At 45.1% G+C, this 72,089-nt stretch overlaps 3 protein-coding genes across 4 annotated transcripts; all 3 read left to right on the top strand.

Annotated features, from left to right (window-relative positions):
- Positions 1-9,463: 9,463 nt before the first annotated feature.
- Positions 9,464-10,921, top strand: LOC139577961 (stonustoxin subunit beta-like; the record flags this gene model as incomplete). The annotated part of the gene is made up of 1 exon (XM_071405082.1): positions 9,464-10,921. A coding segment is annotated over one exon (558 nt), but the record flags the coding sequence as incomplete, so codon positions are not given.
- A 26,810-nt stretch (positions 10,922-37,731) lies between these two features.
- Positions 37,732-45,903, top strand: LOC139577490 (tripartite motif-containing protein 16-like). The gene is made up of 6 exons (XM_071404508.1): positions 37,732-38,410; positions 38,834-38,929; positions 42,657-42,890; positions 44,136-44,295; positions 44,421-44,480; positions 44,717-45,903. Exons 1-6 carry the CDS (start codon positions 37,814-37,816, stop codon positions 45,232-45,234), a joined length of 1,665 nt encoding a protein of 554 aa, XP_071260609.1. The 5' UTR covers positions 37,732-37,813; the 3' UTR covers positions 45,235-45,903.
- A 16,452-nt stretch (positions 45,904-62,355) lies between these two features.
- LOC139577496 (tripartite motif-containing protein 16-like) lies at positions 62,356-70,968 on the top strand. Of its 2 annotated transcripts, XM_071404514.1 has the most exons (6): positions 62,356-63,016; positions 64,475-64,570; positions 67,269-67,502; positions 68,542-68,701; positions 68,827-68,886; positions 69,123-70,968. In XM_071404514.1, exons 1-6 carry the CDS (start codon positions 62,420-62,422, stop codon positions 69,632-69,634), a joined length of 1,659 nt encoding a protein of 552 aa, XP_071260615.1. In that variant the 5' UTR covers positions 62,356-62,419; the 3' UTR covers positions 69,635-70,968. The 2 variants fall into 2 exon arrangements, 1 of the variants encoding a protein (XP_071260615.1); XR_011675317.1 differs by lacking the exons at positions 62,356-63,016; positions 64,475-64,570; positions 68,542-68,701; positions 68,827-68,886; positions 69,123-70,968 and adding an exon at positions 64,761-66,011 and having other exon boundaries at positions 67,269-67,368.
- The last annotated feature ends 1,121 nt before the right edge of the window (positions 70,969-72,089 follow it).

The raw sequence follows: 72,089 nt of genomic DNA on the forward strand, positions 1-72,089 counted from the left end.
TTATTTGGTGTTCTACGTTGTACACAGAGGATATTTTTGCAGAATTCTGCATGCAGAGTCTCAATTTGGTGTTTGCCCCATTTTGTGAAATCTTGGTTGGTGAGCGGACCCCAGACCTCACAACCATAAAGGGCAATGGGCTCTATGACTGATTCAAGTATTTTTAGCCAGATCCTAATTTGGTATGTTGAAATTTATGTTCCTTTTGATGGCATAGAATGCCCTTCTTGCCTTGTCTCTCAGATTGTTCACAGCTTTGTGGAAGTTACCTGTGGTGCTGATGTTTAGGCCGAGGTATGTATAGTTTTTTGTGTGCTCTAGGGCAACGGTGTCTAGATGGAATTTGTGGTCCTGGCGACTGGACCTTTTTTTGGAACACCCTTATTTTGGTCTTACTGAGATTTACTGTCAGGGCCCAGGTCTGACAGAATCTGTGCAGAAGATCTAGGTGCTGCTGTAGGCCCTCCTTGGTTGGTGACAGAAGCACCAGATCATCAGCAAACAGTAGACATTTGACTTCGGATTCTAGTAGGGTGAGACCGGGTGCTGCAGACTGTACTAGTGCCCGTGCCAATTCGTTGATATATATGTTGAAGAGGGTGGGGCTTAAGCTGCATCCCTGTCTCACCCCACGACCCTGTGTGAAGAAATGTGTGTGTTTTTTGCCAATTTTAACCGCACACTTGTTGTTTGTGTACATGGATTTTATAATGTTGTATGTTTTACCCCCAACACCACTTTCCATCAATTTGTATAGCAGACCCTCATGCCAAATTGAGTCGAATGCTTTTTTGAAATCAACAAAGCATGAGAAGACTTTGCCTTTGTTTTGGTTTGTTTGGTTGTCAATTAGGGTGTGTAGGGTGAATACATGATCTGTTGTACGGTAATTTGGTAAAAAGCCAATTTGACATTTGCTCAGTACATTGTGTTCATTGAGGAAATGTACGAGTCTGCTGTTAATGATAATGCAGAGTATTTTACCAAGGTTACTGTTGACGCATATTCCACGGTAGTTATTGGGGTCAAATTTGTCTCCACTTTTGTGGATTGGGGTGATCAGTCCTTGGTTCCAAATATTGGGGAAGATGCCAGAGCTAAGGACGATGTTAAAGAGTTTTAGTATAGCCAATTGGAATTTGTTGTCTGTATATTTGATCATTTCATTAAAACTTCTTGCCACTAGGGGGGTGCTATTTCGACATAGCACAAAGGTGTACCCAATGTAAACGGCCTCGTACTCAATTCTTGCTCGTACAATATGCATATTATTCTTACTATTGGATAGAAAACACTCTCTAGTTTCTAAAACCGTTGGAATTATGTCTGTGGGTGAACCAGAACTCTTTCTGCAGCGAAATCCATGACAGGAACTGCGAAGGTCTGAAAATGAAGCTCTGCTCTGAGATCAGTTTTAAGCCCTGTGTGTATCGTATGGATCGACATGAACTGCACCCGCCTTCCCCTGGATGTCAGTAACCAATGAGAAGTGGAATGGGGTCTCTACGTCATTCTCAGAGTTTATAAATGGCCAAGGAGCCTCTCTTTTCGACTTTTGCCTTTACGCAAAGCAGGACCTCAGCATGGCATTTTGGAACGTTCAGTTATCGACCTTAAATATATCCATCTTTAATTTCAATTTGATATAGGTGTTAGAAACATCATAACGAAGTTATTTTAAACCAAGTTATATCATTTTATGTGAGTATATTGCTATTTTCGGAATTTCCTTAGAATTACGTTTTGGGTATTTGGGCATGCGTGACCACATAGCTACTGTTAGCGGCTAATTCCGAAGTTGAAGGCCGACGTTTTACAACCAAGCAAGGATTCTTTTGGACAAAGGACCACTTGGCCAAGATTCTGATGGAAGCTCGTCCAAAAGTAAGAGCTTTTTATGATGTTATTCCGTATTTATGTGTAAAAATGTAAACGGATTTGACCGCAATTATTTCGGCACTAGTCTGGCTGTAGCGCACACTGTATGTCTTGTAACGTTAATTTTAAAAATCTAACTCAGCGATTGCATTAAGAACTAATTTGTCTTTCAATTGCTGTCCAACCTGTATTTTTTTAGTCAAGTTTATGAATAGCTTTCAATAAGATTAGGTGCCTTTCCAAAATGGCGCCGGCCAGAATGCATGCCCTGTTGCTACTGATCTCATTGTATAACCACGGTGTGTGCTGCTAAATATGCACATTTTCGAACAAAACCTATTTGGATTGTGTAATATGATGTTACAGGACTGTCATCTGAAGAATTCTGAGAAGGTTAGTGAAAAAATTAATAGCGTTTGGTGGTTTATAACGTAATTGCTATTTTTGCCTTGAATCAATGCTGCCGTGTGACTGACTATTGTACTAAGCTAAGATAACGCTATATTGTGTTTTCGCTGTAAAACACTTAGAAAATCTGACATATTGTCTATATTCACATGATCTGTGTCTTTCATCTGCGTGTATTTTTAAGAAATGTTTTATGATGAGTAATTAGCTAATACACGATGGTCTCTGTAGTTATTCTAGTCATTTTAGTGATAGTTGTGATGGGGGCTGCAATTGTAAACTATGATTTCTACCTGAAATATGCACATTTTTCTAACAAAACCTATGCTATACAATAAATATGTTATCAGACTGTCATCTGATGAGGTTTGTTTCTTGGTTAGTGGCTATTTATATCTTTATTTGGTCGAATTTGTGATAGCTACTGATGCAGTAAGAAAATGGTGGAGTAAGAAAATGGTTGTCTTTTGCTAACGTGGTTAGCTAATAGATTTACATATTGTGTCTTCCCTGTAAAACATTTTAAAAATCAGAGATGATGGCTTGAATTACAAGATCTGTATCTTTCATTTGGTGTCTTGGACTTGTGATTTCATGAACATTTTATTTTATGATATCCCTGTAACTTTAGGCTAGGCTATGCTAGTCAGCTTTTGTGATGGGGGGGATCCCGGATCCGGGTTAGGGAAGCGTTAGAGGTTTTAAGGATACCATCAACACCACAGTGTCACGTTCCTGACCTGTTTTCTGTTAGTTTGTGTATGTGTTAGCTGGTCAGGACGTGAGTTTGGGTGGGCAGTCTATGTTTTCTGTTTCTATGTTGGTTTAAGGGTGACCTGATATGGCTCTCAATTAGAGGCAGGTGGTTTTCATTTCCTCTGATTGAGAGCCATATTAAGGTAGGTGTTTTCACACTGTTTGTTTGTGGGTGGTTGTCTTCCGTGTCTGTATGTTATTTCGTACCACACGGGACTGTTTCGGTGTGTATGTAGTCTGTTCCTGTTCGTGCGTTCTTCGTGTCTATGTAAGTTCTCATGTTTAGGTCAGTCTACGTCGTTTGTTATTTTGTATCATTTCAAGTGTAGTTCGTGTTCGTTTTTCGTCTTGTCAATAAATTCATTATGTATTCACAACCCGCTGCACCTTGGTTCAATCCCTGCTCCTCCTCTTCGGATGAAGAGGAGGAGGACAGCCGTTACACAGGCCTTTTTGGGTTGGAGGGTTTTTATTTTGTCCTGTAACTCATTCAAGGTAATTGGAGAATCCAGTGGGTTCTGGTAGTCTTTAATTGTTGATTCTAGGATTTGTATTTGATCATGTATATGTTTTTGCTCTTTATTCTTTGTTATAGAGCCAAAAAGATTGGAGAAGTGGTTTACCCATACATCTCCATTTTGGATAGATAATTCTTCGTGTTTGTTTAGTGTTTCCAATTTTCCCAGAATTGGTTAGAGTCTATGGATTCTTCAATTACATTGAGCTGATTTCTGACATACTGTTCCCTCTTTTTCCGTAGTGTATTTCTGTATTGTTTTAGTGATTCACCATAGTGAAGGCGTAGACTCAGGTTTTCCGGGTCTCTATGTTTTTGGTTGGACAGGTTTCTCAATTTATTTCTTAGATTTTTGCATTCTTCATCAAACCATTTGTCATTGTTGTTCATTTTCTTCGGTTTTCTATTTGAGATTTTTAGATTTGATAGGGAAGCTGAGAGGTCAAATATACTGTTAAGATTTTCTACTGCCAAGTTTACACCTTCACTATTGCAGTGGAACGTTTTACCCAGGAAGTTGTCTAAAAGGGATTGGATTTGCTGTTGCCTAATTGTTTTTTGGTGGTTTCCAAACTACATTCCTTCCATCTATAGCATTTCTTAATGTTACTCAGTTCCTTTGGCTTTGATGCCTCATGATTGAGTATTGCTCTGTTCAAGTAGACTGTAATTTTGCTGTGATCTGATAGGGGTGTCAGTGGGCTGACTGTGAACGCTCTGAGAGACTCTGGGTTGAGGTCAGTGATAAAGTAGTCTACAGTGCTACTGCCAAGAGATGAGCTATAGGTGTACCTACCATAGGAGTCCCCTCGAAGCCTACCATTGACTATGTACATACCCAGCGTGCGACAGAGCTGCAGGAGTTGTGACCCGTTTTTGTTGGTTATGTTGTCATAGTTGTGCCTAGGGGGGCATATGGGGGAGGGAATGCTGTCACCTCCAGGCAGGTGTTTGTCCCCCTGTGTGCTGAGGGTGTCAGGTTCTTGTCCAGTTCTGGCATTTAGGTCGCCACAGACTAATACATGTCCCTGGGCCTGGAAATGATTGATTTCCCCCTCCAGGATGGAGAAGCTGTCTTCATTAAAATATGGGGATTCTAGTGGGGGGATATAGGTAGCACACAGGAGGACATTTTTCTCTGTTAAGATAATTTCCTTTTGAATTTCTAGCCAAATGTAAAATGTTCCTGTTTTGATTAATTTAATGGAGTGAGTTAGGTCTGCTCTATACCAAATTAGCATTCCCCCTGAGTCCCTTCCCTGTTTCACACCTGGTAGTTTGGTGGATGGGACTACCAGCTCTCTGTAACCTAGAGGGCAACCAGTGAGTCCGTCTCCTCTATACCAGGTTTCTTGCAGGATGACAATGTCTGCATTACCGATTTCTTTGGTGAAGTCCGGGTTCCTGCTCTTTAGGCCAAAGGCAGATGACCTCAGGCCTTGGATATTCCAGGATGATATAGTGAAGGCTTTTTGTTCCATAAAGTGTCCAATGTTGTTGGTCATGGTTTGGCCTCAGGCCAGTAAGTGTGAGCAGAGCCTGCTGAGCATCTGGTACATGCCGTTGGCTTGGGCGAGTGTAAGAGTGGGGGTTGGGCCTGTTTGCCCGCTCACTACCTGGGCGTATGTGTGACTTCCTTGTTGATGCCCTCTTTGATGGGGGTGGGGTGCATGGGGTGGGCAGGAGTGGCATAGGTCTGATCTGAGGGGGCCTAAATGGGGTGTGGGCATGGTTGATGTGGGGGGGTGTTGATTGGTTGGGGTGGGGGTGTGGATGTGTCTGGGGGTGCTGTGGTCTGGATGTAAGTCCTCTTGGCGTGGGTCCTCTATGTGTAGGTCCAGGGGGGGGTCCTGAAGTTCTTGGAGGTTGTCTCGCTGGTCTGGGTGGGGTGTCTATTGATCTGTTGCTCCTGTGTGAAGTGTTGGGGCTGCGTTTGAGAGCGATGTCCTTTAGAGTCCGGGCAAAGGTGGGCACTGCTGCCTTGTAGAGGTGGACCTGGTCATAGAGGCTGTTCAAGTCCAGGGTGGAGTGGTGGGCCAGAAAGACATTTGGTTTTGAGGCACAGTCACGGGAAATGCTTGCGTTTACCCGCTGTATTGTAGCAGGGTGGAAGTCTTTTCATGGTAGCAGGGTGGAGATAACCACTTGTGCGTTGGGGAAAGTAGAAGAAGCTTTTTCAATCACTCCCTTCAGTGCTGTGGCCACCCTTTCCTGCTGTGCTCTCAGGTCGTTTGTGCCTGTGTGTATTATTATGTGGCTAGGTGAGCCTAGTTTGTCCTCAGACAGAAGGTCTAGTGTTTGGACACCAGAGTTTAGACACACTGTGTTTGGGAAAAAGTTTTTTTTCTTCTATAAATTTCCCATTTGAGTCCATAAGGAGGACAATCTGTGTCTTGTGTTTGTCCTCAGTGGGTGTGGGGGGGTTGTCAGGAGGGCTATCAGGGTGGCTGACAGGGGGGGTGCTCAGAGGGAGTGAGAGCTGCTGGGCTTGGGGTTTTTCTTTTGTCTGTTCTGCTGTGATGTCGACTCTATGGTCAGGGTCTGGTGTGGACTGTTCTGCTGTGGTGTCGAGACTTGTCGGGTGCTGAGGTGGGCTGTTCTGCTGGCGTCTCTGTGGGGATGGCCACCTCCCTAGTGGGTTGTTATCTGTCACATGCCATCCCCCTCCACCTCTCCTCCAGCAGTCTGATCCTCTCCTCCATCCCCCTATCCCTCTCCTCCAGCAGTCTGATCCTCTCCTCTAGTGCTCTGTTCTGCTCCTGTCCTGCTCCTGTCCTGCTCCTGTTCTGCCCTCTGTCGGTCCCTCTCTCTCTCTCCCTCTGTCGGTCTCTCTCTCTCTCTCCCTCTGTCGGTCTCTCTCTCTCTCTCCCTCTGTCGGTCCCTCTCTCTCTCTCCCTCTGTCGGTCCCTCTCTCTCTCTCCCTCTGTCGGTCCCTCTCTCTCTCTCCCTCTGTCGGTCCCTCTCTCTCTCTCCCTCTGTCGGTCCCTCTCTCTCTCTCCCTCTGTCGGTCCCTCTCTCTCTCTCCCTCTGTCGGTCCCTCTCTCTCTCTCCCTCTGTCGGTCCCTCTCTCTCTCTCCCTCTGTCGGTCCCTCTCTCTCTCTCCCTCTGTCGGTCACTCTGTCTCTCTCCCTCTGTCGGTCACTCTGTCTCTCTCCCTCTGTCGGTCACTCTGTCTCTCTCCCTCTGTCGGTCACTCTGTCTCTCTCCCTCTGTCGGTCACTCTGTCTCTCTCCCTCTGTCGGTCACTCTGTCTCTCTCCCTCTGTCGGTCACTCTGTCTCTCTCCCTCTGTCGGTCACTCTGTCTCTCTCCCTCTGTCGGTCTCTCTCTCTCTCTCTCCCTCTGTCGGTCTCTCTGTCTGTCCCTCTCTCCCTCTGTCGGTCTCTCTGTCTGTCCCTCTCTCTGTTTCTCTCTTTCTCTACCTCTGTCTGTCTTTGTTCCTCTCTCTCTCTGTCTCTCTCTCTCTGTCCCTCTCAATTCAATTTCAAATTCAATTCAAATGACTTTATTGACATGGTAAGTTCGTTATTACTTACATTGTCAAAGTATACATATCGAAAAATCAAAATCAAATATATATGTGTATATATATACAAAATATATATATATTTATATATAAATAAATGGTGGGACCAACAGCAATAATAACAGTAGTAGTGAACATGGGATTACCATTAACAACAACTACAACAACAATATTAATCAGAACAACAATAAATTAAAGCAACAGTAGTAGACCAGTGTCAATATGACTTGAGAAGACATATGACCTGGTATGAAAGACAAAACAAAACTAAGCTAAATGGGAAATATTATCAATATTACTTTGCATTTTTCACTGGCTGTCCCTCAGGTTGTGGCAGGAGGACACATATTTGGCTGCCAAAACTGCACATTTTGGCTTTTCACCCAATAAATATTTGATTTTTTCTTCATCTTTTATAGTTTCAAATTCTTTGTATTGAGTTATAATTTTGGGAAAGAAATATGCTCTTAGGTCTGAGTATTTGTCACAGTGTAGTAGGAAATGCACCTCTGTCTCTACCTCTCCTCTGGAGCAGAGTGAGCACAGCCTGTCCTCTCTGGGCAGCCAGGTTTGTCTGTGACGACCGGTCTCTATAGCCAGACGGTGCTCACTGAGTCTGTACCTAGTCAATGTTTTCCTCAGTTTTCTATCAGTCACAGTGGTCAGATAGTCTGCCACCATGTACTGTCTGTTTAGAGCCAAATAGCATTGAAGTTTACTTAGATTTTTTGTGGTGTCTTTCCAATAGGTTATATATTTTTCTTTTTGTTTTGTGATGATTTGGTTGGGCCAGATTTTCTGAGGGCTGTCCCGAGGCTCTATGGGGTTGGTTTGGGTTGGTGAACTGAGCCTCAGAACCAGCTGGCTGAGGGGACTCTTCTCTGGTTTCATCTCTTGACATTGTAGAGCTGTGTGATGGAATGTTTTAGGGTCACTTGTTTTTAGATGGTTGTAAAATTTGATGGCTCTTTTTTCTATTCGAATGAGGAGGGGGTATTGGCCCAATTCTGCCCTACATGCGTTATTTGGAGTTTTTCTTTGTACTTGCAATACAGTCTTGCAAAACTCTGCATGCAATATTTCAGTTGGATGTTTGTCCCATTTAGTAAATTCATTATTAGAGAGTGGACCCCATACTTCACTGCCATATAGAGCAATTGGTTCTATAACTGATTGAAAAATTGAGCCAGATTCTAATTGGAATTTCAATTTTGATGTTCCTTTTAATGGCATAGAATGCTCTTCTTGCTTTGTCTCTCAGCTCATTCACAGCCATGTGAAAGCTACCTGTGTTGCTCATATTTAGTCCTAGATATGTGTAGTTTTTGGTGTGTTCTAATAGAACTGTGTCCAAATAGAATTTATATTTGTCATCCTTATTTCCCGACCTTTTTTGGAATATCATTATTTGTTTTTTTTAGGTTAACGGTCAGAGCCCAGGTCTGACAGAACCTGTGAAGACGATCTAGGTGCTGCTGTAACCCCTCTTTAGTGGGAGACAGCAGCACCAGGTCATCTGCGTACAGCAGACACTTGATTTCAGTGTTGTGTAGGGTGATACCAGGTGCTGCCGATTCTTCTAATATTTTTGCCAATTCATTAATGTAGATGTTAAATAATGTTGGACTTATTGGGCAGCCCCTCTCTCTCTGTCTCTCTCTGTCCCTCTCTCCCTCTGTCCCTCTCTCTCTCTCCCTCTCTCCCCCTCTCTCTCTCTCTCTCTCTCTCTCTCTCTCTCTCTCTCTCTCTCTCTCTCTCTCTCTCTCTCTCTCTCTCTCTCTCTCTCTCTCTCTCTCTCTCTCTCTCTCTCTCTCTCTCTCTCTCTCTCTCTCTCTCTCCAGAGTTATCAGTCTCTCTCCAGTATCAGTGTATCTTCAGACTTACCCAGCATCGTTGTCCCTCCTCTTCAGTACTTTGGAGATGTGAGTAAGACTGTGTCTGAACTGAGAGAGAAACTAGAAGACTTCCTTAAAGGAGAATGGACCAAGATCTCCACTACAGGTGTGTTGAAAACAATAAGAACATCAACTTTAGACCATTGAAAGTTCCCTACTAGTCATATACATGTGGAATATGGTCTGATGATAACATTCCCTCTCTCTGTCAATGTGTTTGTGTGTCTGTAGTGAATATAGTGGAGGTTGTACTGCCTCCAGAGCCCAAGACCAGAGAACAGTTGTTACAATGTGAGTCTCTTTATTGTGAAGTAACTAACAGTCTCTTTTTACTGACACTCCTAACAATCCCTCTAGAAATATATAGCAATAGTAGATCTAATCAAAGACTGGGTATCTATCTGACTCCTCATATTTCTCTGATTTGATCTCTGCTGTGCTCTAATCAAAGACAGGGTAGATACAGTATCTGACTTAACTTATTGTTCTGACTCCCCTCATTGGTCTCTGCTCTGCTCTTCTCCCAGATTCCTGTCAGCTCACACTGGACCCAAACACAGCACACACACTCCTCTCTCTGTCTAAAGGGAACAGAAAGGTGAAACGTACAGACCAAGTCCAACCATATCCTATCCATCCAGACAGATTCACCAACTGGTACCAGGTTCTGTGTAGAGAGGGTCTGTCTGGACGCTGTTACTGGGAGGTGGAGTGGACTGGTGTTGTTAATACAGCAGTCTCATATAAAAACATCAACAGAAAAGGGAAAGGTAATGATGGTGTATTTGGATTCAATAACAAGTCCTGGAGTTTAAGGTGCTCTAGTGATGGTTATTGTTTCAGACACAATAATGTTGTGACTAAAGTCTCAGGCCCTCAGTCCTCCAGAGTAGGAGTGTACCTGGATCACAAGGCAGGTACTCTGTCCTTCTACAGTGTCTCTGACACAATGACCCTCCTCCACAGAGTCCAGACCACATTCACTCAGCCCCTCTATCCTGGGTTTAGGATAAATGGTACTGCTGAGCTGGTTAAACTGTAGTAGAGTCCACATAGATACTAGTCATGCTGGTGTAGTCTATAGCTGAGCTGGTTAAACTATAGTAGGGTCCACATAGATACTAGTCATGCTGGTGTAGTCTATAGCTGAGCTGGTTAAACTGTAGTAGGGTCCACATAGATACTAGTCATGCTGGTGGTGATGGTCCCCAGATGTGATGATTCATTCTGCTCTGTTTTATCTACAATGATTTAACTGATTTGATCTTCAGAAGATGTTATGAATTAAAATTCAATGTATTCATATTTTTGTAATTGCAATGTTTTAATCTTGTACATTTCCATGAATCATGATGTCTGGTGTTGATGTATATTGGTTGTCATTCAGAACCATTGATATGTTTTCTCAGTTGGTTCTCTGTCTCTATGTAATTCTCCTCAGTATCATTGATCAGCTTGTTGGTCCTAATTGATGTGTTCTCTGTCACCTGGAGCTGCATGGAAAATGGTCCAGGAACTAAAGGACAATTCAGGACTAGTCAGCCCACTACAAGCTGGTATCACTTACTTTCTACTAAACTATATGGACTGGTTTCCCAGACACAGATTAATCCTAGTCCTGGACTAAAAAGTATGTTCAATATAGATGTCCAGGAAACCGGCCCTAAATGTGTCATCTTTCATCCTCCCATACTGCTCAGTCCAGCAACATTAAACCTGTCCAGCAGGTGGTGCTATTGACCAAACAATAAAACCAGCAGATATCTTGACTTGCCACTCAGTATATCAGTAATGTTCAGAATAGTACTTTAATATCATTGGAGATTAATGGTCTTTTTAATCCACTATCCAGAGTCAGGAACAGATGAAGTTAGGTCTGCTACTGTTCAGTGATTAAATATGATTTATGGTGATGGGAAATAATAAAAAACACTAAACTTCATCTAGTAATAGTTTTCCTTTGTTATTTATTCCAAGGTGTGTCTTTAACTTGTAAATGTATTGTGTGGAGGTGAGCTAGTGGTGTGGCTGATAGAATAGAATGAAAAGGGAGGAGGGGAGGAAGAGGGGAGGAGTGAAGGGCTGTTCAAGAACCAGATGAGGAAGAGGAAGATGTTCAGGGGAATTACTGGCTCTGTTCCAAATGGTTCCCTATTCCCTACGTAGTGCACTACGGTGCTTCTGACCAGGTCTAAAGTAGTGTTCTACGTAGGGAATAGGGTGTAGATTTATTACAATATCATGCTTTAGTGTTTGGCACAAAAATATATTAGATCTCCACCCCCCCACTTCCTGTCTGTCATCCCCCAGTTCTGTTAAGACTTCCTCTCATTGAACTGGGCCTCATTCTAAATGGTCACTTTGTATTGATAGTCCATACTGGTCTTTACTATGGTTCTACATACAGTACCTGTATTGATAGTCCATACTGGACTTTACTATGGTTCTACATACAGTACCTGTATTGATAGTCCATACTGGACTTTACTATGGTTCTACATACAGTATCTGTATTGATAGTCCATACTGGTCTTTACTATGGTTCTACATACAGTACCTGTATTGATAGTCCATACTGGTCTTTACTTTGGTTCTACATACAGTACCTGTATTGATAGTCCATACTGGTCTTTACTATGGTTCTACATACAGTATCTGTATTGATGGTCCATACTGGGCTTTACTATGGTTCTACATACAGTACCTGTATTGATAGTCCATACTGGTCTTTACTATGGTTCTACATACAGTATCTGTATTGATAGTCCATACTGGTCTTTACTATGGTTCTACATACAGTACCTGTATTGATAGTCCATACTGGTCTTTACTATGGTTCTACATACAGTATCTGTATTGATAGTCCATACTGGTCTTTACTATGGTTCTACATACAGTATCTGTATTAATGGTCCATACTGGGCTTTACTATGGTTCTACATACAGTACCTGTATTGATAGTCCATACTGGTCTTTACTATGGTTCTACATACAGTATCTGTATTGATAGTCCATACTGGTCTTTACTATGGTTCTACATACAGTACCTGTATTGATAGTCCATACTGGGCTTTACTATGGTTCTACATACAGTATCTGTATTGATGGTCCATACTGGGCTTTACTATGGTTCTACATACAGTACCTGTATTGATAGTCCATACTGGTCGTTACTATGGTTCTACATACAGTATCTGTATTGATAGTCCATACTGGTCTTTACTATGGTTCTACATACAGTACCTGTATTGATAGTCCATACTGGGCTTTACTATGGTTCTACATACAGTATCTGTATTGATAGTCCATACTGGTCTTTACTATGGTTCTACATGCAGTACCTGTATTGATAGTCCATACTGGTCTTTACTATGGTTCTACATACAGTACCTGTATCTGTATTGATAGTCCATACTGGTCTTTACTATGGTTCTACATACAGTATCTGTATTGATAGTCCATACTGGTCTTTACTATGGTTCTACATACAGTACCTGTATTGATGAGGGCCTCATCATCCGGCTGCACAAAGAAAGCCAGGGACTGCAGTGTGCTCCAGTCTCCAGCAGAGGGCAGTAAAACCCTATATACTATTCAGGTACATCACTATATACTGTATACTATTCAGGTACATCACTATATACTGTATACTATTCAGGTACAGCACCATATACTGTATACTATTCAGGTACATCACTATATACTGTATACTATTTAGGTTCAGGTACAGCACTATATACTGTATACTATTCAGGTACATCACTATATACTGTATACTATTCAGGTTCAGGTACATCACTATATACTGTATACTATTCAGGTACAGCACTATATACTGTATACTATTCAGGTACATCACTATATACTGTATACTATTCAGGTACATCACTATATACTGTATACTATTCAGGTACATCACTATATACTGTATACTATTCAGGTACATCACTATATACTGTATACTATTCAGGTACATCACTATTTACTGTATACTTTTTAGGTACATCACTATATACTATTCAGGTACATCACTATATGATGTATACTATTCAGGTTCTGGTACATCACTATATACTGTATACTATTCAGGTACAGCACTATATACTGTATACTATTCAGGTTCAGGTACAGCACTATATACTGTATACTATTCAGGTACATCACTATATACTGTATACTATTCAAGTACATCACTATATACTGTATACTATTCAGGTACAGCACTATATACTGTATACTATTCAGGTTCTGGTACAACGCTATATACTGTATACTATTTAGGTACATCAATATATACTGTATACTATTCAGGTTCAGGTACATCACTATATACTATTCAGGTGCAGGTACATCACTGTATACTGTTACTAATAATGAACATGCTTCTTCACAATATAATTTTGGAACTCTGCTGTAAAAATAGCTAACTGACGTCTACAACAGTTTTCAGCTGACGGATGAAGAGCAAGCAGAACATGAACTGGTATTAACCAGATGTATTTATGTCTCCCAGTAGAAACAAACAGATAATGAACTGGTATTAACCAGATGTATTTATGTCTCCCTGTAGAAACAAACAGATAATGAACTGGTATTAACCAGATGTATTTATGTCTCCCAGTAGAAACAAACAGATAATGAACTGGTATTAACCAGATGTATTTATGTCTCCCAGAAGAAACAAACAGATAATGAACTGGTATTAACCAGATGTATTTATGTCTCCCAGTAGAAACAAACAGATAATGAACTGGTATTAACCAGATGTATTTATGTCTCCAGTAGAAACAAACAGATAATGAACTGGTATTAACCAGATGTATTTATGTCTCCCAGTAGAAACAAACAGATAATGAACTGGTATTAACCAGATGTATTTATGTCTCCAGTAGAAACAAACAGAACATGAACTGGTATTAACCAGATGTATTTATGTCTCCAGTAGAAACAAACAGATAATGAACTGGTATTAACCAGATGTATTTATGTCTCCCAGTAGAAACAAACAGATAATGAACTGGTATTAACCAGATGTATTTATGTCTCCCAGTAGAAACAAACAGATAATGAACTGGTATTAACCAGATGTATTTATGTCTCCCAGTAGAAACAAACAGATAATGAACTGGTATTAACCAGATGTATTTATGTCTCCCAGTAGAAACAAACAGATAATGAACTGGTATTAACCAGATGTATTTATGTCTCCCAGTAGAAACAAACAGATAATGAACTGGTATTAACCAGATGTATTTATGTCTCCCAGTAGAAACAAACAGATAATGAACTGGTATTAACCAGATGTATTTATGTCTCCCAGAAGAAACAAACAGATAATGAACTGGTATTAACCAGGTGTATTTATGTCTCCCAGTAGAAACAAACAGATAATGAACTGGTATTAACCAGATGTATTTATGTCTCCCAGTAGAAACAAACAGATAATGAACTGGTATTAACCAGATGTATTTATGTCTCCCAGTAGAAACAAACCGATAATGAACTGGTATTAACCAGATGTATTTATGTCTCCCAGTAGAAACAAACAGATAATGAACTGGTATTAACCAGATGTATTTATGTCTCCCAGTAGAAACAAACAGATAATGACCTGGTATTAACCAGATGTATTTATGTCTCCCAGTAGAAACAAACAGATAATGAACTGGTATTAACCAGATGTATTTATGTCTCCAGAAGAAACAAACAGATAATGAACTGGTATTAACCAGATGTATTTATGTCTCCCAGTAGAAACAAACAGATAATGAACTGGTATTAACCAGATGTATTTATGTCTCCCAGAAGAAACAAACAGATAATGAACTGGTATTAACCAGATGTATTTATGTCTCCCAGAAGAAACAATATATTTGAGAGGAATGTCAGAATGAAACAGAGACTGAGGAATTTATCATGGACTTGAAACTGAAATGTAAATCGTATAATTTCAGTCAAATTGCGGACTTGCTGATACGAGATAATTGTCATGAGGTGAGCGACAAGGGGCTGAGAGACAAGGGGCTGAGAGACAAGGGGCTGAGAGACAAGGGGCTGAGAGACAAGGGGCTGAGACACAAGGGGCTGAGAGACAAGGGGCTGAGAGACAAGGGGCTGAGAGACAAGGGGCTGAGAGACAAGGGGCTGAGAGACAAGGGGCTGAGAGACAAGCGGCTGAGAGACAAGCGGCTGAGAGACAAGTTACTTGGTGAGAATGAATTGACACTAGAAAGAGCAACACAAATGTGTCAAGCTGGAGAGGTGACTCAGAGTCACATACAGTCAATGGACAGTGGTGTTCTAGTGACTCAGAGTCACATACAGTCAATGGACAGTGGTGTTCTTAGTGACTCAGAGTCACATACAGTCAATGGACAGTGGTGTTCTTAGTGACTCAGAGTCACATACAGTCAATGGACAGTGGTGTTCTTAGTGACTCAGAGTCACATACAGTCAATGGACAGTGGTGTTCTTAGTGACTCAGAGTCACATACAGTCAATGGACAGTGGTGTTCTCAGTGACTCAGAGTCACATACAGTCAATGGACAGTGGTGTTCTCAGTGACACAGTATGTAAAGTGGACTATGTTAGCAAAGGAAGAGCTACAGATAAACGGCTAACTGCAGAGGACAGCAGCACAATAAAGGGAACCAGCGCTCCTGCAGCAACTGTGGAGGAGAACACAGACCTCACCAGTACCCAGCATATAGAAAACAGTGTTACAACTGTGGAGGAGAACACAGACCTCACCAGTACCCAGCATATAGAAAACAGTGTTACAACTGTTGAGGAGAACACAGACCTCACCAGTACCCAGCATATAGAAAACAGTGTTACAACTGTGGAGGAGAACACAGACCTCACCAGTACCCAGCATATAGACAACCGTGTTACAACTGTGGAGGAGAACACAGACCTCACCAGTACCCAGCATATAGAAAACAGTGTTACAACTGTGGAGGAGAACACAGACCTCACCAGTACCCAGCATATAGAAAACAGTGTTACAACTGTGGAGGAGAACACAGACCTCACCAGTACCCAGCATATAGACAACAGTGTTACAACTGTGGAGGAGAACACAGACCTCACCAGTACCCAGCATATAGAAAACAGTGTTACAACTGTGGAGGAGGACACAGACCTCACCAGTACCCAGCATATAGAAAACAGTGTTACAACTGTGGAGGAGGACACAGACCTCACCAGTACCCAGCATATAGAAAACAGTGTTACAACTGTGGAGGAGAACACAGACCTCACCAGTACCCAGCATATAGAAAACATTGTTACAACTGTGGAGGAGAACACAGACCTCACCAGTACCCAGCATATAGAAAACAGTGTTACAACTGTGGAGGAGGACACAGACCTCACCAGTACCCAGCATATAGACAACAGTGTTACAACTGTGGAGGAGAACACAGACCTCACCAGTACCCAGCATATAGAAAACAGTGTTACAACTGTGGAGGAGAAGACAGACCTCACCAGTACCCAGCATATAGAAAACAGTGTTACAACTGTGGAGGAGATCACAGACCTCACCAGTACCCAGCATATAGAAAACAGTGTTACAACTGTGGAGGAGAACACAGACCTCACCAGTACCCAGCATATAGAAAACAGTGTTACAACTGTGGAGGAGATCACAGACCTCACCAGTACCCAGCATATAGAAAACAGTGTTACAACTGTGGAGGAGAACACAGACCTCACCAGTACCCAGCATATAGAAAACAGTGTTACAACTGTGGAGGAGGACACAGACCTCACCAGTACCCAGTATATAGACAACAGTGTTACAACTGTGGAGGAGAACACAGACCTCACCAGTACCCAGCATATAGAAAACAGTGTTACAACTGTGGAGGAGAAGACAGACCTCACCAGTACCCAGCATATAGAAAACAGTGTTACAACTGTGGAGGAGATCACAGACCTCACCAGTACCCAGCATATAGAAAACAGTGTTACAACTGTGGAGGAGAACACAGACCTCACCAGTACCCAGCATATAGAAAACAGTGTTACAACTGTGGAGGAGATCACAGACCTCACCAGTACCCAGCATATAGAAAACAGTGTTACAACTGTGGAGGAGAACACAGACCTCACCAGTACCCAGCATATAGAAAACAGTGTTACAACTGTGGAGGAGGACACAGACCTCACCAGTACCCAGCATATAGAAAACAGTGTTACAACTGTGGAGGAGAACACAGACCTCACCAGTACCCAGCATATAGAAAACAGTGTTACAACTGTGGAGGAGGACACAGACCTCACCAGTACCCAGCATATAGACAACAGTGTTACAACTGTGGAGGAGAACACAGACCTCACCAGTACCCAGCATATAGAAAACAGTGTTACAACTGTGGAGGAGAAGACAGACCTCACCAGTACCCAGCATATAGAAAACAGTGTTACAACTGTGGAGGAGATCACAGACCTCACCAGTACCCAGCATATAGAAAACAGTGTTACAACTGTGGAGGAGAACACAGACCTCACCAGTACCCAGCATATAGAAAACAGTGTTACAACTGTGGAGGAGATCACAGACCTCACCAGTACCCAGCATATAGAAAACAGTGTTACAACTGTGGAGGAGAACACAGACCTCACCAGTACCCAGCATATAGAAAACAGTGTTACAACTGTTGAGGAGAACACAGACCTCACCAGTACCCAGCATATAGAAAACAGTGTTACAACTGTGGAGGAGAACACAGACCTCACCAGTACCCAGCATATAGAAAACAGTGTTACAACTGTGGAGGAGGACACAGACCTCACCAGTACCCAGCATATAGAAAACAGTGTTACAACTGTGGAGGAGGACACAGACCTCACCAGTACCCAGCATATAGAAAACAGTGTTACAACTGTGGAGGAGGACACAGACCTCACCAGTACCCAGCATATAGAAAACAGTGTTACAACTGTGGAGGAGAACACAGACCTCACCAGTACCCAGCATATAGAAAACAGTGTTACAACTGTGGAGGAGGACACAGACCTCACCAGTACCCAGCATATAGACAACAGTGTTACAACTGTGGAGGAGAACACAGACCTCACCAGTACCCAGCATATAGAAAACAGTGTTACAACTGTGGAGGAGGACACAGACCTCACCAGTACCCAGCATATAGAAAACAGTGTTACAACTGTGGAGGAGGACACAGACCTCACCAGTACCCAGCATATAGAAAACAGTGTTACAACTGTGGAGGAGGACACAGACCTCACCAGTACCCAGCATATAGAAAACAGTGTTACAACTGTGGAGGAGGACACAGACCTCACCAGTACCCAGCATATAGAAAACAGTGTTACAACTGTGGAGGAGGACACAGACCTCACCAGTACCCAGCATATAGAAAACAGTGTTACAACTGTGGAGGAGGACACAGACCTCACCAGTACCCAGCATATAGAAAACAGTGTTACAACTGTGGAGGAGGACACAGACCTCACCAGTACCCAGCATATAGACAACCGTGTTACAACTGTGGAGGAGGACACAGACCTCACCAGTACCCAGCATATAGAAAACAGTGTTACAACTGTGGAGGAGGACACAGACCTCACCAGTACCCAGCATATAGACAACCGTGTTACAACTGTGGAGGAGGACACAGACCTCACCAGTACCCAGCATATAGAAAACAGTGTTACAACTGTGGAGGAGAACACAGACCTCACCAGTACCCAGCATATAGAAAACAGTGTTACAACTGTGGAGGAGAACACAGACCTCACCAGTACCCAGCATATAGAAAACAGTGTTACAACTGTGGAGGAGAACACAGACCTCACCAGTACCCAGCATATAGAAAACAGTGTTACAACTGTGGAGGAGAACACAGACCTCACCAGTACCCAGCATATAGAAAACAGTGTTACAACTGTGGAGGAGAACACAGACCTCACCAGTACCCAGCATGTAGAAAACAGTGTTACAACTGTGGAGGAGAACACAGACCTCACCAGTACCCAGCATGTAGAAAACAGTGTTACAACTGTGGAGGAGAACACAGACCTCACCATTACCCAGCATATAGAAAACAGTGTTACAACTGTGGAGGAGAACACAGACCTCACCTGTACCCAGCATGTAGAAAACAGTGTTACAACTGTGGAGGAGAACACAGACCTCACCAGTACCCAGCATGTAGAAAACAGTGTTACAACTGTGGAGGAGAACACAGACCTCACCAGTACCCAGCATGTAGAAAACAGTGTTACAACTGTGGAGGAGGACACAGACCTCACCAGTACCCAGCATATAGAAAACAGTGTTACAACTGTGGAGGAGGACACAGACCTCACCAGTACCCAGCATATAGACAACCGTGTTACAACTGTGGAGGAGGACACAGACCTCACCAGTACCCAGCATATAGAAAACAGTGTTACAACTGTGGAGGAGAACACAGACCTCACCAGTACCCAGCATATAGAAAACAGTGTTACAACTGTGGAGGAGGACACAGACCTCACCAGTACCCAGCATATAGACAACCGTGTTACAACTGTGGAGGAGGACACAGACCTCACCAGTACCCAGCATGTAGAAAACAGTGTTACAACTGTGGAGGAGGACACAGACCTCACCAGTACCCAGCATATAGACAACCGTGTTACAACTGTGGAGGAGGACACAGACCTCACCAGTACCCAGCATATAGAAAACAGTGTTACAACTGTGGAGGAGAACACAGACCTCACCAGTACCCAGCATATAGAAAACAGTGTTACAACTGTGGAGGAGGACACAGACCTCACCAGTACCCAGCATATAGACAACAGTGTTACAACTGTGGAGGAGGACACAGACCTCACCAGTACCCAGCATATAGAAAACAGTGTTACAACTGTGGAGGAGAACACAGACCTCACCAATACCCAGCATATAGACAACAGTGTTACAACTGTGGAGGAGGACACAGACCTCACCAGTACCCAGCATATAGACAACAGTGTTACAACTGTGGAGGAGAACACAGACCTCACCAGTACCCAGCATATAGAAAACAGTGTTACAACTGTGGAGGAGGACACAGACCTCACCAGTACCCAGCATATAGAAAACAGTGTTACAACTGTGGAGGAGAACACAGACCTCACCAGTACCCAGCATATAGACAACCGTGTTACAACTGTGGAGGAGAACACAGACCTCACCAGTACCCAGCATATAGAAAACAGTGTTACAACTGTGGAGGAGAACACAGACCTCACCAGTACCCAGCATATAGACAACAGTGTTACAACTGTGGAGGAGAACACAGACCTCACCAGTACCCAGCATATAGAAAACAGTGTTACAACTGTGGAGGAGAACACAGACCTCACCAGTACCCAGCATATAGACAACAGTGTTACAACTGTGGAGGAGAACACAGACCTCACCAGTACCCAGCATATAGAAAACAGTGTTACAACTGTGGAGGAGAACACAGACCTCACCAGTACCCAGCATATAGAAAACAGTGTTACAACTGTGGAGGAGAACACAGACCTCACCAGTACCCAGCATATAGACAACAGTGTTACAACTGTGGAGGAGAACACAGACCTCACCAGTACCCAGCATATAGAAAACAGTGTTACAACTGTGGAGGAGAACACAGACCTCACCAGTACCCAGCATATAGACAACAGTGTTACAACTGTGGAGGAGGACACAGACCTCACCAGTACCCAGCATATAGAAAACAGTGTTACAACTGTGGAGGAGAACACAGACCTCACCAGTACCCAGCATATAGACAACAGTGTTACAACTGTGGAGGAGAACACAGACCTCACCAGTACCCAGCATATAGAAAACAGTGTTACAACTGTGGAGGAGAACACAGACCTCACCAGTACCCAGCATATAGAACACAGTGTTACAACTGTGGAGGAGGACACAGACCTCACCAGTACCCAGCATATAGACAACAGTGTTACAACTGTGGAGGAGAACACAGATCTCACCAGTACCCAGCATATAGAAAACAGTGTTACAACTGTGGAGGAGAACACAGACCTCACCAGTACCCAGCATATAGACAACCGTGTTACAACTGTGGAGGAGAACACAGACCTCACCAGTACCCAGCATATAGAAAACAGTGTTACAACTGTGGAGGAGAACACAGACCTCACCAGTACCCAGCATATAGAAAACAGTGTTACAACTGTGGAGGAGAACACAGACCTCACCAGTACCCAGCATATAGAAAACAGTGTTACAACTGTGGAGGAGAACACAGACCTCACCAGTACCCAGCATATAGAAAACAGTGTTACAACTGTGGAGGAGGACACAGACCTCACCAGTACCCAGCATATAGACAACAGTGTTACAACTGTGGAGGAGAACACAGACCTCACCAGTACCCAGCATATAGAAAACAGTGTTACAACTGTGGAGGAGGACACAGACCTCACCAGTACCCAGCATATAGAAAACAGTGTTACAACTGTGGAGGAGGACACAGACCTCACCAGTACCCAGCATATAGAAAACAGTGTTACAACTGTGGAGGAGGACACAGACCTCACCAGTACCCAGCATATAGAAAACAGTGTTACAACTGTGGAGGAGGACACAGACCTCACCAGTACCCAGCATATAGACAACAGTGTTACAACTGTGGAGGAGGACACAGACCTCACCAGTACCCAGCATATAGACAACCGTGTTACAACTGTGGAGGAGGACACAGACCTCACCAGTACCCAGCATATAGAAAACAGTGTTACAACTGTGGAGGAGGACACAGACCTCACCAGTACCCAGCATATAGACAACAGTGTTACAACTGTGGAGGAGGACACAGACCTCACCAGTACCCAGCATATAGACAACAGTGTTACAACTGTGGAGGAGGACACAGACCTCACCAGTACCCAGCATATAGAAAACAGTGTTACAACTGTGGAGGAGGACACAGACCTCACCAGTACCCAGCATATAGACAACAGTGTTACAACTGTGGAGGAGGACACAGACCTCACCAGTACCCAGCATATAGACAACAGTGTTACAACTGTGGAGGAGAACACAGACCTCACCAGTACCCAGCATATAGACAACCGTGTTACAACTGTGGAGGAGAACACAGACCTCACCAGTACCCAGCATATAGAAAACAGTGTTACAACTGTGGAGGAGAACACAGACCTCACCAGTACCCAGCATATAGAAAACAGTGTTACAACTGTGGAGGAGGACACAGACCTCACCAGTACCCAGCATATAGAAAACAGTGTTACAACTGTGGAGGAGGACACAGACCTCACCAGTACCCAGCATATAGAAAACAGTGTTACAACTGTTGAGGAGAACACAGATCTCACCAGTACCCAGCATATAGAAAACAGTGTTACAACTGTGGAGGAGAACACAGACCTCACCAGTACCCAGCATATAGAAAACAGTGTTACAACTGTGGAGGAGGACACAGACCTCACCAGTACCCAGCATATAGAAAACAGTGTTACAACTGTGGAGGAGGACACAGACCTCACCAGTACCCAGCATATAGAAAACAGTGTTACAACTGTGGAGGAGAACACAGACCTCACCAGTACCCAGCATATAGACAACAGTGTTACAACTGTGGAGGAGGACACAGACCTCACCAGTACCCAGCATATAGAAAACAGTGTTACAACTGTGGAGGAGAACACAGACCTCACCAGTACCCAGCATATAGACAACAGTGTTACAACTGTGGAGGAGGACACAGACCTCACCAGTACCCAGCATATAGAAAACAGTGTTACAACTGTGGAGGAGAACACAGACCTCACCAGTACCCAGCATATAGACAACAGTGTTACAACTGTGGAGGAGGACACAGACCTCACCAGTACCCAGCATATAGAAAACAGTGTTACAACTGTGGAGGAGAACACAGACCTCACCAGTACCCAGCATATAGACAACAGTGTTACAACTGTGGAGGAGGACACAGACCTCACCAGTACCCAGCATATAGAAAACAGTGTTACAACTGTGGAGGAGAACACAGACCTCACCAGTACCCAGCATATAGACAACAGTGTTACAACTGTGGAGGAGGACAAGGACCTCACCAGTACCCAGCATATAGACAACCGTGTTACAACTGTGGAGGAGGACACAGACCTCACCAGTACCCAGCATATAGACAACAGTGTTACAACTGTGGAGGAGGACACAGACCTCACCAGTACCCAGCATATAGAAAACAGTGTTACAACTGTGGAGGAGGACACAGACCTCACCAGTACCCAGCATATAGACAACCGTGTTACAACTGTGGAGGAGAACACAGACCTCACCAGTACCCAGCATATAGAAAACAGTGTTACAACTGTGGAGGAGAACACAGACCTCACCAGTACCCAGCATATAGAAAACAGTGTTACAACTGTGGAGGAGGACACAGACCTCTCACAAGGTTCAGGTTGTCATAGTAAATTTTCAGGGACATAACAGGGGATAAATACTACTCAAAGCTAGACGCCTCATCAGGGTTTTGGCAGATCAGTCTAGACAAGGAAGCAGTATGATACTAGGCGGTGTCCAGATGCCTCTAAAGCAGGTTTAGGTGCTGTGTTGTTACAGCAGTATGATACTAGGTGGTGTCCAGATGCCTCTAAAGCAGGTTTAGGTGCTGTGTTGTTACAGCAGTATGATACCAGGTGGTGTCCAGATGCCTCTAAAGCAGGTTTAGGTGCTGTGTTGTTACAGCATTATGACACCAGGTGGTGTCCAGATGCCTCTAAAGCAGGTTTAGGTGCTGTGTTGTTACAGCAGTATGATACTAGGTGGTGTCCAGATGCCTCTAAAGCAGGTTTAGGTGCTGTGTTGTTACAGCAGTATGATACTAGGTGGTGTCCAGATGCCTCTAAAGCAGGTTTAGGTGCTGTGTTGTTACAGCAGTATGATACTAGGTGGTGTCCAGATGCCTCTAAAGCAGGTTTAGGTGCTGTGTTGTTACAGCAGTATGATACTAGGTGGTGTCCAGATGCCTCTAAAGCAGGTTTAGGTGCTGTGTTGTTACAGCAGTATGATACTAGGTGGTGTCCAGATGCCTCTAAAGCAGGTTTAGGTGCTGTGTTGTTACAGCAGTATGATACTAGGTGGTGTCCAGATGCCTCTAAAGCAGGTTTAGGTGCTGTGTTGTTACAGCAGTATGATACTAGGTGGTGTCCAGATGCCTCTAAAGCAGGTTTAGGTACTGTGTTGTTACAGCAGTATGGCACTAGATGGCGCCCAGTCACATATGACTCCAGGGCTCTGACAACTTCTGAGTGGAACTATGATCAGATTGACAAAGAGGCATTGCCACTGTCATATGCATGTGATAAAGTCCATGTGTTTATCTATGGTAAAACAGTGTGGACAGAAACAGATCATATACCTCTGGTTACTATTGTAAAGAAGGTCTAACATACACACCACCAAGGCTACAGAGACTGTCTCTAAAACTCCACAAATATGACTTGCAACTGGAGTACAGACCAGGGAAAGAATTGTTAGTGGCAGACACATTGTCCAGAGCTTTAGACAGCTCAGAACCAAACCAGATATAGGAGCAGGACGACACCATACATGTAAACCTTATCAGAAAGAGTTGCCCGTCTCAGATGAAATGTGGACAGTTATTTCACCTGCTGCTGCAGAAGATGAGTGTTTGTTAAAGGTGATTGAAGACATAACATGCAGGTGGTCTGTACAAGCTGTACCCTTATGGTCAATACAGGGATGAGATATCTGTACTGGAGGGAGTTGACCTATACCCTACCATTATGGTCAATACAGGGATGAGATATCTGTACTGGAGGGAGTTGACCTATACCCTACCATTATGGTCAATACAGGGATGAGATATCTGTACTGGAGGGAGTTGACCTATACCCTACCATTATGGTCAATACAGGGATGAGATATCTGTACTGGAGGGAGTTGACCTATACCCTACCATTATGGTCAATACAGGGATGAGATATCTGTACTGGAGGGAGTTGACCTATACCCTACCATTATGGTCAATACAGGGATGAGATATCTGTACTGGAGGGAGTTGACCTATACCCTACCATTATGGTCAATACAGGGATGAGATATCTGTACTGGATGGAGTTGACCTATACCCTACCATTATGGTCAATACAGGGATGAGATATCTGTACTGGAGGGAGTTGACCTATACCCTACCATTATGGTCAATACAGGGATGAGATATCTGTACTGGAGGGAGTTGACCTATACCCTACCATTATGGTCAATACAGGGATGAGATATCTGTACTGGAGGGAGTTGACCTATACCCTACCATTATGGTCAACACAGGGATGAGATATCTGTACTGGAGGGAGTTGACCTATACCCTACCATTATGGTCAATACAGGGATGAGATATCTGTACTGGAGGGAGTTGACCTATACCCTACCATTATGGTCAATACAGGGATGAGATATCTGTACTGGAGGGAGTTGACCTATACCCTACCATTATGGTCAATACAGGGATGAGATATCTGTACTGGAGGGAGTTGACCTATACCCTACCATTATGGTCAACAGGGATGTGATATCTGTACTGGATGGAGTTGACCTATACCCTACCATTATGGTCAATACAGGGATGAGATATCTGTACTGGAGGGAGTTGACCTATACCCTACCATTATGGTCAATACAGGGATGAGATATCTGTACTGGAGGGAGTTGACCTATACCCTACCATTATGGTCAATACAGGGATGAGATATCTGTACTGGAGGGAGTTGACCTATACCCTACCATTATGGTCAATACAGGGATGAGATATCTGTACTGGAGGGAGGTGACCTATACCCTACCATTGTGGTCAATACAGGGATGAGATATCTGTACTGGAGGGAGTTGACCTATACCCTACCATTATGGTCAATACAGGGATGAGATATCTGTACTGGAGGGAGTTGACCTATACCCTACCATTATGGTCAATACAGGAATGAGATATCTGTACTGGAGGGAGTTGACCTATACCCTACCCTTATGGTCAATACAGGGATGAGATATCTATATCTGTACTGGAGGGAGTTGACCTATACCCTACCATTATGGTCAATACAGGGATGAGATATCTGTACTGGAGGGAGTTGACCTATACCCTACCATTATGGTCAATACAGGGATGAGATATCTGTACTGGAGGGAGTTGACCTATACCCTTCCATTATGGTCAATACAGGGATGAGATATCTGTACTGGATGGAGTTGACCTATACCCTACCATTATGGTCAATACAGGGATGAGATATCTGTACTGGAGGGAGTTGACCTATACCCTACCATTATGGTCAATACAGGGATGAGATATCTGTACTGGAGGGAGTTGACCTATACCCTACCATTATGGTCAATACAGGGATGAGATATCTGTACTGGAGGGAGTTGACCTATACCCTACCTTTATGGTCAATACAGGGATGAGATATCTGTACTGGAGGGAGGTGACCTATACCCTACCATTATGGTCAATACAGGGATGAGATATCTGTACTGGAGGGAGTTGACCTATACCCTACCATTATGGTCAATACAGGGATGAGATATATGTACTGGAGGGAGTTGACCTATACCCTACCATTATGGTCAATACAGGGATGAGATATCTGTACTGGATGGAGTTGACCTATACCCTACCATTATGGTCAATACAGGGATGAGATATCTGTACTGGAGGGAGTTGACCTATACCCTACCATTATGGTCAATACAGGGATGAGATATCTGTACTGGAGGGAGTTGACCTATACCCTACCATTATGGTCAATACAGGGATGAGATATCTGTACTGGAGGGAGTTGACCTATACCCTACCATTATGGTCAATACAGGGATGAGATATCTGTACTGGAGGGAGTTGACCTATACCCTACCATTATGGTCAATACAGGGATGAGATATCTGTACTGGATGGAGTTGACCTATACCCTACCATTATGGTCAATACAGGGATGAGATATCTGTACTGGAGGGAGTTGACCTATACCCTACCATTATGGTCAATACAGGGATGAGATATCTGTACTGGATGGAATTCTGTTTAAGGGTTCATGAATTACAGAACAACATGCTGATCAAAATACACCAGGACCATCTAGGGATGGAAAAGTCAAAACGACGTACAGAAGCAGTGTTATTCTGGCCCAAGATGAATGGTGATATAGAGCAGACAGTCAGAGCCTGTGGAACATGCCAGAAATACAGGTCAAAACAGAGCAAAGAGCCAATGAGGGTTGAGGAAGAAGAGGTATTGAGACCATGGGACCAAGTAGGACTAGATGTCTGTTCTCTGGAGGGAGAGAACCATGTTCTACTGATGGACTCTCATTACCCAGACAGCTTTGCTGAAGGACACTACTGCTAGTCAGCTGATAACTCACATTGAGTCATTCTTTGCTCGTCATGGGGTCTCAGAGGTAGTCCGTACGGACAACACCTCACAGTTCAGCTGATAACTCACATTGAGTCATTCTTTGCTCGTCATGGGGTCTCAGAGGTAGTCCGTACGGACAACACCTCACAGTTCAGCTGTTCAGCTTTCAGTGATTTTGATCAGCTGTAGGGGTTCAAGCATGTCCCCTTCAGCCCACTGTACACACAGTCTAATGGGTTAGAGGAGAACGGTGTCAGAACAGTCAAACTACTGGTTAAGAAAGCTCTGGACTCAAAGACAGATCCGTATCTTGTTAAACTAGAGGGCTACTCCACTAAAACCTGGTCTGTCTCCTGCAGAGCTGTTGTTCAACAGGAAACTCCACACTAGGTTGTCCTCCTAGAAACAGAGCAGCAGGACGAGGTGATTCTTAACAAACGGAGAGGAAAGAGGGAACAGAAAAGGTACTATGACAAAGGGTCCAAGGTGCTCCGTGCACTCAGTCCAAATGATAGGGGGGAAATGCATGATGGGAAAACATGGAGCGTTGAGGCCCGGGTGGTGAAAACAGTGGCAACCAGGTCACATGATGTAATGACACCTGAGGGAGTTCCATACAGGAGAAATAGGAGACACGTGTTCCATGTACCTGAGTGTGAGCAGACAGACAGGCAAGAGATTGACATTACAGGTCAGACCACGTCAGGCCCAGACACTCCTGTATCAGACCCACCAGGGCAGCATGTTGTAATGAGACGGTCAGGTAGAGAATCCCAGACACTCCTGTATCAGACCCACCAGGGCAGCCTGTTGTAATGAGACGGTCAGGTAGAGAAGCCCAGACACTCCTGTATCAGACCCACCAGGGCAGCCTGTTGTATTGAGACGGTAGGTAGAGAAGCCCAGACACTCCTGTATCAGACCCACCAGGGCAGCCTGTTGTAATGAGGTCAGGTAGAGAAGCCCAGACACTCCTGTATCAGACCCACCAGGGCAGCCTGTTGTAATGAGACGGTCAGGTTGAGAAGCCCAGACACTCCTGTATCAGACCCACCAGGGCAGCCTGTTGTAATGAGACGGTCAGGTAGAGAAGCCCAGACACTCCTGTGTCAGACCCACCAGGGCAGCCTGTTGTAATGAGACGGTCAGGTAGAGAAGCCCAGACACTCCTGTATCAGACCCACCAGGGCAGCCTGTTGTAATGAGACGGTCAGGTAGAGAAGCCCAGACACTCCTGTGTCAGACCCACCAGGGCAGCCTGTTGTAATGAGACGGTCAGGTAGAGAAGCCCAGACACTCCTGTATCAGACCCACCAGGGCAGCCTGTTGTAATGAGACGGTCAGGTAGAGAAGCCCAGACACTCCTGTATCAGACCCACCAGGGCTGCCTGTTGTAATGAGACAGTCAGGTAGAGAAGCCCAGACACTCCTGTATCAGACCCACCAGGGCAGCCTGTTGTAATGAGACGGTCAGGTAGAGAAGCCCAGACACTCCTGTATCAGACCCACCAGGGCAGCCTGTTGTAATGAGGTCAGGTAGAGAAGCCCAGACACTCCTGTATCAGACCCACCAGGGCAGCCTGTTGTAATGAGACGGTCAGGTAGAGAAGCCCAGACACTCCTGTATCAGACCCACCAGGGCAGCCTGTTGTAATGAGACGGTCAGGTAGAGAAGCCCAGACACTCCTGTATCAGACCCACCAGGGCAGCCTGTTGTAATGAGGTCAGGTAGAGAAGTCCAGACACTCCTGTGTCAGACCCACCAGGGCAGCCTGTTGTAATGAGGTCAGGTAGAGAAGCCCAGACACTCCTGTATCAGACCCACCAGGGCAGCCTGTTGTAATGAGACGGTAAGGTAGAGAAGCCCAGACACTCCTGTATCAGACCGACCAGGGCAGCCTGTTGTAATGAGACGGTCAGGTAGAGAAGCCCAGACACTCCTGTATCAGACCCACCAGGGCAGCCTGTTGTATTGAGACAGTCAGGAAGAGAAGCCCAGACACTCCTGTATCAGACCCACCAGGGCAGCCTGTTGTAATGAGACGGTCAGTTAGAGAAGCCCAGACACTCCTGTATCAGACCCACCAGGGCAGCCTGTTGTAATGACACGGTCAGGTAGAGAAGCCCAGACACTCCTGTATCAGACCCACCAGGGCAGCCTGTTGTAATGACACGGTCAGGTAGAGAAGCCCAGACACCCCTGTATCAGACCCACCAGGGCAGCCTGTTGTAATGAGGTCAGGTAGAGAAGCCCAGACACTCCTGTATCAGACCCACCAGGGCAGCCTGTTGTAATGAGACGGGCAGGTAGAGAAGCCCAGACACTCCTGTATCAGACCCACCAGGGCAGCCTGTTGTAATGAGACGGTCAGGTAGAGAAGCCCAAACACTCCTGTATCAGACCCACCAGGGCAGCCTGTTGTAATGAGACGGTCAGGTAGAGAAGCCCAGACACTCCTGTGTCAGACCCACCAGGGCAGCCTGTTGTAATGAGACGGTCAGGTAGAGAAGCCCAGACACTCCTGTATCAGACCCACCAGGGCAGCCTGTTGTAATGAGGTCAGGTAGAGAAGCCCAGACACTCCTGTATCAGACCCACCAGGGCAGCCTGTTGTAATGAGGTCAGGTAGAGAAGCCCAGACACTCCTGTATCAGACCCACCAGGGCAGCCTGTTGTAATGAGACGGTCAGGTAGAGAAGCCCAGACACTCCTGTATCAGACCCACCAGGGCAGCCTGTTGTAATGAGACGGCCAGGTAGAGAAGCCCAGACACTCCTGTATCAGACCCACCAGGGCAGCCTGTTGTAATGAGACGGTCAGGTAGAGAAGCCCAGACACTCCTGTGTCAGACCCACCAGGGCAGCCTGTTGTAATGAGACGGTCAGGTAGAGAAGCCCAGACACTCCTGTATCAGACCCAACAGGGCAGCCTGTTGTAATGAGACGGTCAGGTAGAGAAGCCCAGACACTCCTGTATCAGACCCACCAGGGCAGCCTGTTGTAATGAGACGGTCAGGTAGAGAAGCCCAGACACTCCTGTGTCAGACCCACCAGGGCAGCCTGTTGTAATGAGACGGTCAGGTAGAGAAGCCCAGACACTCCTGTATCAGACCCACCAGGGCAGCCTGTTGTAATGAGACGGTCAGGTAGAGAAGCCCAGACACTCCTGTATCAGACCCACCAGGGCAGCCTGTTGTAATGAGACGGTCAGGGAGAGAAGCCCAGACACTCCTGTATCAGACCCACCAGGGCAGCCTGTTGTAATGAGGTCAGGTAGAGAAGTCCAGACACTCCTGTGTCAGACCCACCAGGGCAGCCTGTTGTAATGAGGTCAGGTAGAGAAGCCCAGACACTCCTGTATCAGACCCACCAGGGCAGCCTGTTGTAATGAGACGGTAAGGTAGAGAAGCCCAGACACTCCTGTATCAGACCGACCAGGGCAGCCTGTTGTAATGAGACGGTCAGGTAGAGAAGCCCAGACACTCCTGTATCAGACCCACCAGGGCAGCCTGTTGTATTGAGACAGTCAGGAAGAGAAGCCCAGACACTCCTGTATCAGACCCACCAGGGCAGCCTGTTGTAATGAGACGGTCAGTTAGAGAAGCCCAGACACTCCTGTATCAGACCCACCAGGGCAGCCTGTTGTAATGACACGGTCAGGTAGAGAAGCCCAGACACTCCTGTATCAGACCCACCAGGGCAGCCTGTTGTAATGAGGTCAGGTAGAGAAGCCCAGACACTCCTGTATCAGACCCACCAGGGCAGCCTGTTGTAATGAGACGGGCAGGTAGAGAAGCCCAGACACTCCTGTATCAGACCCACCAGGGCAGCCTGTTGTAATGAGACGGTCAGGTAGAGAAGCCCAAACACTCCTGTATCAGACCCACCAGGGCAGCCTGTTGTAATGAGACGGTCAGGTAGAGAAGCCCAGACACTCCTGTGTCAGACCCACCAGGGCAGCCTGTTGTAATGAGACGGTCAGGTAGAGAAGCCCAGACACTCCTGTATCAGACCCACCAGGGCAGCCTGTTGTAATGAGGTCAGGTAGAGAAGCCCAGACACTCCTGTATCAGACCCACCAGGGCAGCCTGTTGTAATGAGGTCAGGTAGAGAAGCCCAGACACTCCTGTATCAGACCCACCAGGGCAGCCTGTTGTAATGAGACGGTCAGGTAGAGAAGCCCAGACACTCCTGTATCAGACCCACCAGGGCAGCCTGTTGTAATGAGACGGCCAGGTAGAGAAGCCCAGACACTCCTGTATCAGACCCACCAGGGCAGCCTGTTGTAATGAGACGGTCAGGTAGAGAAGCCCAGACACTCCTGTGTCAGACCCACCAGGGCAGCCTGTTGTAATGAGACGGTCAGGTAGAGAAGCCCAGACACTCCTGTATCAGACCCACCAGGGCAGCCTGTTGTAATGAGACGGTCAGGTAGAGAAGCCCAGACACTCCTGTATCAGACCCACCAGGGCAGCCTGTTGTAATGAGACGGTCAGGTAGAGAAGCCCAGACACTCCTGTATCAGACCCACCATGGCAGCCTGTTGTAATGAGACGGTCAGGTAGAGAAGCCCAGACACTCCTGTATCAGACCCACCAGGGCAGCCTGTTGTAATGAGGTCAGGTATAGAAGCCCAGACACTCCTGTATCAGACCCACCAGTGCAGCCTGTTGTAATGAGACGGTCAGGTAGAGAAGCCCAGACACTCCTGTATCAGACCCACCAGTGCAGCCTGTTGTAATGAGACGGTCAGGTAGAGAAGCCCAGACACTCCTGTATCAGACCCACCAGGGCAGCCTGTTGTAATGAGACGGTCAGGTAGAGAAGCCCAGACACTCCTGTATCAGACCCACCAGGGCAGCCTGTTGTAATGAGAGGGTCAGGTAGAGAAGCCCAGACACTCCTGTATCAGACCCACCAGGGCAGCCTGTTGTAATGAGACGGTCAGGTAGAGAAGCCCAGACACTCCTGTATCAGACCCACCAGGGCAGCCTGTTGTAATGAGACGGTCAGGTAGAGAAGCCCAGACACTCCTGTATCAGACCCACCAGGGCAGCCTGTTGTAATGAGACGGTCAGGTAGAGAAGCCCAGACACTCCTGTATCAGACCCACCAGGGCAGCCTGTTGTAATGAGATGGTCAGGTAGAGAAGCCCAGACACTCCTGTGTCAGACCCACCAGGGCAGCCTGTTGTAATGAGACGGTCAGGTAGAGAAGCCCAGACACTCCTGTATCAGACCCACCAGGGCAGCCTGTTGTAATGAGACGGTCAGGTAGAGAAGCCCAGACACTCCTGTGTCAGACCCACCAGGGCAGCCTGTTGTAATGAGGTCAGGTAGAGAAGCCCAGACACTCCTGTATCAGACCCACCAGGGCAGCCTGTTGTAATGAGACGGTCAGGTAGAGAAGCCCAGACACTCCTGTATCAGACCCACCAGGGCAGCCTGTTGTAATGAGACGGTCAGGTAGAGAAGCCCAGACACTCCTGTATCAGACCCACCAGGGCAGCCTGTTGTAATGAGACGGTCAGGTGAGAAGCCCAGACACTCCTGTATCAGACCCACCAGGGCAGCCTGTTGTAATGAGACGGTCAGGTAGAGAAGCCCAGACACTCCTGTATCAGACCCACCAGGGCAGCCTGTTGTAATGAGACGGTCAGGTAGAGAAGCCCAGACACTCCTGTGTCAGACCCACCAGGGCAGCCTGTTGTAATGAGACGGTCAGGTAGAGAAGCCCAGACACTCCTGTATCAGACCCACCAGGGCAGCCTGTTGTAATGAGACGGTCAGGTAGAGAAGCCCAGACACTCCTGTATCAGACCCACCAGGGCAGCCTGTTGTAATGAGACGGTCAGGTAGAGAAGCCCAGACACTCCTGTATCAGACCCACCAGGGCAGCCTGTTGTAATGAGACGGTCAGGTAGAGAAGCCCAGACACTCCTGTGTCAGACCCACCAGGGCAGCCTGTTGTAATGAGACGGTCAGGTAGAGAAGCCCAGACACTCCTGTATCAGACCCACCAGGGCAGCCTGTTGTAATGAGAGGGTCAGGTAGAGAAGCCCAGACACTCCTGTATCAGACGGTGTGGACCAAAGCGCAGCGTGGAAAGTGTTCTTATTTCAACTGAACACTCATAACAAAAATAACAAAGAGAAATGAACGAAAACCAAAACAGTCCTGTCAGGTGCAATAACACAAAACAGAAAATAACTACCCACAAAGCATCGGTGGGGAAAAGCTACCTAAGTATGGTTCTCAATCAGAGACAACAATAGACAGCTGCCTCTGATTGAGAACCACACACGGCCAAACACACAGAAATACAAAACATAAAAAATGAACATAGAATGCCCACCCAAATCACACCCTGACCAAACCAAAATAGAGACATAAAAAGCTCTCTACGGTCAGGGCGTGACAATGTGGCATATTGTATCGGATCGGACCACTTAGGCGACGCGCAGAGGAGTTGGAGAACACGATACGGCTCCGGTTAACGTGAATAAAGAAGGACTTATGTTTTAAAGAACAGTTGTTTTCTTTAGTATGTTTTAGACAAGAAGATACAACAACCTCCTCTACGCTGATCCTCAATACAGGGGACCCACAAGGGTGTGTACTCAGCCCCCTCCTGTACTCTGATCCTCAATACAGGGGCCCCACAAGGGTGTGTACTCAGCCCCCTCCTGTACTCTGATCCTCAATACAGGGAACCCACAAGGGTGTGTACTCAGCCCCCTCCTGTACTCTGATCCTCAATACAGAGAACCCACAAGGGTGTGTACTCAGCCCCCTCCTCTACGCTGATCCTCAATACAGGGGCCCCACAAGGGTGTGTACTCAGCCCCCTCCTGTACTCCGTGTTCACACATGACTGCGAGGCCACACACGTCTCTAAATCAATCATCAAGTTTGCAGACGACACAACAGTGGTATGTCTGATTACTAACATTGACGAGACAGCCTACAGGGAGGAGGTGAGGGCCCTGGCAGAGTAGGCCAGGAAAATAACCTCTCCCTCAACATCATCAAATCGAAGGAGCTGATCGTAGAAAGGGAACACGTCTTCATCCATATCGATGCTTCAAGTCACACATCACTGACAATCTTAATGGTCCACCCACACAGACAGTGTGATGAAGAAGGCACAACAGCACCTCTTCAACCTCAGGAGGCTGATGAAATGTGGCTCGGCCCATAAGACCCTCACAAACTTTTACAGATGAACCATCGGGAGCATCCTGTCGGGCTGTATCACCACCTGGTACTGCAGGGCTCTCCAGAGGGTGGTGCGTTCAGCCCAACGCATCACCGGGGGCACACTGCCTGCCCTCCAGGACATCTACAGCACCCGGTGTCACAGAAAAGGCCAAGAAGATCATCAAGGATCTCAGCCACCCGAGCCACGGCCTGTTCACCCTGCTTTAGTCACTAGACGACTACCACCCGGTTACTCTACCCTGTCCTGAACTTTAGTCACTGTTACTAGACGACTACCACCCGGTTACTCTACCCTGTCCTGAACTTTAGTCACTGTCACTAGACGGCTACCACCCGGTTACTCTACCCTGTGCTGAACTTTAGTCACTGTCACTATACGACTACCACCCGGTTACTCTACCCTGTCCTGAACTTTAGTCACTGTTACTAGACGACTACCACCCGGTTATTCTACCCTGCACCTTAGAGGCTGCTGCCCTGTGTACATAGTCATGGAATCACTGGTCACTTTAATAATGTGTACTGTTTTACCCACTTCATATGTATATACTGTATTCTAGTCAAGGCCTGTCCTATTTAACTACTACTGTCCACTTCATATGTATATACTGTATTCTAGTCAAGGCCTGTCCTATTTAACTACTACTGTCCACTTCATATGTATATACTGTATTCTAGTCAAGGCCTGTCCTATTTAACTACTACTGTACATATACTATTCTTCAGATATACTACAGATGTACTCCAAATTGTCTATGCATCACATCACAGTACACAGTATATACATATATATATTGAATTAATCATGTAAATATTAATTAACTACACTGCTCAAAAAAATAAAGGGAACACTTAAACAACACAATGTAACTCCAAGTTAATCACACTTCTGTGAAATCAAACTGTCCACTTAGGAAGCAACACTGATTGACAATACATTTCACATGCTGTTGTGCAAATGGAATAGACAAAAGGTGGAAATTATAGGCAATTAGCAAGACACCCCCAATAAAGGAGTGGTTCTGCAGGTGGTGACCACAGACCACTTCTCAGTTCCTATGCTTCCTGGCTGATGTTTGGGTCACTTTTGAATGCTGGCGGTGCTTTCACTCTAGTGGTAGCATGAGACGGAGTCTACAACCCACACAAGTGGCTCAGGTAGTGCAGCTCATCCAGGATGGCACATCAATGCGAGCTGTGGCAAAAAGGTTTGCTGTGTCTGTCAGCGTAGTGTCCAGAGCATGGAGGCGCAACCAGGAGACAGGCCAGTACATCAGGAGACGTGGAGGAGGCCGTAGGAGGGCAACAACCCAGCAGCAGGACCGCTACCTCCGCCTTTGTGCAAGGAGGAGCACTGCCAGAGCCCTGCAAAATGACCTCCAGCAGGCCACAAATGTGCATGTGTCTGCTCAAACGGTCAGAAACAGACTCCATGAGGGTGGTATAAGGGCCCGACGTCCACAGGTGGGGGTTGTGCTTACAGCCCAACATCGTGCAGGACGTTTGGCATTTGCCAGAGAACACCAAGATTGGCAAATTCGCCACTGGCGCCCTGTGCTCTTCACAGATGAAAGCAGGTTCACACTGAGCACATGAGCACATGTGACAGACGTGACAGAGTCTGGAGACGCCGTGGAGAACGTTCTGCTGCCTGAAACATCCTCCAGCATGACCGGTTTGGCGGTGGGTCAGTCATGGTGTGGGGTGGCATTTCTTTGGGGGTCGCACAGCGCTCCATGTGCTCGCCAGAGGTAGTCTGACTGCCATTAGGTACCGAGATGAGATCCTCAGTCCCCTTGTGAGACCATATGCTGGTGCGGTTGGCCCTGGGTTGCTCCTAATGCAAGACAATGCTAGACCTCATGTGGCTGGAGTGTGTCAGCAGTTCCTGCAAGAGGAAGGCATTGATGCTATGGACTGGCCCGCCCGTTCCCCAGACCTGAATCCAATTGAGCACATCTGGGACATCATGTCTCGCTCCATCCACCAACGCCACGTTGCACAAAATCACACATACTGTCCAGGAGTTGGCGGATGCTTTAGTCCAGGTCTGGGAGGAGATCCCTCAGGAGACCATCCGCCACCTCATCAGGAGCATGCCCAGGCGTTGTAGGGAGGTCATACAGTCACGTGGAGGCCACACACACTACTGAGCCTCATTTTGACTTGTTTTAAGGACATTACATCAAAGTTGGATCAGTGTGGTTTTCCACTTTAATTTTGAGTGTGACTCCAAATCCAGACCTCCATGGGTTGATAAATTTGATTTTAATTGATAATTTATGTGTGATTTTGTTGTCAGCACATTCAACTATGTAAAGAAAAAAAGTATTTAATAAGAATATGTCATTCATTCAGATCTAGGATGTGTTATTTTAGTGTTCCCTTTATTTTTTTGAGCAGTGTATATATATCAATGTTTGTCCTAATATTTTCTTTTACTTTCTAGATTTGACCTCTGTGAGCGAGGAACACAAGCATTGTTAAATATTACTGCACTGTTGGATCTAGGAACACAAGCAATGTTAGATATTACTGCACTGTTGGAGCCAGGAACACAAGCAATGTTAGATATTACTGCACTGTTGGAGCCAGGAACACAAGCATTGTTAGATATTACTGCACTGTTGGAGCCAGGAACACAAGCATTGTTAGATATTACTGTACCGTTGGAGCCAGGAACACAAGCAATGTTAGATATTACTGCACTGCTTGAGCCAGGAACACAAGCATTTCACTACACCCACAATAACATCTGATACTGTATATTCATGAATATTCAATCATGAATGAACTGTATACTTCCTCAGGCCTTATTGATTAATTACAACACATAGGTGTATTATAAGGCATTATAAAGGTCATTAAAATAATGATACAGACGTACTTCATAGAAACTGTTACCCTTCAGATATTCTAACAACTCACATTTTAAGATTCATTATGTCATTTGTTCCATGTTAAGGGCTCTAACCTTGGAACAAAACTATTTGTCTCCCTCTTGCTGTTGCATGCAGTTCCTCTCTCTCTTCCTCCATTCCTCTCTCTCTCTCCCTCCCTCCTTCTAACCCCACCCCTCTGGCAGAACCAGGAAGTCCCTCCCCTTCACACACTCTCTTATGTGGAAACGAAACTGATCTGATTCTCTCTGTCGTCTGTCTTTGTGAGAGTGAACAACCGTCAAAATGGCTCAGCAGGGAGTTCTGCTGGACCAGGACCAGTTCTGTTGTTCTGTCTGTCTGGATCTACTGAAGGAGCCGGTCACCATCCCCTGTGGACACAGTTACTGTAGGAGCTGTATTGAGGGCTGCTGGGATCAGGATGTTCTGAAAGGGGTCTATAGCTGTCCTCAGTGCAGACATACCTTCACTCCAAGGCCTACGCTGATGAAAAATAACATGTTGGCTGAGCTGGTGGAGAAACTGAGGAAGACAGGACTCCAGGCTGCTCCCCCTCCTGCTCTGTGCTATGCTGGACCTGGAGATGTGGCGTGTGATTTCTGCACTGGGACCAGAAAGCAGAAAGCCCTCATGTCCTGTCTGGTGTGTCTGGCCTCTTACTGTGAGACTCACCTCCAACCTCACTATGAATTTCATCCTTTGAAGAAGCACAAGCTGGTCAAAGCCACCGCACAACTACAGGAGAAGATCTGCTCACATCATGACAAACTGCTGGAGGTTTACTGTCGTACCGATCAGCAGTGTATCTGTCTGCTGTGTACAATGGATGAACATAAAGGCCATGATACAGTGTCAGCTGCAGCAGAGAGGACTGAGAAACAGGTAAGACCAGAGCAACTTGTTGGTGACTGTCTGATAAACAAAGAATTAAAGATACAGTAGGAACTAAATCTGTTTGAATATGAGATCATTCAAATTAAATTGATCCACAAATATGAACACAAACCTTGAGTATATAGATATGTTAACCCAGATTCTCCAAATGTATCACCATTTTCTAAAGTCAAACACTATTATCATTCTGAATGGCCTTTTATGAGTCCAAAGTTCAGTCTCAACCCCTTGATACATGTAGGCCTACCATAAAAACTATAATCATTCACATAGCAACATAATATCATATTGTAAAGGGACTTCCTCAGGATTGTAGACCTTCCTCTCTATGGGTCCTATGTCACATTACTATACTATTGATCTACTGGACTAATAAAGCTTGATAGCTCATTGAAGAGTGATTCTCCACAGAGGCAGCTGGGGATGAGTCAGCAGAAGGTCCAGCAGAGATTCCAGGAGAGAGAGAAGGAGCTGAAGGAGCTCCAACAGGCTGTGGAGTCTTTCAAGGTGAGTATTGTTGACCAGAGGAGACACACCATTTCACTTCTCTCCTCCAATCAGAGAGAGAGAGAGAGGGGCCCCTATCCAATCCCACTGACCCCACTGTTGGGAACAGGCTGTCTGGACCCCTTTCAGAGAATAGACTGTTTAATGTAACTGACGGGATATGAACCCAGGTCTACCGTGGGAGAAACCAACATCTTGACCGTTACACCAAGAGGACATTCCCTATTGGACCGACACTGATTTAGAAGTAGCAGGCGGGGCTACCTCATCACATAACCATGAGTAACCATGACTGACTCATGTCCCCTATACATTAACATGGAGCTCTCTCTCTATTCAATTCAAAGATCTTTATTGGCATGGGAAACATATCTTTACTATGGCAAAGAAGTGAAGTAGATAATAAACAATCATGAATGAACAGTAAACATTACACTAACATTTATTTTCAAAAGAAGAGACATTTCAAATGTTATAATTCAAGCGCAAACAGAGTGAGTCGTGCGCCAGACTGAGTTCTGGAGGTGAAATGGAAATGGATGAGGGAGAGTTAAGTGAGGTAGAAGGTGTGGTGAAGAGTTCAGAACCAGAGAAGTATTTGGTCATACGAGATTTGACTTCAGAAGAGTTCCAGGGTGTGTTGAGTGGTGGTGTCCCGTCCTCCCAGGTCGTTGGCATGGTGCAGGATCAGATAGGGTCAAAGTAGTGGAATGGGGTAGTGGGTTTTTAATGAGTGTAGGGTTAGTTGGCATGGTGCAGGAGCAGATAGGATCAAAGTAGTGGAATGGGGTAGTGGGTTTTTAATAAGTGTAGGGTTAGTTGGCATGGTGCAGGAGCAGATAGGGTCAAAGTAGTGGAATGGGGTAGTGGGTTTTTAATGAGTGTAGGGTTAGTTGGAATGGTGCAGGAGCAGATAGGGTCAAAGTAGTGGAATGGGGTAGTGGGTTTTTAATAAGTGTAGGGTTAGTTGGCATGGTGCAGGAGCAGATAGGGTCAAAGTAGTGGAATGGGGTAGTGGGTTTTTAATAAGTGTAGGGTTAGTTGGCATGGTGCAGGAGCAGATAGGGTCAAAGTAGTGGAATGGGGTAGTGGGTTTTTAATGAGTGTAGGGTTAGTTGGCATGGTGCAGGAGCAGATAGGGTCAAAGTAGTGGAATGGGGTAGTGGGTTTTTAATGAGTGTAGGGTTAGTTGGAAGGGTGTTTTATTAGTATTATCATAAAGAGGGAAAAATTGAAGTGTAGGGTCATTGAAGTTGGACGGGGTTGGGGGGGTTTGGAAGGGATTTGGGGGATGGGGGAGGGTCTATTAGAAGTTAGTAGGACTCTTTTTTTATTTTCTCAGAAGTTCTGAGTTAGGTAGGAGGATTTAGAGTGGTGTAAAACGTGATTGAACACACTCCAGCACAGTAGGTGGCGCCATGCACCTTTAACGTTGGTTTGTGGACCGCCATTATATCATAGAAGAAGAAGTTGGTCTGTGAGGGTTTTGTGGTTCCTGAGGAGGGCTACTATTCTTTTTTATTTTAGTTTTCAAGTATTTTCTGAATTTATTAAAGCCAAAGCTAAAGCTACCCTAAACAATTCAATATATCAGTCAATATATTTTCTCTGTGATTTGTTGTTTTCCCGTCAACCGTTCCATCGCATCTTAACCGTGTTACCGGGCGGGCACTAGGACCCGGGGGAGGCTGCTGCTGCAGAGGCTGCTGCACCGCTAGTGACGTCAGTCCTACTTGTAGCTCATTGTGGTCAACGTCAGCTGTGGCTCGAGACTGCTAGCTAATGGTTAACGGAGAGGAAAAGACTCTGACAGGACACATTCATGTAGATAGGCTATGATGGCAATTTGTGGTAAGTTACAATAGAGAGAGAGACTTTTCACTACTATAGACTTTGGTCATAATCAAAGCTTTGTTAACCAATACGTTTTTATGTGAGGCTGCCGGTAAGTTACAGTGTAACAGACGTTGTTAGCTAGCTAACGGTAACGTTAACGGTGTCTTTTAAATTCCACATAAGTTATGTGGCGATGATATCTAGTTAACGTTGTATTTAATGTAGTTTTACTATCTGTACCAGGCTATAAATGACACAAATGATATCTAGTTAACGTTGTATTTAATGTAGTTTTACTATCTGTGCCAGGCTATAAATGACACAGATGATATCTAGTTAACTTTGTATTTTAGTTTACATGTGAGTCATTTAGCAGACACTCTTATCCAGAGCCACCAGGGTTAAGTGCCTAAATCTGCCTAAAAAAGGCGATTTACAGATTTTTCACCTAGTCTGCTACTTAACACTTAACAGGCTACTGGAGGGGGTACCAGGAGGGAGGAGAGTAGAGCAGGACCAAGAGGTGTTCTGTACCTGTCTGTCCAGGAGGGAGGAGAGTAGAGCAGGACCAAGAGGTGTTCTGTACCTGTCTGTCCAGGAGGGAGGAGAGTAGAGCAGGACCAAGAGGTGTTCTGTACCTGTCTGTCCAGGAGGGAGGAGAGTAGAGCAGGACCAAGAGGTGTTCTGTACCTGTCTGTCCAGGAGGGAGGAGAGTAGAGCAGGACCAAGAGGTGTTCTGTACCTGTCTGTCCAGGAGGGAGGAGAGTAGAGCAGGACCAAGAGGTGTTCTGTACCTGTCTGTCCAGGAGGGAGGAGAGTAGAGCAGGACCAAGAGGTGTTCTGTACCTGTCTGTCCAGGAGGGAGGAGAGTAGAGCAGGACCAAGAGGTGTTCTGTACCTGTCTGTCCAGGAGGGGGAGAGTAGAGCAGGACCAAGAGGTGTTCTGTACCTGTCTGTCCAGGAGGGAGGAGAGTAGAGCAGGACCAAGAGGTGTTCTGTACCTGTCTGTCCAGGAGGGAGGAGAGTAGAGCAGGACCAAGAGGTGTTCTGTACCTGTCTGTCCAGGAGGGAGGAGAGTAGAGCAGGACCAAGAGGTGTTCTGTACCTGTCTGTCCAGGAGGGGGGAGAGTAGAGCAGGACCAAGAGGTGTTCTGTACCTGTCTGTCCAGGAGGGGGGAGAGTAGAGCAGGACCAAGAGGTGTTCTGTACCTGCCTGTCCAGGAGGGAGGAGAGTAGAGCAGGACCAAGAGGTGTTCTGTACCTGTCTGTCCAGGAGGGGGGAGAGTAGAGCAGGACCAAGAGGTGTTCTGTACCTGCCTGTCCAGGAGGGAGGAGAGTAGAGCAGGACCAAGAGGTGTTCTGTACCTGTCTGTCCAGGAGGGAGGAGAGTAGAGCAGGACCAAGAGGTGTTCTGTACCTGTCTGTCCAGGAGGGAGGAGAGTAGAGCAGGACCAAGAGGTGTTCTGTACCTGTCTGTCCAGGAGGGAGGAGAGTAGAGCAGGACCAAGAGGTGTTCTGTACCTGTCTGTCCAGGAGGGAGGAGAGTAGAGCAGGACCAAGAGGTGTTCTGTACCTGTCTGTCCAGGAGGGAGGAGAGTAGAGCAGGACCAAGAGGTGTTCTGTACCTGTCTGTCCAGGAGGGAGGAGAGTAGAGCAGGACCAAGAGGTGTTCTGTACCTGCCTGTCCAGGAGAGGGGACATGGCCTGGTGGACCTGGAGAACAGGGTGGCAGCGTTCTGACTCATGAGTTGCAGAGGCTACTGTACCTACTGTCTCTCTCTCTCTCTCTCTCTGTCTCTCTCTCTCTCTCTCTCTCTCTCTCTCTCTCTCTCTCTCTCTCTCTCTCTCTCTCTCTCTCTCTCTCTCTCTCTCTCTCTCTCTCTCTCTCCAGCGCTCTGCACAGTCAGCAGTGGAGGACAGTGATCAGATCTTTACTGAGCTGATCCGCTCCATTGAGAGAAGGAGCTCTGAGGTGAAGGAGCTGATCAGAGCCCAAGAGAAGGCTCAAGTGAGTCAAGCTGAAGGACTCCTGGAGCAACTGAAGCAGGAGATAGCTGAGCTGAGGAAGAGAAGCACTGAGCTGGAGCAGCTCTCACACACAGAGGATCACATCCATTTCCTCCAGGTAACTAAACTGTCTTGTTACATGTGATATGAAATTAACTTCATGTGAAACTATTCATCTACATCATTAGGTTGTCCTGTCTGTCTCTGTCCCTCTCTCTCTCTCTCTGTCCGTGTCTCTCTCTCTGTCCGTCACTGTCTCTCTCTCTGTCCGTCCCTGTCTCTCTCTCTGTCCGTCCCTCTCTCTCTGTCTGTCCCTCTCTCTCTCTCTGTCGGTCCCTCTCTCTCTGTCGGTCCCTCTCTCTCTGTCGGTCCCTCTCTCTCTGTCGGTCCCTCTCTCTCTGTCGGTCCCTCTCTCTCTGTCGGTCCCTCTCTCTCTGTCGGTCCCTCTCTCTCTGTCGGTCCCTCTCTCTCTGTCGGTCCCTCTCTCTCTGTCGGTCCCTCTCTCTCTGTCGGTCCCTCTCTCTCTGTCGGTCCCTCTCTCTCTCTCTGTCCCTCTCTCTCTCTCTGTCCGTCCCTCTCTCTCTCTCTGTCCGTCCCTATCTCTCGCTCTCTCTGTCCGTCCCTATCTCTCGCTCTCTCTGTCCGTCCCTATCTCTCTCTCTCTCTCTGTCCGTCCCTCTCTCTCTCTCTGTCCGTCCATCTCTCTCTCTCTGTCCGTCCATCTCTCTCTCTCTCTCTCTGTCCATCTATCTCTCTCTGTTCGTCCGTCTCTCTGTCCCTCTCTCTCTCTCTGTCCGTCTCTCTCTCTCTGTCCGTCTCTCTCTCTCTGTCCCTCTCTCTCTCTCTGTCCGTCCCTCTCTCTCTGTCCGTCCCTCTCTCTCTGTCCGTCCCTCTCTCTCTGTCCGTCCCTCTCTCTCTGTCTGTCCCTCTCTCTCTCTGTTCGTCCCTCTCTCTCTCTCTGTCCGTCTCTCTCTCTCTCTCTCTGTCCCTCTCTGTCCCTCCCTCTCTCTCTGTCCCTCTCTCTCTGTCTGTCCCTCTCTCTCTCTCTGTTTGTCCCTCTCCCTCTCTCTGTCCGTCTCTCTCTCCCTCTGTCTGTCCGTCTCTCTCTCCCTCTGTCTCTGTCCCTCTGTCTCTCTCTTTCCCCTACCTCTGTCTGTCTTTGTCATTCTCTGTTCCCCTTTCTCTCTCTGTCCATCCCCCTCTCTCTCTCTGTCCCTCTCTCTCTCTCTCTCTCTCTCTCTGTCCCCCTCTCGCTCTCCCTCTGTTTCTCCCTCTGTCCCTCGCTCTCCCTCTGTCTCTCCCTCTGTCCCTCGCTCTCCCTCTGTCCCTCGCTCTCCCTCTGTCCCTCTCTCTCTCTCTCCAGAGTTATCAGTCTCTCTCCAGTATCAGTGTATCTTCAGACTTACCCAGCATCGTTGTCCGTCCTCTTCAGTACTTTGGAGATGTGAGTAAGACTGTGTCTGAACTGAGAGAGAAACTAGAAGACTTCCTTAAAGGAGAATGGACCAAGATCTCCACTACAGGTGTGTTGAAAACAATAAGAACATCAACTTTAGACCATTGAAAGTTCCCTACGAGTCATATACATGTGGAATATGGTCTGATGATAACATTCCCTCTCTCTGTCAATGTGTTTGTGTGTCTGTAGTGAATATAGGGGATGTTGTACTGCCTCCAGAGCCCAAGACCAGAGAACAGTTGTTACAATGTGAGTCTCTTTATTGTGAAGTAACTAACAGTCTCTTTTTACTGACACTCCTAACAATCCCTCTAGAAATATATAGCAATAGTAGATCTAATCAAAGACTGGGTATCTATCTGACTCCTCATATTTCTCTGATTTGATCTCTGCTGTGCTCTAATCAAAGACAGGGTAGATACAGTATCTGACTTAACTTATTGTTCTGACTCTCCTCATTGGTCTCTGCTCTGCTCTTCTCCCAGATTCCTGTCAGCTCACACTGGACCCAAACACAGCACACACACACCTCTCTCTGTCTGAAGGGAACAGAAAGGTGACCTGTACAGACCAAGAACAACCATATCCTGACCATCCAGACAGATTCACCAACTACTGTCAGGTTCTGTGTAGAGAGGGTCTGTCTGGACGCTGTTACTGGGAGGTGAAGTGGACTGGTAATGTTGATACAGCAGTCTCATATAAAGACATCAGCAGAACAGATAGTGGATTTGGAGACAATAACAAGTCCTGGAGTTTAAAGTACTATAGAGGTGGTTATTGTTTCAGACACAATAATGTTGAGACTAAAGTATCAGGCCCTCAGTCCTCCAGAGTAGGAGTGTACCTGGATCACAAGGCAGGTACTCTGTCCTTCTACAGTGTCTCTGACACAATGACCCTCCTCCACAGAGTCCAGACCACATTCACTCAGCCCCTCTATCCTGGGTTTAGGATTGGATATTTTCCACTTTTCTCTGGTTCTGCTGAACTGGTAAACTGATTTGTTATGAATTAAAATTCATTGTTTTCATATTTTTGTAATTGTAATGTTTTAATCTTGTACATTTCCATGAATCATGATGTCTGGTGTTGATGTATATTGGTTGTCATTCAGAACCATTGATATGTTTTCTCAGTTGGTCCTCTGTCTCTATGTAATTCTCCTCAGTATCATTGATCAGCTTGTTGGTCCTAATTGATGTGTTCTCTGTCACCTGGAGCTGCATGGAAAATGGTCCAGGAACTAAAGGACAATTCAGGACTAGTCAGCCCACTACAAGCTGGTATCACTTACTTTCTACTAAACTATATGGACTGGTTTCCCAGACACAGATTAATCTTAGTCCTGGACTAAAAAGTATGTTCAATGTAGATGTCCAGGAAACCGGCCCTAAATGTGTCATCTTTCATCCTCCCATACTGCTCAGTCCAGCAACATTAAACCTGTCCAGCAGGTGGTGCTATTGACCAAACAATAAAACCAGCAGATATCTTGACTTGCCACTCAGTATATCAGTAATGTTCAGAATAGTACTTTAATATCATTGGAGATTGATGGTCTTTTTAATCCACTATCCAGAGTCAGGAACAGATGAAGTTAGGTCTGCTACTGTTCAGTGATTAAATATGATTTATGGTGATGGGAAATAATAAAAAACACTAAACTTCATCTAGTAATAGTTTTCCTTTGTTATTTATTCCAAGGTGTGTCTTTAACTTGTAAATGTATTGTGTGGAGGTGAGCTAGTGGTGTGGCTGATAGAATAGAATGAAAAGGGAGGAGGGGAGGAAGAGGGGAGGAGTGAAGGGCTGTTCAAGAAACCAGATGAGGAAGAGGAAGATGTTCAGGGGAATTACTGCCTCTGTTCCAAATGGTTCCCTATTCCCTACGTAGTGCACTACGATGCTTCTGACCAGGTCTAAAGTAGTGTTCTACGTAGGGAATAGGGTGTAGATTTATTACAATATCATGCTTTAGTGTTTGGCACAACAATATATTAGATCTCCACCCCCCCACTTCCTGTCTGTCATCCCCCAGTTCTGTTAATACTTCCTCTCATTGAACTGGGCCTCATTCTAAATGGTCACATTGTATTGATAGTCCATACTGGTCTTTACTATGGTTCTACATACAGTACCTGTATTGATAGTCCATACTGGTCTTTACTATGGTTCTACATACAGTACCTGTATTGATAGTCCATTCTGGTCTTTACTATGGTTCTACATACAGTACCTGTATTGATAGTCCATACTGGTCTTTACTATGGTTCCACATACAGTACCTGTATTGATAGTCCATACTGGTCTTTACTATGGTTCTACATGCAGTACCTGTATTGATGAGGGCCTCATCATCCGGCTGCACAAAGAAAGCCAGGGACTGCAGTGTGCTCCAGTCTCCAGCAGGGGGCAGTAAAACACTCTGGACCTGAAAGGGAAAGTGAGGAGTAAAAATCAAAGGTGAATTTACATTGATGTTTCCACGGAGACCTGAACCATATCCACGAGGCACCAAACTGAAGAAAATTAACTGAAACAGGGAGGGACTAACTGAACTAAAATAATTATGTTGCTAAATGTTTTGCTACAGTGTTCTCTAACGAATATGACCCTGGATTCAAATACTATTTGAAATCTTACAAATACTTTGAGCATTTCCTTTAGTTCTCCAGGGGGGCGGGGTTTGTTTGTACTTTTAGGACGTTTCTATTGGTTCCATTACAACAAACTCAATCAAACACTACTTATTAAATATTCCACATTATTTTAACGCAGGTCTGTTTCCACGTGCAATAAGCCTGTAACGTGTTGTATGATCTCATCAGGTAAAGGTGTGTCAAATGGAAGGGCAAGGAAAACATCACTGGTCTACCTCTGCATCAGGTCAGCTATGTTGATCAGTACTGTCCCAGGGATGCTGTGAGCTGAGATGAACTCCCCTGACCTGGTACCACCTATGGAGTTGTCATTTTAATATCAGTTTAACCCATTACTGCTATAACACATAAACCATGTTAAAACTTATTGTCAATATGGGGGCGCTGTTTTCCACTTTGGAAAAAATCATGCCAAAATTAAACTGCCTCGTACTCTATTCTAGATCGTACGATATGCATATTATTATTACTATTGGATAGAAAACACTCTCAAGTTTCTAAAACCGTTTGAATTATATCTGTGAGTTAAACAGAACTCATTTTGCAGCAAACTTCCTGACAGGAAGTGAAAAATCGGAAATCGAGGCTCTGTTCCAGGGGCTTCCTATTCAATTGTCTGAAATCTATGGATATACATGCACTTCATACAGCAGGCGAAATACTATTAGCAGGCGAAACCCCGAGGACAAACTATTCAGATTTGAGGTCACTGTCTTTTCAATGAGGTTTCATTGGGAAACCAGATTTCTAAGCGAATTGCTTGCAGTTCCTACAGCTTCCACTAGATATCAACAGTTGTGAGAAATAGGTTGAGGTTATTCCTTTGTGTAATGAAGAAATACGGCCATCTTGAAGTCGAGGCACTCCTGGTGTCCTGGACATGCGTTTCAATCAAACAGAAGCTACATATCATTTTAATCCTGTATTGAGCACATATCATCCCGTCTTCAATTTTATCGATTATTAACGTTAAAAAATACCTAAAGTTGTATTACAAAAGTAGTTTGACATTTTTTGGCAAAGTTTACAGGTAACCTTTGAGATATTTTGTCGTCACGTTTGAGCAAGTTGGAACCAGTGTTTTTCTGGGACAAACGCGCCAAATAATTGGACATTTTGGATATATATCGACGGAATTAATCAAACAAAAGGACCATTTGTGATGTTTATGGGACATATTGGAGTGCCAACAACAGAAGCTCGTCAAAGGTAAGGCATGAATTATATTTTTATTTCTGTGTTTTGTGTCGTGCCTGCAGGGTTGGAATGTTTTCTCTCGTTTGTTTACTATGGTGCTCAGATAATAGCATCGTATGCTTTCGCTGAAAAGCCTTTTTGAATTCTGACATGTTGGCTGGATTCACAACCAGTGTAGCTTTAGTTTGGTATCTTTCATGTGTGATTTAATGAAAGTTTGATTTTATAGTAATTTTCATAGTAATTCATTTTAATTTGACGCTCTGCATTTTCTCAGGCTTTTTGTTAAGTGATACAGTAGCGTCTTGCCTAAACTCAGATTATTGGATATAGATATAAACTTTACCGAACAAAAAATACATGTATTGTGTAACATGAAGTCCTATGAGTGTCATCTGATGAAGATTATCAAAGGTTAGTGATTAGTTCGAACAAAGGTAACTATTGCAGGCTCTGTGTGTCTCTAAGCCCCACAATGTGTCCCTCCGTCCTAGCTGTGTGTGTGTGTGAGTTTTTCTTGGAAATTTTATGGGAGACATGACTGATTTACAGTTCATGAGGGTTGCCTAATCACACATTTAAAGTTTTGGAAAGATCTCACTTTTTTAACTCTTCGATACAGCCCCTAACACCCCAATTTAAGGCACTTCTGGTTGGCACAGGAAGCTGAACGTGAACACATATCCTCATTGGGGTAGGCTTTTACAGAATCCTGAGTTTTAAGTCTATACGTTAAGAATTGACTGATCTATATAGGGTTGAATGCAGTGGTTCTCACAATTGCAGGTCATGTATATCAAGACAACTTTTAGGGTGATTTTAACCATTTCCGGTTGCTTCAGGAAGCTTAGAATCAACACAGGTAGACCTCATAGTGGCCTGATGGACTGACATCAAAGACAGGTTCATAAGACATTCATAACCCACATAGGCTTCAGGTTGAATTTAGTGGAGCAGGCAATGTATTCCTATGGGGAGAGAAGTCAATGTATTCCTATGGGGAGACAAGTCAATGTATTCCTATGGGGAGAGAAGTCAATGCAAACTGTTTGATGTAAACACCTTCTTTTAGCTGTTAAGACCCTGGGTTAGAGGGGGTATAGTTAAAGACCCTGGGTTAGAGGGGGTATATTTAAATACTCTGGGTTAGTTGAGGTATAGTTAAAGACCCTGGGTTAGAGGGGGTAGAGTTAAAGACCCTGGGTTAGAGGGGGTATAGTTAAAGACCCTGGGTTAGAGGGAGTATTATTAAAGACCCTGGGTTAGAGGGGGTATAGTTAAATACTCTGGGTTAGTTGCAGTATAGTTAAAGACCCTAGGTTAGAGGGAGTATAGTTAAAGACCCTGGGTTAGAGGGGGTATAGTTAAAGACCCTGGGTTAGAGGGGGTATAGTTACAGACCCTGGGTTAGAGGGAGTATAGTTAAAGACCCTGGGTTAGAGGGGTATTGTTAAAGACCCTGGGTTAGAGGGGGTATAGTTAAAGACCCTGGGTTAGAGGGGGTATAGTTAAAGACCCTGGGTTAGAGGGGGTATAGTTAAAGACCCTGGGTTAGAGGGGGTAGAGTTAAAGACCCTGGGTTAGAGGGGGTATAGTTAAAGACCCTGGGTTAGAGGGGGTATAGTTAAAGACCCTGGGTTAGAGGGGGTATAATAAATGTTTTTCAACATCTGCTCCTCCATCCTTCTTGCTTCTCTGAGGGACAATAACATTAATGAGCCCCTTTCAAATAACGACAACATTTCATTTGTATTATATTTTATCAAACATTAAGTATTACATCCATACCCTTCAGGATACGTAGCAGGATATTAGTACCTGTTTTCTCAAAGACCCATGCATGCAACACCTTGTATACTTTACATTTACAGGCTTGTATCGCTGACTTTTTAAGACGCATCCGTTATATAAGTATATAAACAACAAATATGATACATGTTACAATTAAACGGTGTTGCAAACAAATAAACAAAAATCTTAGACAAGGATGTTTCTAGTTCTTCAGAATCATCCACAAGACGGGATACCAGTTGTGTCCATTGCAGATTCTTGCCCGTATGTTTTACATGACTTATGCTTTGCTCAATTTTTAGCACACGTTCTGCATTAGCACCGGTATTGGGGGTTGTGTAGAGCGATACATTGTTCACTTTATTTTCAATAATTTGCTGCATAACATTTGTAACTTCTCTCAAATTAAAAAAGTATTTATTCTCTCTAACATCATATGCAAATAGTTACCCATTGCTTTACATCTAAATAAAAAATATATATTGTTACTCGTTCTCGTGGGGTTTATTGAGCCAGAAAGTCACCACATCAGCCACCAAAGCTTCCTTGTATTTGTTGTCGTCCACCAGGGTGTGCCGGATTTCTTTGAGTTTCTCGTGGATGTAGATCACCTCCTTCAGTTCATGTAGGAAAGCCTCGGTTACCCCGTAAACCCTGGGAATAGACGGCACAAGACCCATAGACTCCAGGGCCATCGAGGGTATAAAGCGGCTGGACCACAGTCTTCTTTAGCTCCTCAAAATGGTTGAAGAAGTAGTACCGGGGTGGGTCATATAAACACGGATGTTGTTGTTGGCTGGTTGATCTCACAACCGATGCATTTTTTCTCTTATATACTCTCCAATCACCACGTCTAAAAGTGCGGAGGCCTTGATGGTGTCCACAAACATAGTCCTGACCACCCCATCAAACACATCCTCAGGCTGTAGGGGGTGTCGGGGGGCTTTCCTGGGGGGGGCGTAGAAAGGAGGGCTGTGAGGCATCCTTAGGGTCTGGTACCCATGACGTATCGGAGTCCTGATATGGTATATGAATATCCATGGTAGATGCTGAAATGAAGAACAGGAGGCTTTACGTTCACCCCTTTTATTGTTGAACCAGTCCTATGGTATCGGGGCGTGGTTAACGTAACTCGTTTTCTTCAGGGGCTGACCCTTCTGAGGATGAACCTTCTGAGGGCTCCTTTGAATCATAATCCTCAGGATTCGTATATATTATGCACTTCCTTGGCTGAACAATACTCTGCCTTTGTTGGCTCTGTACAGAAAAAGCATCCACTAACGCTAAAATTTTCAATTCCATTAGATCGCAACTTTTAAAAGGAATAAGCTAAAATCCCCAGTCAGTCCACCATCACGAATGTTTTCGTTGCGGATTTCCTCGTTGCTGATATAGAACTCCACCCACATGGAAGTCTATTCTTTCTTTGTATTTTCACCCTATGAAATATTCTGCCTGAGGAGTCAGGGGCACCTTCCCAACGGGTCTCGTAGCCCGTGAACAAGCTATAACCCTTTGTGATAACTCTCAGTTCAGGATACACCAGCTTGCGAAACACCTGCCAGTCTTCAAGCCTGTAGTCCACTCCTAAAGTCTGGTCGGTATATTCTTCTCCTTCGGCTACGGTATAGAGTTTCACTCTACAGGCCAAGTGATCAAACAGTTAACCCCATAGTTGACCATTAGACATCAGCACTTGATCTTTCAGCGCAGTTGCGGGCGGTATTTGGCTTCTATACATATTTAGAAAAAGCTTTTTTGGCGCTTCGTATATTGTTGCTTTATACTCTTCCCTTTCTCGATGTTTTAACCGAGGTCCTGCTTCTGTTGTTACTGTCATCACGTGTGTGTCACTGATCACAAAATACATGTTTCATTTCTTGTTTAGTGTTTTTTAGAGGTCGCTAGTAGTGTTCAGCTCTTATTTATAATGCGGCTGCCCCCAAACCCCCCGGACATTCCTGTTTCATAGACAACAGCCCTAAGGTCACTACAACAGGGGGGGAGACCATACTCTTTGAAATGTTCAAACAGATCCCCCAGTTCAACGAGGTCCCTACACATCAATCATCAGGACAGCTTCAAAGGAACAGATGCACTATCTGGTTAAATAAACACTCACTCTAAAGCGTGAGAACGGAACGACAGGATGCCCATCTATGGGCACTCCCTAGAGCGCTTGAGAACTTCCTGACAGGATGTCCTGCAGGATGCCCATACATGGACATGACCACGTGACCCATAACATAGGGTCATACATCACACGTTTGACGTGTGCCGTCTACTGTGTTCTCTCTCTGGGTAAAATGCCATTTAATCTCTGTTCTTTTTTAGTCAGGTCAGTAAATAAATATCAATTACAGTCTCATTCTCATTTGCTTTTAACAGAACCAAGAATTAGAACAGGTCATGGTAGAAATAGTTTTAGTTACTCAGCTCCGTGGTCCTGGAATTCCCTCCTGAACATTTTAACATGTGATGATCTAGATTCGTTGGTGGAGTTTAAACACTTGACTGATGTAAATATCATAGAGTGTAATTGTCTTTAGGACAGCTGTTTAGTCAAGACTTTCGTGTTTTTAACGTAATATGTAATTGTTGTACTGTGTGTTTTTATAGTTTTGTTTAATGTTGTGTTAGTGTATGTACGTTGTTTTGTCTGAAACGTTGTTCCCCCTGCTGCTATTGGACCAGGTCCATTGGAAAATAGATGTTATCTCAATGAGAAAAATCTGGATAAATAAAGGTTAAATATATATATTTTTAGATGAAGGGATAGCATACGATCATAGATACAATTTGGCTACATAAGCCTACAAACATTTACAATGAATAGCAAAATCACAATAATCACAAGAATGGCTTCAGATCAAAGTCTACGTTGAGACCGAAGGGAGCAAGGGTCTATAAATGAAAGATCCTGGCAGCCTCTCGTTTCAACAATAGATTGTCGAGGTCACCCCCTCTCCTAGGGAGGGAGACATGTTCGATGCTGATATAACGTAGGGACGAAATCGAGTGGTTCGCTTCCAAAAAGTGGGCCGCAACTGGGTATGTCGAGATTGTGCACCTAATGGTGCTACGATGCTCTGAGATTCGTACTTTTAACTCGCGCTTTCTTTTACCAGAATAATTTCCCCCCCTTGGACAAGTTATAAGACACCTGCCTTAGTGGAGCAGGTGATAACACCTTTGATTGGGATCTGATTCCCTGTTTGGGGAGTTTGAAGGATCTAACATTTAAGTCATTTAGCAGACCCTCTTATCCAGAGCGACTTACAAATTGGAAAGTTCATACATATTCATCCTGGTCCCCCCGTGGGAATTGAACCCTGGTCCCCCCGTGGGAATTGCACCCACAACCCTGGCGTTGCAAGCGCCATGCTCTACCAACTGAGCCACACGGGACCATCTATATGAATAAGTGCCATTGCATTGAGCTCAGCCATTACACTTGTAGTTTCCATCCAGTAGGGGAGCAAATAGACATTGTGCAGGGATATCTTGGGGTGGTAAATCAGAGATATAGATAATGGAACCGGTCTCCAGTTGGGGGAAAGTCCTTGTCATTATAACCTCTCTGTCTACAATAACATAACTCTGACCTTACTGTTGACAAATGGAACATTCCACCCTAACATGTAGTTGGGATGTTATAATGTTATAACGTTATAAACTTCAGAATGTCAGTGTGTATATTAAACCTACTTCCTCAGTAAATGGAACTATGTGTAACTATATAATAATATAATATATAATAATAATAATATATATATATTATATATATAATATATAACTATATGTTACGTGCCTCCTAGAAGGAGGGAGGTGCAGGAATCAGGAGCAGGAGAGCAAGGAAGTCCCAGTGACACAATCCTTTATTCAGAAGTCCCAACTCAACAACAACATGGGGGGGAATTACGCCCAAAAGAGGTCGACACACACAGGGAAATAAACGCTACACACGGAGGAGAAACCTTTACTCCTAAACACCAAAACGGTACAAGAAAGAAAGAAAGAAAACCCCTAACAACGTAACCACAGCAAACAATCCCACACATAGACTAGCAGGCAGCAGAGGTTAATAAACCCATCCAAATCAACTAATAGGACACAAGTGTAAACAATACAGACAGACACAAACGAAAAGGAAAAATGGATCGGTGGCAGCTAGTAGGCCGGCGACGACCGCAGAGCACCGCCCGAACAGGGAGAGGAGCCACCTTCGGTGGAAGTCGTGACATTTCTGCTGATATTTGACCATCACTCAACAGTGCAGAGTCTAAAGCCTAACAAACAGGGTTGGGTCTCATCTTTTATAGAAAAGGACAACCTCTTTGTCTACATGGCAGTTAGCAGCTGTGTGAAGACATGGGTGGAGGCATAGAGTGCAGACCAGTGATAACTGCCTGTGTCTGTACTCTTCTCTGCTGATATTCAGGTGCCGCTGCTCCAGCTGGTTTCTGTTCTCTGACATGTCTCCACCCAGCTGTGTGCATTGCAGAAACCAACAAACAGGATATGTCACTTACTGTGGTCACATCCAAACTGCTCTTAACCGCATTCCTGAGTTACACAAAGACAGTTTGTATCAGTGGAAACATACCAGCTAATAACTATACATCTCTGAGTAGAAAACCGATTCACAGAGGAGATATACAGGTAGTGGGTTAGTGTGTGTTACTGATCCTAGACAGAGGAGACATACAGGTAGTGGGTTAGTGTGTGTTACTGATCCTAGACAGAGGAGACATACAGGTAGTGGGTTAGTGATCCTAGACAGAGGAGACATACAGGTAGTGGGTTACTGATCCTAGACAGAGGGGACATACAGGTAGTGGGTTACTGATCCTAGACAGAGGAGACATACAGGTAGTGGGTTAGTGATCCTAGACAGAGGAGACATACAGGTAGTGGGTTAGTGATCCTAGACAGAGGAGACATACAGGTAGTGGGTTAGTGATCCTAGACAGAGGAGACATACAGGTAGTGGGTTAGTGATCCTAGACAGAGGAGACATACAGGTAGTGGGTTAGTGATCCTAGACAGAGGAGACATACAGGTAGTGGGTTAGTGATCCTAGACAGAGGAGACATTCAGGTAGTGGGTTAGTGATCCTAGACAGAGGAGACATACAGGTAGTGGGTTAGTGATTCTAGACAGAGGAGACATACAGGTAGTGGGTTAGTGATCCTAGACAGAGGAGACATACAGGTAGTGGGTTAGTGATCCTAGACAGAGGAGACATACAGGTAGTGGGTTAGTGATCCTAGACAGAGGAGACATACAGGTAGTGGGTTAGTGTGGGTTAGTGATCCTAGACAGAGGAGACATACAGGTAGTGGGTTAGTGATCCTAGACAGAGGAGACATTCAGGTAGTGGGTTAGTGATCCTAGACAGAGGAGACATACAGGTAGTGGGTTAGTGATCCTAGACAGAGGAGACATACAGGTAGTGGGTTAGTGATCCTAGACAGAGGAGACATACAGGTAGTGGGTTAGTGATCCTAGACAGAGGAGACATACAGGTAGTGGGTTAGTGTGTGTTACTGATCCTAGACAGAGGAGACATACAGGTAGTGGGTTAGTGTGTGTTACTGATCCTAGACAGAGGAGACATACAGGTAGTGGGTTAGTGATCCTAGACAGAGGAGACATACAGGTAGTGGGTTAGTGATCCTAGACAGAGGAGACATACAGGTAGTGGGTTAGTGATCCTAGACAGAGGAGACATACAGGTAGTGGGTTACTGATCCTAGACAGAGGGGACATACAGGTAGTGGGTTACTGATCCTAGACAGAGGAGACATACAGGTAGTGGGTTAGTGATCCTAGACAGAGGAGACATACAGGTAGTGGGTTAGTGATCCTAGACAGAGGAGACATACAGGTAGTGGGTTAGTGATCCTAGACAGAGGAGACATACAGGTAGTGGGTTAGTGATCCTAGACAGAGGAGACATACAGGTAGTGGGTTAGTGATCCTAGACAGAGGAGACATACAGGTAGTGGGTTAGTGATCCTAGACAGAGGAGACATACAGGTAGTGGGTTAGTGATCCTAGACAGAGGAGACATTCAGGTAGTGGGTTAGTGATCCTAGACAGAGGAGACATACAGGTAGTGGGTTAGTGATCCTAGACAGAGGAGACATACAGGTAGTGGGTTAGTGATCCTAGACAGAGGAGACATACAGGTAGTGGGTTAGTGATCCTAGACAGAGGAGACATACAGGTAGTGGGTTAGTGTGGGTTAGTGATCCTAGACAGAGGAGACATACAGGTAGTGGGTTAGTGATCCTAGACAGAGGAGACATACAGGTAGTGGGTTAGTGATCCTAGACAGAGGAGACATACAGGTAGTGGGTTAGTGATCCTAGACAGAGGAGACATACAGGTAGTGGGTTAGTGATCCTAAGACAGAGGAGACATACAGGTAGTGGGTTAGTGATCCTAGACAGAGGAGACATACAGGTAGTGGGTTACTGATCCTAGATAGAGGGGACATACAGGTAGTGGGTTAGTGTGGGTTACTGATCCTAGACAGAGGAGACATATAGGTAGTGGGTTAGTGTGGGTTACTGATCCTAGACAGAGGGGACATACAGGTAGTGAGTTAGTGATCCTAGACAGAGGAGACATACAGGTAGTGGGTTAGTGTGGGTTACTGATCCTAGACAGAGGAGACATACAGGTAGTGGGTTAGTGTGTGTGTGTTTGTGGTTCAGTGTGAGTTGACTACAGGAATAATCCCAGGTGTCTGTAGCCTGGTCATAGATTTGTGTTCTTGCCAACTCTATTGCTGTCGTTGTCAAGCCAAACATTTGGCATCACCATGAGTGACAAGGAGTTGGCATGATGGCACAAATAGACTGGGACTCAGGCTAAGGTCTGCAGCAGTGAGGAATGTGTGTGAGAATGGACTCAGGCTAAGGCCTGCAGCAGTGAGGAATGTGTGTGAGAATGTGGAAGAGCAGGTTGTGGTGAGAACAGAACAGTGGAAGACATCTCTCCTCTTATCTGTGTTACATACCTTCTTGCCCCTCAGGGGAAATATTTCAGGTAAATAATCTCTACTCCCTCTCAGTCACATCAATGATTTATCTGACTAACCTCTATTATAAATCAGCCCACAAGGTGAAACATCTGCCGGTGTGCCCTTGAGCAAGGAACTTAACCCTAATTGCTCCTGTAAGTCTCTGGATAAGAGCGTCTGCTAAATGTAAAACCCAGTAAGGATGGGAGGAAGAAGACATCAAATCAAATCAAATGTATTTATAAAGCCCTTCTTACATCAGCTGATATATCAAAGTGCTGTACAGAAACCCAGCCTAAAACCCCAAACAGCAAGCAATGCAGGTGTAGAAGCACATTGGCTAGGAAAAACTACCTAGAAAGTCCAAAACCTAGGACGAAACCTAGAGAGGAACCAGGCTATGAGGGATGGCCAGTCCTCTTCTGGCTGTGCCGGGTGGAGATTATAACAGAACATGGCCAAGATGTTCAAATGTTCATAAATGACCAGCATGGTCAAATAATAATAATCACAGTGGTTGTTGAGGGTGTAGCAAGTCAGCACCTCAGGAGTAAATGTCAGTTGGCTTTTCATAGCCGATCATTAAGAGTATCTCTACCGCTCCTGCTGTCTCTAGAGAGTTGAAAACAGCAGGTCTGGGACAGGTAGCACGTCCGGTGGACAGGTCAGGGTTCCACAGCCGCAGGCAGAACAGTTGATACTGGAGCAGCAGCACGGCCAGGTGGACTGGGGACAGCAAGGAGTCATCATACCAGGTAGTCCTGAGGCATGGTCCTAGGGCTCAGGTCCTCCGAGAGAGAAAAAGAAAGAAAGAGAGAAAGAGAGAATTAGAGAGAGCATACTTAAATTCACAAAGGACACCGGATAAGACAGGAGAAGTACTCCAGATATAACGAACTGACCCTAGCCCCCCGACACATAAACTACTGCAGCATAAATACTGGAGGCTGAGACAGGAGGGGTCAGGAGACACTGTGGCCCCATCCGATGATACCCCCGGACAGGGCCAAACAGGCAGGATATAACCCCACCCACATTGCCAAAGCACAGCCCCCACACCACTATTGTGATATCTTCAACCACCAACTTACCATCCTGAGACAAGGCCGAGTATAGCCCACAAAGATCTCTGCCACGGCACAACCCAAGGGGGGGGCGCCAACCCAGACAGGAAGATCACGTCAGTGACTCAACCCACTCAAGTGACGCACCCCTCCTAGGGACGGAATGGAAGAGCACCAGTAAGCCAGAGACTCAGCCCCTGTAATAGGGTTAGAGAAAGATAATCCCAGTGGAGAGAGGGGTACTCCAGAGCCTTTCAGTTCACCTTCACACTCCTGGGCCAGACTACACTCAATCATATGACCCACTGAAGAGATGAGTCTTCAGTAAAGACTTAAATGTTGAGACCGAGTCTGCATCTCTCACATGGGAAGGCAGACCATTCCACTATAATGGAGCTCTATAGGAGAAAGCCCTGCCTCCAGCTGTTTGCTCAGAAATTCTCGGAACAATTAGGAGGCTTGCGTCTTGTGACTGTAGCGTACGTGTAGGTATGTACGGCGGGACCAAATCGGAAAGATCGGTAGGGGCAAGCCCATGTAATGCTTTGTAGGTTAGCAGTAAAACCTTGAAATCAGCCCTTGCCTTAACAGGAAGCCAGTGTAGGGAGGCTATCACTGGAGTAATATGATCATATTTTTTGGTTCTAGTCAGGATTCTAGCAGCTGTATTTAGCACGAACTGAAGTTTATTTAGTGCTTTATCCAGGTAGCCAGAAAGTAGAGCATTGCAGTAGTCTAACCTAGAAGTAACAAAAGCATGGATTCATTTTTCTGCATCATTTTTGGACAGAAAGTGTCTGATTTTTGCAATGTTAAGTAGATGGAAAAAAGCTGTCCTTGAAACATTCTTGATATGTTCGTCAAAAGAGAGATCAGGGTCCAGAGTAACGCCGAGGTCCTTCACATTTTTATTTGAGACGACTGTACAACCATCAAGTTTAATTGTCAGATTCAACAGAAGATATCTTTGTTTCTTGGGACCTAGAACAAGCATCTTTGTTTTGTCAGAGTTTAAAAGTAAAAAGTTTGCAGCCATCCACTTCCTTATGTCTGAAACCCAGGCTTCTAGCGAGGGCAGTTTTGGGGCTTCACCATGTTTCATTGAAATGTACAGCTGTGTGTCATCCGCATAGCAGTGAAAGTTAACATTATGTTTTCGAATGACATCCCCAAGAGGTAAAATATATAGTGAAAACAATAGTGGTCCTAGAACGGAACCTTGAGGAACACCAAAATGTACAGTTGATTTGTCAGAGGACAAACCATTCACAGAGACAAACTGATATCTTTCCGACAGATAAGATCTAAACCAGGCCAGAACTTGTCCATGTACACCAATTTGGTGTATTTTCTAATCGCTCCAAAAGAATGTGGTGATCGATGGTATCAAAAGCAGCACTAAGGTCTAGTAGCACGAGGACAGATGCAGAGCCTCGGTCTGACGCCATTAAAAGGTCATTTACCACCTTCACAAGTGCAGTCTCAGTGCTATGATGGGGTCTAAAACCAGACTGAAGCATTTTGTATACATTGTTTGTCTTCAGGAAGGCAGTGAGTTGCTGTGCAACAGTTTTTTCAATTTTCGAAATAGGCCGAAAGTTTTTTATATTTTCTGGGTCAAGGTTTGGCTTTTTCAAGAGAGGCTTTATTACTGCCACTTTTAGTGAGTTTGGTACACATCCGGTGGATAGAGAGCCGTTTATTATGTTCAACATAGGAGGGCCAAGCACAGGAAGCAGCTGTAACGTTTGTCGTCGGAAGGAGACCGAGGTGCAGCGTGTTCATGATTCTTTATTTACTCAGAACACCAAACAAAACAACAAAATAATAACGAACGTTATGTTCTGCTTCACAGAGCTAACAAAAAACAAGATCCCACAAACACCAAAAGGAGAATGACAACTTATAGTGATCCCCAATCAGAGACAAAGATAAACAGCTGCCTCTGATTGGGAACCACACTCGGCAAAAAACGAAGAAATGGAAAACATAGAAATAAAGAAACTAGAATGCCCACCCTAGTCACACCCTGGCCTAACCAAAATAGAGAATAAAAGCCTCTCTATGGCCGGGGCATGACAGCAGCTCCTTCAGTAGTTTAGTTGTAATAGGGTCCAGCATGCAGCTTGAAGGTTTAGAGGCCATGATTATTTTCATCATTGTGTCAAGAGATATAGTACTAAAACACTTAAGTGTCTCTCTTGATTCTAGGTCCTGGCAGAGTTGTGCAGACTCAGGACAACTGACCTTTGGAGATATACGCAGATTTAAAGAGGAGTCCATAATTAGCTTTCTAATGATCATGATTTTTTCCTCAAAGAAGTTCATGAATTTATTACTGCTGAAGTGAAAGCCATCCTCTCTTGGGGAATGCTGCTTTTTAGTTAGCTTTGCGAAAGTCTCAAAAAGAAATTTCGGATTGTTCTTATTTTCCTCAATTAAGTTGGAAAAATAGGATGATCGAGCAGCAGTGAGGGCTCTTCGATACTGCACGGTACTGTCTTCCCAAGCTAGTCGGAAGACTCCAGTTTGGTGTAGCGCCATTTCCGTTCCAAATTTCTGGAAGCTTGCTTCAGGGCTCTGGTATTTTCTGTATACCAGGGAGCAAGTTTCTTATGACAAATGTTTTTAGTTTTTAGGGGTGCAACTGCATCTAGGGTATTGCGCAAGGTTAAATTGAGTTCCTCAGTTAGGTGGTTAACTGATTTTTGCCCTCTGACGTCCTTGGGTAGGCAGAGGGAGTCTGGAAGGGCATCAAGGAATCTCTGGGCCTACCTTTCCACCCCAGACAGAGTGGGCCTACCTTTCCACCCCAGACAGAGTGGACCTACCTTTCCACCCCAGACAGAGTGGGCCTACCTTTCCACCCCAGACAGAGTGGGCCTACCTTTCCACCCCAGACAGAGTGGGCCTACCTTTCCACCCCAGACAGAGTGGGCCTACCTTTCCACCCCAGACAGAGTGGGCAGAACAATACAGTAATATTTAAGCTTTAACTTCCGTGGCTTAACCCAACTAGAGACGGTCACAAGTGTTTCCCTAAAAGCTGACTGGGTTTAAACATATTCTATTTTACAGGAAGTTAATAGCTCAATCAACTGATAGCGACAGAATTAGATTACTTTCCAAGCAAAGTGTATTTTTTGTCTCCTCGGCAATAGAAGGTTGTAGCTCAGCCAATGAATGTCATAGAATCTTTGTATCCCCATATGCATTCACACTCACGTCTTTCCCGGGTATTTAACAGTTTATTTATGGCATAAAGCATAGTGGACCAAAGCGCTGTAATACAGTGCCTTGCAAAAGTATTCACCCCCCTTGGCGTTTTTCCTATTTTGTTGCCTTACAACCTGTAATTTAAATTGATTTTTATTTGGCCACAAAATAGTCCAAATTGGTGAAGTGAAATGAAAAAAATATTTTAAAAAATCTAAAAAATAAAACCTGGAAAAGTGGTGAGATTACATGTATTCATCCCCTTTGCTACTAAGCCCCTAAATAAGATCTGGTGCAACCAATTACCTTCAGAAGTCACATAAGTAATTAAATAAAGTCCTTCTGTGGGCAATCTAAGTATCACATGATCTGTCACATGATCTCAGTATATACACCTGTTCTGAAAGGCCCCAGAGTCTGCAACACCACTAAGCAAGGGGCACCACCAAGCAAGCGGCACAATGAAGACCAAGGAGCTCTCCATACAAGTCAGGGACAAAGTAGTGGAGAAGTACAGATCAGGGTTGGGTTATGAAAAAATATCAGAAACTTTGAAGATCCCCACGGAGCACCATTAAATCCGTTATTAAAAAATGTAAAGAATATGGAACCACAACAAACCTGCCAAGAGAGGGCCGCCCACCAAAACTCACGGACCAGGCAAGGAGGGCATTAATCAGAGAAGCAACAAAGGGACCAAAGATAACCCTGAAGGAGCTGCAAAGCTCCACAGCGGAGATTGGAGTATCTGTCCATAGGACCACTTTTAAGCCGTACACTTCACAGAGCTGGGGTTTACGGAAGAGTGTCCAGAAAAATGCCATTGCTTAAAAATGCCAAGGGGGGTGAATACTTTCGCAAGGCACTGTAGTTGGCATTACAGGGCATTCAGAAGTTATTCAGACACCTTGACTTTTTCCACATTTGGTTACATTACAGTCTTTTTCTAAAATGGATTAAATAAAATGTAACCAGGAACTATAATTTAACCTAGGAACTAAAATATTTGTCTCCTTCTCAAAGTTGCATGCAGTTCTCTCTCTCTCTCTCTCTCTCTCTCTCCCTCCCTCTAACCCCTCCCTCTCTCTAACCCCCCTCTCCCTCTAAACTCACATATCTCGTAGAACCAGAAAGTCCATACCTCCCAAAAACTCTCTTCTGAGGAAACGAAACTGATCTGAGTCTCTTTGTCGTCTGTCTGTGTGAGAGTGAACAACCGTCAAAATGGCTCATCAGGGAGTTCTGCTGGACCAGGACCAGTTATGTTGTTCTGTCTGTCTAGATCTACTGAAGGAACCAGTCACCATCCCCTGTGGACACAGTTACTGTAGGAGCTGTATTGAGGGCTGCTGGGATCAGGATGTTCTGAAAGGGGTCTATAGCTGTCCTCAGTGCAGAGAGACCTTCACTCCAAGGCCTAATCTGAGGAAAAATAACATGTTGGCTGATATGGTGGAGAAACTGAGGAAGACAGGACTCCAGGCTGCTCCCCCTCCTGCTCTGTGCTATGCTGGACCTGGAGATGTGGCGTGTGATTTCTGCACTGGGACCAGAAAGCAGAAAGCCCTCATGTCCTGTCTGGTGTGTATGGCCTCTTACTGTGAGACTCACCTCCAATCTCACTATGAATCTCCTGCTTTGAAGAAGCACAAGCTGGTCAAAGCCACCGCACAACTACAGGAGAAGATCTGCTCTCATCATGACAAACTGCTGGAGGTTTACTGTCGTACCGATCAGCAGTGTATCTGTTATCTGTGTACAATGGATGAACATAAAGGCCATGATACAGTGTCAGCTGCAGCAGAGAGGACTGAGAAACAGGTAAGACCAGAACAACTTGCTGGTGACTATCTGGTGACTGTCTGACAAACAAAAAATTAAAGATACTGTAGGAACTAAATCTGTTTGAATATGAGAGAATTCAAATTAAATGGATCCACAAATATGAACACAAACCTTGAGTATATAGATATGTTGACCCAGATTCTCCAAATGTATCACCATTTTATAAAGTCTGTTAGGTTCTGAACAGACGGAGTAAAAACTCAAACCAAGTTGATTCACCCACTGGGTCATACAGCTGCAAAGACAATGTATGATTACACAAGAACATATATTTATAACCTCATACTAGGCATGATCAACTCCTTACACATCTAGACAGCCAATACATCTCTGTTGCTAGGCAGGACCAACTCCTTACACATCTAGACAGCCAATACATCTCTGTTGCTAGGCAGGAACTGAATTGGTTCCTCTCACTGGTGTAGTCATGGCCCTGTCTGATGCTTAAACCTTCGTGGGTGTGGAAGTGTATGTGTGTGAGATAGGACTGTAGTATGAGGGTCGTTATGGTGGCTTGACCTCGAGACGAATTCCTTGCTCCTCCCTAGTTCTGCAGCTGGCCTGCCTTATCAGAGACTAACTAGACTGTTAAATGCCTGGCTGCTCCCTAGTTCTGCAGCTGGCCTGTCTTATCATAGACTAACTAGACTGTTAAATTCCTGGCTCCTCCCTAGTTCTGCAGCTGGCCTGCCTTGTCAGAGACTAACTAGACTGTTGAATTCCTTGCTCCTCCCTAGTTCTGCAGCTGGCCTGCCTTATCAGAGACTAACTAGACTGTTAAATTCCTGACTCCTCCCTAGTTCTGCAGCTGGCCTGCCTTATCAGAGACTAACTAGACTGTTGAATTCCTGACTCCTCCCTAGTTCTGCAGCTGGCCTGCCTTATCAGAGACTAACTAGACCGTTAAATTCCTGGCTCCTCCCTAGTTCTGCAGCTGGCCTGCCTTATCAGAGACTAACTAGACTGTTAAATTCCTGACTCCTCCCTAGTTCTGCAGCTGGCCTGCCTTGTCAGAGACTAACTAGACTGTTGAATTCCTAAATAAGTATATTTCTAGCTAGAATCCAACAAGTCAAACAGCATTTATCATTAGTTATCAAACACCATTATCATTCGTTATCAAACACCATTATCATTAGTTATCAAACACCATTATCATTCGTGATCAAACATCATTATCATTCGTGATCAAACATCATTATCATTAGTTATCAAACATAATTATCATTCGTTATCAAACACCCAATCAACTCTCTGATTTGTGTACTGTTAAAACTATAATCATTCACATGACTACATAATGATATAATTTCAGACAGACACTTCCTCAATATTTGTATCCGTGTCTTCTATGGGTCCTATGTCACATTACTATACTATTGATCTACTGGACTAATAAAGCTTGATAGCTCATTGAAGAGTGATTCTCCACAGAGGCAGCTGGGGATGAGTCAGCAGAAGGTCCAGCAGAGATTCCAGGAGGGAGAGAAGAGACTGAAGGAGCTCCAACAGGCTGTGAAGTCTCTCAAGGTGAGTATTGTTGGCCAGAGGAGACACACCATTTTCACTTCTCTTCTCCAATCAGAGAGAGGGAGAGGGGACCCTATCCAATCCCACTGACCCCACTGTTGGGAACAGGCTGTCTGGATCCCTTTCAGAGAATAGACTGTTTAATGTAACTGACTGGGCTACCTCATCACATAACCATGAGTAACCATGACCGACTCATGTCCCCTTGTAGGAGTACATGAGATACATATATAACATATATACGTATAGGACAGCACATAGATGTATAAGCTAGCTGAACATTAAAATTAGGCGCCTAAGACAATTAGACACACTAAGGATAGGGGAGAACAGAACAAAGAGTAGATTGACACACTACTGCTAGAAGAGACACATAGTCTGCTGATTCCATTAAGTGCACGTAGGCGCCTAAGATAATTGGACACACTAAGATAGAGGATCCGGCCACCATTATAAACTAATTGAAAGCAGATGGCGTTATTGGGCGTGAACAAGTAGGAAGCTTGAACTAAAAGATAATGGTGATGAATGACTTCAGAAAGGAAACTTCATTTGCATAAGGGATGGACATAATACTATGTGTGTATAAATATAGGAGCGGGAGTTCTGGGAGGTTTCGTGTTGTGGCCTGCTGGAGGTCATTTTGCAGGGCTCTGGCAGTGCACCTCCTTGCACAAAGGCGGAGGTAGCGGTCCTGCTGCTGGGTTGTTGCCCTCCTACGGCCTCCTCCACGTCTCCTGATGTACTGGCCTGTCTCCTGGTAGTGCCTCCATGCTCTGGATACTACGCTGACAGACACAGCAAACCTTTTTGCCACAGCTCGCATTGATGTGCCATCCTGGATGAACTGCACTACCTGAGCCACTTGTGTGGGTTGTAGACTCCGTCTCATGCTACCACTAGAGTGAGAGCACCGCCAGCATTCAAAAGTGACCAAAACATCAGCCAGGAAGCATAGGAACTGAGAAGTGGTCTGTGGTCACCACCTGCAGAATCACTCCTTTTTTGGGGGTGTCTTGCTAATTGCCTATAATTTCCACCTTTTGTCTATTCCATTTGCACAACAGCATGTGAAATTTATTGTCAATCAGTGTTGCTTCCTAAGTGGACAGTTTGATTTCACAGAAATGTGATTGACTTGGAGTTACATTGTGTTGTTTAAGTGTTCCCTTTATTTTTTTTGAGCAGTGTATTTTCTCTGTGATTTGTTGTTTTCCCGTCAACCGTTCCATCGCATTTTAACCGTGTTACCGGGCGGGCACTAGGACCCGGGGGAGGCTGCTGCTGCAGAGGCTGCTGCACCGCTAGTGACGTCAGTCCTACTTGTAGCTCATTGTGGTCAACGTCAGCTGTGGCTCGAGACTGCCAGCTACCAGTTAACGGAGAGGAAAAGACTCTGACAGGACACATTCATGTAGATAGGCTATGATGGCAATTTGTGGTAAGTTACAATAGAGAGAGAGACTTTTCACTACTATAGACTTTGGTCAAAATCGAAGCTTTGTTAACCAATACGTTTTTATGTGAGGCTGCCGGTAAGTTACAGTGTAACAGACGTTGTGAGCTAGCTAACGGTAACGTTAACGGTGTCTTTTAAATTCAACATAAGTTATGTGGCGATGATATCTAGTTAACGTTGTATTTAATGTAGTTTTACTATCTGTGCCAGGCTATAAATGAGACAGATGATATCTCGTTAACGTTGTATTTAATGTAGTTTTACTATCTGTACCAGGCCATAAATGACACAGATGATATCTAGTTAACTTTGTATTTAATGTAGTTTTACTATCTGTGCCATTTAGGGGATTTAGATTTCTAAGGGATCAGGATTCCAGCTCAGACAAGAGAGGAAGAGAAGAGAAGGGACTACAAGGACTCAGGGGGCAGAGGCTGGGTCTATCTCTGCTACGGGGCAGGCTACTGGAGGGGGTACCAGGAGGGAGGACAGTAGAGCAGGACCAAGAGGTGTTCTGTACCTGTCTGTCCAGGAGGGAGGAGAGTAGAGCAGGACCAAGAGGTGTTCTGTACCTGCCTGTCCAGGAGGGAGGAGAGTAGAGCAGGACCAAGAGGTGTTCTGTACCTGTCTGTCCAGGAGGGAGGAGAGTAGAGCAGGACCAAGAGGTGTTCTGTACCTGCCTGTCCAGGAGGGAGGAGAGTAGAGCAGGACCAAGAGGTGTTCTGTACCTGTCTGTCCAGGAGGGAGGAGAGTAGAGCAGGACCAAGAGGTGTTCTGTACCTGTCTGTCCAGGAGGGAGGAGAGTAGAGCAGGACCAAGAGGTGTTCTGTACCTGTCTGTCCAGGAGGGGGGAGAGTAGAGCAGGACCAAGAGGTGTTCTGTACCTGTCTGTCCAGGAGGGAGGAGAGTAGAGCAGGACCAAGAGGTGTTCTGTACCTGTCTGTCCAGGAGGGAGGAGAGTAGGGCAGAACCAAGAGGTGATCTGTACCTGTCTGTCCAGGAGGGAGGAGAGTAGAGCAGGACCAAGAGGTGTTCTGTACCTGTCTGTCCAGGAGGGGGGACAAGGCCTGGTGGACCTGGAGAGCAGGGTGGCAGCGTTCTGACTCAATGAGGTGCAGAGAGGCTACTGTACCTAATGTCTCTCTCCCTATTTCTCTCTCTCTGTCTCTCTCTGTCTGTCTCTCTGTTTCTCTGTCTCTCTGTCTCTCTGTCTCTCTGTCTCTGTCTCTCTCTCAACAGCGCTCTGCACAGGCAGCAGTGGAGGACAGTGATCAGATCTTTACTGAGCTGATCCGCTCCATTGAGAGAAGGAGCTCTGAGGTGAAGGAGCTGATCAGAGCCCAAGAGAAGGCTCAAGTGAGTCAAGCTGAAGGACTCCTGGAGCAACTGAAGCAGGAGATAGCTGAGCTGAGGAAGAGAAGCACTGAGCTGGAGCAGCTCTCACACACAGAGGATCACATCCATTTCCTCCAGGTAACTAAACTGTCTTGTTACATGTGATATGAAATTAACTTCATTTGAAACTATTCATCTACATCATTATGTTGTCCTGTCTCTCTCTCTGTCCGTCCCTCTCTCTCTGTCCGTCCCTATCTCTCTCTGTCCGTCCCTATCTCTCTCTGTCCGTCCCTCTCTCTCTCTGTCCATCCCTCTCTCTCTCTGTCCGTCCCTATCTCTCTCTGTCCGTCCCTATCTCTCTCTTTGTCTGTCCCTCTCCTCGCTCTGTCCGACCCTCTCTCTCCCTCTGTCCGTCCCTCTCTCTCCCTCTGTCCGTCCCTCTCTCTCCCTCTGTCTCTTTATCTCTGTCTCTCTCTTTCTCTACCTCTGTCTGTCTCTGTCCATATCTGTCCCTCCTCCTCTTTGTCCTTCTCTGTCCCCCTCTCTCTCTCTGTCCCTCTCTCTATGTCCCTTTCGCTCTATGTCCCTTTCTCTCTATGTCCCTTTCTCTCTCTGTCCCTCTCTCTCTCTGTCCCTCTCTCTCTCTGTCCCTCTCTCTCTCTCTGTCTCTCTCTCTCTCTCTCTGTCCCTCTCTCTCTCTCTGTCCCTCTCTCTCTCTCTGTCCCTCTCTCTCTCTCTGTCCTTTTCTCTCTCTCTGCCCTTTTCTCTCTCTCTGCCCTTTTCTCTCTCTCTGCCCTTCTCTCTCTCTCTGTCCTTCTCTCTCTCTCTGTCCTTCTCTCTCTCTCTGTCCTTCTCTCTCTCTCTGTCCTTCTCTCTCTCTGTCCCTCTCTCTCTGTCCCTCTCTCTCCCCCTGTCTCTCTCTCCCCCTCTCTCTCTCTCCCCCTGTCTCTCTCTCCCCCTCTCTCTCTGTGTGTATCTCTCTCTCTCTCTCTGTGTCTCTCTCTCTCTCTCTGTGTCTCTCTCTCTCTCTGTCTCTCTCTCTCTCTCTCTCTGTGTCTCTCTCTGTGTCTCTCTCTCTCTGCGTCTCTCTCTCTCTGTGTCTCTCCCCCCCTCTCTCTCTCTCTCTCTCTGTCTCTCTCTCTCTCTCTCTCTCTCTCTCTCTCTCTCTCTCCAGAGTTATCAGTCTCTCTCCAGTATCAGTGTATCTTCAGACTTACCCAGCATCGTTGTCCGTCCTCTTCAGTACTTTGGAGATGTGAGTAAGACTGTGTCTGAACTGAGAGAGAAACTAGAAGACTTCCTTAAAGGAGAATGGACCAAGATCTCTACTACAGGTGTGTTGAAAACAATAAGAACATCAACTTTAGACCATTGAAAGTTCCCTACTAGTCATATACATGTGGAATATGGTCTGATGATAACATTCCCTCTCTCTGTCAATGTGTTTGTGTGTCTGTAGTGAATATAGTGGATGTTGTACTGCCTCCAGAGCCCAAGACCAGAGAACAGCTGTTACAATGTGAGTCTCTTTATTGTGAAGTAACTAACAGTCTCGTTTTACTGACACTCCTAACAATCCCTCTAGAAATATATAGCAATAGTAGATCTAATCAAAGACTGGGTATCTATCTGACTCCTCATATTTCTCTGATTTGATCTCTGCTGTGCTCTAATCAAAGACAGGGTAGATACAGTATCTGACTTAACTTATTGTTCTGACTCCCCTCATTGGTCTCTGCTCTGCTCTTCTCCCAGATTCCTGTCAGCTCACACTGGACCCAAACACAGCACACACACACCTCTCTCTGTCTGAAGGGAACAGAAAGGTGACCTATACAGACCAAGTCCAACCATATCCTGACCATCCAGACAGATTCACCAACTACAGGCAGGTTCTGTGTAGAGAGGGTCTGTCTGGACGCTGTTACTGGGAGGTGGAGTGGACTGGGTGGTGGGTTGATACAGCAGTCTCATATAAAGACATCAGCAGAACAGAGGAAGAAGATGCATTTGGATTCAATAACAAGTCCTGGAGTTTACAGTACTCTAGTGGTGATTATTATTTCAGACACAATAATGATTTGACTAAAGTATCAGGCCCTCAGTCCTCCAGAGTAGGAGTGTACCTGGATCACAAGGCAGGTACTCTGTCCTTCTACAGTGTCTCTGACACAATGACCCTCCTCCACAGAGTCCAGACCACATTCACTCAGCCCCTCTATCCTGGGTTTGGTCTCTCTGGAACTGCTGAGCTGGTTAAACTGTAGTAGGGTCCACATAGATACTAGTCATGCTGGTGTAGTCTATAGCTGAGCTGGTTAAACTGTAGTAGGGTCTACATAGATACTAGTCATGCTGGTGTAGTCTATAGCTGAGTTGGTTAAACTGTAGTAGGGTCCACATAGATACTAGTCATGCTGGTGTAGTCTATAGCTGAGCTGGTTAAACTGTAGTAGGGTCCACATAGATACTAGTCATGCTGGTGTAGTCTATAGCTGAGCTGGTTAAACTGTAGTAGGGTCTACATAGATACTAGTCATGCTGGTGTAGTCTATAGCTGAGCTGGTTAAACTGTAGTAGGGTCTACATAGATACTAGTCATGCTGGTGTAGTCTATAGCTGAGTTGGTTAAACTGTAGTAGGGTCCACATAGATACTAGTCATGCTGATGTAGTCTATAGCTGAGCTGGTTAAACTGTAGTAGGGTCCACATAGATACTAGTCATGCTGGTGTAGTCTATAGCTGAGCTGGTTAAACTGTAGTAGGGTCCACATAGATACTAGTCATGCTGGTGTAGTCTATAGCTGAGCTGGTTAAACTGTAGTAGGGTCCACATAGATACTAGTCATGCGGGTGGTGATGGTCCCCAGATGTGATGATTCATTCTGCTCTGTTTTATCTACAATGATTTAACTGATTTGATCTTCAGAAGATGTTATGAATTATAATTCAAGTTTTTCAAGTTTTTGTAATTGCAATGTTTTAATCTTGTACATTTCCATGAATCATGATGTCTGGTGTTGATGTATATTGGTTGTCATTCAGAACCATTGATATGTTTTCTCAGTTGGTTCTCTGTCTCTATGTAATTCTCCTCAGTATCATTGATCAGCTTGTTGGTCCTAATTGATGTGTTCTCTGTCACCTGGAGCTGCATGGAAAATGGTCCAGGAACTAAAGGACAATTCAGGACTAGTCAGCCCACTACAAGCTGGTATCACTTACTTTCTACTAAACTATATGGACTGGTTTCCCAGACACAGATTAATCCTAGTCCTGGACTAAAAAGTATGTTCAATGTAGATGTCCAGGAAACCGTCCCTAAATGTGTCATCTTTCATCCTCCCATACTGCTCAGTCCAGCAACATTAAATCTGTCCAGCAGGTGGTGCTATTGACCAAACAATAAAACCAGCAGATATCTTGACTTGCCACTCAGTATATCAGTAATGTTCAGAATAGTACTTTAATATCATTGGAGATTGATGGTCTTTTTAATCCACTATCCAGAGTCAGGAACAGATGAAGTTAGGTCTGCTACTGTTCAGTGATTAAATATGATTTATGGTGATGGGAAATAATAAAAAACACTAAACTTCATCTAGTAATAGTTTTCCTTTGTTATTTATTCCAAGGTGTGTCTTTAACTTGTAAATGGATTGTGTGGAGGTGAGCTAGTGGTGTGGCTGATAGCATAGAATGAAAAGGGAGGAGGGGAGGAAGAGGGGAGGAGTGAAGGGCTGTTCAAGAAACCAGATGAGGAAGATGTTCAGGGGAATTACTGTCTCTGTTCCAAATGGTTCCCTATTCCCTACGTAGTGCACTACGGTGCTTCTGACCAGGTCTAAAGTAGTGTTCTACGTAGGGAATAGGGTGTAGATTTATTACAATATCATGCTTTAGTGTTTGGCACAAAAATATATTAGATCTCCACCCCCCCACTTCCTGTCTGTCATCCCCCAGTTCTGTTAAGACTTCCTCTCATTGAACTGGGCCTCATTCTAAATGGTCACTTTGTATTGATAGTCCAGACTGGGCTTTACTATGGTTCTACATACAGTATCTGTATTGATAGTCTATACTGGGCTTTACTATGGTTCTACATACAGTATCTGTATTGATAGTCCATACTGGTCTTTACTATGGTCTTTACTAATCTATTCTATAAAATAATTTCTCCGTAATTAATATCACCTGATTGAACTAATCATGTAAATGTAATTAACCTCTTTGGGCTGCATGCTGGATAAAAGGTGCCCATTTCAAACGGCCTCGTACTCAATTCTTGCTCGTACAATATGCATATTATCATTACTATTGGATAGAAAACACTCTCTAGTTTCTAAAACCGTTTGAATTATATCTGTGAGTAAAACAGAACTCATTTTGCAGCAAACTTCCTGACAGGAAGTGGAAAATCTGAAAACGATGCTCTGTTCTAGGGCCTGCCTATAAATGTGCTTGATATTTATTAGTATACATGCACTTCATACGCCTTCCACTAGATGTCAACAGGCAGTGAGAGAAGAAATGGAGTGTATAACATGATCTGAGGTTGAATAAAAGCTCTTGGCATGACGTGACCCCAATTTCCTGTTTTCTGGAACGCACGAGAAGGGACCTGGTATTGCCTTCTGTAAAGCTGTCGTTATAGACGACTAATATCTCCGGCTTTGATTTTATTTGATAAATGTGACAATATCATCGAAAAGTATGTTTTT

Source organism: Salvelinus alpinus, chromosome 6, assembly GCF_045679555.1.
Source record: "Salvelinus alpinus chromosome 6, SLU_Salpinus.1, whole genome shotgun sequence".
Classification (NCBI taxonomy): Eukaryota; Metazoa; Chordata; class Actinopteri; order Salmoniformes; family Salmonidae; genus Salvelinus; species Salvelinus alpinus.

Excerpts from the sequence above, each read along its gene's own strand:
- LOC139577490 (XM_071404508.1), top strand. The coding sequence starts at position 37,814 with ATGGCTCAGCAGGGAGTTCTGCTGGACCAGGACCAGTTCTGTTGTTCT. Across the intron at positions 38,930-42,656 it reads AGGCTGTGGAGTCTTTCAAG|CGCTCTGCACAGTCAGCAGT; the intron begins GTGAGTATTGTT and ends CTCTCTCTCCAG. Across the intron at positions 44,481-44,716 it reads CAGAGAACAGTTGTTACAAT|ATTCCTGTCAGCTCACACTG; the intron begins GTGAGTCTCTTT and ends CTCTTCTCCCAG.
- LOC139577496 (XM_071404514.1), top strand. The coding sequence starts at position 62,420 with ATGGCTCATCAGGGAGTTCTGCTGGACCAGGACCAGTTATGTTGTTCT. Across the intron at positions 67,503-68,541 it reads ATCACATCCATTTCCTCCAG|AGTTATCAGTCTCTCTCCAG; the intron begins GTAACTAAACTG and ends CTCTCTCTCCAG. Across the intron at positions 68,887-69,122 it reads CAGAGAACAGCTGTTACAAT|ATTCCTGTCAGCTCACACTG; the intron begins GTGAGTCTCTTT and ends CTCTTCTCCCAG.